Source organism: Halichoeres trimaculatus, unplaced genomic scaffold (assembly GCF_033239565.1).
Source record: "Halichoeres trimaculatus isolate MK-OKI-2021-1 unplaced genomic scaffold, fHalTri1.1 fHalTri1_scaffold_10, whole genome shotgun sequence".
Taxonomy (NCBI): Eukaryota; Metazoa; Chordata; class Actinopteri; order Labriformes; family Labridae; genus Halichoeres; species Halichoeres trimaculatus.
In genome coordinates, this window is record NW_027437187.1 from 29,361,890 (window position 1) to 29,417,094 (window position 55,205).

General features: G+C 39.8%; 2 protein-coding genes across 5 annotated transcripts; both read right to left on the minus strand.

The window, feature by feature from the left end:
- Positions 1–1,324: 1,324 nt before the first annotated feature.
- On the minus strand, positions 1,325–17,537 carry sin3aa (SIN3 transcription regulator family member Aa). Of its 4 annotated transcripts, none has more exons than XM_074677457.1 (21): positions 17,481–17,537; positions 12,702–12,918; positions 12,325–12,507; positions 11,988–12,094; positions 10,771–11,065; positions 10,420–10,668; positions 10,103–10,255; positions 9,840–9,995; positions 9,660–9,749; positions 9,332–9,450; positions 9,026–9,236; positions 8,725–8,841; positions 8,361–8,599; positions 7,975–8,158; positions 7,317–7,893; positions 6,913–7,082; positions 6,651–6,824; positions 4,430–4,522; positions 3,889–3,983; positions 3,445–3,637; positions 1,325–2,338 (listed from the first exon to the last, which is right to left on the minus strand). In XM_074677457.1, exons 2-21 carry the CDS (start codon positions 12,885–12,887, stop codon positions 2,108–2,110), a joined length of 3,822 nt encoding a protein of 1,273 aa, XP_074533558.1. In that variant the 5' UTR covers positions 12,888–12,918; positions 17,481–17,537; the 3' UTR covers positions 1,325–2,107. The 4 variants fall into 4 exon arrangements, with proteins under 4 accessions (XP_074533558.1, XP_074533555.1, XP_074533554.1 ...); XM_074677454.1 differs by having other exon boundaries at positions 10,085–10,255; XM_074677453.1 differs by lacking the exon at positions 17,481–17,537 and adding an exon at positions 15,039–15,260 and having other exon boundaries at positions 10,085–10,255.
- Positions 17,538–21,154: 3,617 nt separating this feature from the next.
- ptpn9a (protein tyrosine phosphatase non-receptor type 9a) lies at positions 21,155–49,754 on the minus strand. Its single transcript, XM_074677628.1, has 13 exons — positions 49,175–49,754; positions 36,990–37,133; positions 31,119–31,208; positions 29,901–30,025; positions 27,885–27,990; positions 27,074–27,184; positions 26,223–26,539; positions 25,860–25,947; positions 25,444–25,513; positions 24,595–24,673; positions 24,347–24,497; positions 23,358–23,565; positions 21,155–23,288 (listed from the first exon to the last, which is right to left on the minus strand). Exons 1-13 carry the CDS (start codon positions 49,205–49,207, stop codon positions 23,098–23,100), a joined length of 1,713 nt encoding a protein of 570 aa, XP_074533729.1. The 5' UTR covers positions 49,208–49,754; the 3' UTR covers positions 21,155–23,097.
- Positions 49,755–55,205: the final 5,451 nt, after the last annotated feature.

Below are 55,205 nucleotides of genomic sequence, written 5' to 3' on the forward strand. Positions count from 1 at the left end.
AACCTTGTCACTGCCTCCTGCACAAAAAAATACATCTGCAACAAAAATCATTGTGAGTGTTGTCTCCTTCAGACTGATGTTCAAAACGGAAAAAAGTTTTAAAAACTCCTTTGGTGAGAAAAAACTTTCAACTTTTTGAGTCTGGAAGTCAGCACTATGTAAAGATTTTTAAGCATTTAAATATTGTAAATCTAATTTTAAGTCTGCATATATTTAGTTGTCTTACACCATGTTATTTATTTAACAGGCTGATTAGCTGTTAAAGAGTGACTGTGGTTTTCTGTCGTCTTGAGATACATACTGTACATGAAAAAGACACCAAGACTAGTCTGCATGTTAACCCTGAGTTTGAAAGGACAACAGATTATTTTCCTTGCTCTTCTCTGTCACCGTAATAGATCCCGAATAAAAAAGTGACTCAACAACTCCACAGCTCCGTAGGCTACAAATGTTGTTTTTATTATTACTTTAAATAATGTCTAAATAAAGGGACTAAAGACATGCTCGAGTGACTTCTTCCATTATCAAAAATATGGTGTTGGGGGGGTGAAGTTTGCAGCAGAAATCTATCCAGGGAAGAGGGAGGCGTGCATCACAGGGGTGAGACAGTTGTGGAGTCTGTTCATCTGAGGACTGAACTTTGAAATGAGTCCCACCATCAACTCGGACGGTGTTGGGTTTCAAAAAGGGAGGGCAGGAAGAGGGGAGGGCAGTGATTTTAACCAACCAAATGTCACATTCAGAGGAGAAAAATGTTATTTTCTTATATAAAAACTGAAAGACCTGGATACATTTCTACTTTTCCACATGTTTACTACAGAAATTAAAAAGAAAAGACAAAGAAACACACAAAGGGGGAAAACAGCTATTTCTCAGAATCAACTCCCTTTGGTAAAAACTGTAATAAATGGTCTTGCATTTGTCTTTTTCATATACATACTAACTTTAGCCATTTATCACTAAAGTCCACAGTAAGCTTGGAAAGTATTACTAGCACAACAACACAGATCTGTCATAAAAAGTCTGAGACTATATACAGTGTATTTACAAAGTGAGCGGCATGTGGACAGTCCTCCTACGATGAGTGTGTGTGTTTGTGTGTGTACAAGCTGGTGTATTGGCGGAGGGCAGTTTAAAAAGGTTGACACTCAGGGCGGCGAGGATCATTTGTGTTAATAGAACTATATATAATATATATACACAACACATACACTGGAATACATGTCAGGATCTGACATTCACAAGCTATACAATTTTACAGTCTGAGACCAAACAGTGTTGTGAGGCTAATTTTTTTGTCTTTTCTTTGTTTTTTTTTTCTGTGTTTTACATAAACGCAACAGTGCTTTCGGATGTTAACCCGACAATACTGTTTGGAGCCCAGGCACAGTTTCTAATGATAATGCTGCCATGTGTTTGGAGAAGGGAAACAAGTCCCTCTCCGTCTTCTAGTGAAGGATACATTATTGTGATTTGGCCGTAACGCAGGAATGTCTGAACCAGATCTCTCAGACTCTGTTGTGCTCCCTCCAAAAACCTTCAAATCTGGGAAACTAAACTCATTCCACATTTTCTTCTTCCTTAATAAGTGCACTTGTCCACCATGGATACTGTAGAATAACACTTTCAACGAGAAGTCCCTGTACTCTTATTCTGATGGCTTCGGACGAATGGATCAAGTCGAAAAACCAGAAACCAAAGCTCAGTTGTGATAAAGTAGAAAAAGCACCACTCTATCCCTCACAGGCTCACTGTTTTCATCACGTCACCCTGCTGAAAAAACACAAAGGCTTGAGGGACGTTTGAGAAGTGGCTCCAAGTGCTGGTGAGAGCTCAGGTCTGCAACTGGATCATGACCATTCCTAAGTTTTGGCACTGAAGGCCCTGTGAAAAAATGGGCCCAGCTAAAAACGCTGGTAAAATCAGTAATCCTGCCGCCCCAGGTGCAACACACACGGTAGCTAGCTTAATTGTGCTCCCATGTCAGCTTTAAAAACACATGAATAAGCCCTCGTCCCTACCTCTACTCCTGACCTGTGTGAGTTGAGACCAAACACTGTGAGAAATCAGTCTCTCTCCTTCTCTTATTCTCTCTGTTCCTCTTCGGCTACGGCGCCTTGCTGGGCGGGCCGTACTTGACGCGGTATTTGTTGATGTTCATGAAGTGAAGGACCTCCGGTTGCCGGCTGGTGGTGCACGGTAAGAGGCCTTCGCGACCTTCTCCCATCAGCCACTTGTTGGTCTCGGCGTTCATGTCGCGGGTGACGTGCTCCTTGGCCCACGCCTCCACCCAGGCGTGGAAGCGTTTGTGCAGGCGGGTGCTCACCCTCTCGTGTGACTGAGGAAAGGAAGATGCAAGAGTGTTATTTTGTCATTTTTAAGCTTCACTTGATCTTATTCATCATTCTTATCCAACATGTATGCACGGGCAAAACTTGAAAAATGTATGCCTATTTTTTTTTTCATCTTTTGTATTTATTCATTTAAAGGGACTGTGCCCATTAATAGGGATGGGTACTGAATTAGGTACTTTTATAGGTACTGACCGAATTCAGTCAAAAGTACTGAGAACTGAGTCACTCAAAATCTAAAGGTTCCATGTTTAGGTTCCTAAATGCATCCTTGTGGCTATGAGGGAGTGGAAGAGTAGGTGATTTTCCATGCTGTACATGAACACAGCTTTATAAGGTTATGTATTGAAGAATAAATATGTTCAATTGAAATTTTTTTTAAATTTTATTACTAAAAAAAATTTTTTTACAACATAAACCCAAAAAAGTACTGAAAATTGGTTCCGTTGAGTGCCGATACTGTTTGCCAGGTACCAGGCATTGGTACCATATAGTTTCAGATGTGAAAGGTACCTATTCCTACCTATTAATGAACTTTTCAGCAATTATCCATGTCAATATGGATAATTAAGTTAGCTATAAAAAAAACAACAACAAAAAAAAACTAAAAACAAACAAAAAAGAAAACATTAAAGACATAAAGGGAACAAGCATTTAATTCTTAACCCACTGGTGTAACTTGGTAGATTATTTGTGTAAGATCTCCCCTTTCTGGCGACCAGTAAGTCCCACAGAGCAACCTTTTTACTGTGTCAGCCAGTTTGACATGTCCTTTAGCATAAATATTAGCCCAATTAAAGATGTTAATGTGGCCTCATCTGCGCAGAATTTACTTTTAAACTGCTTAGCTTACAGTTTGGGATAAGGGATTCTGGAAAACAAGAAGACCTGAAGCAACACCGTCAAACACTGTAAATCTGCTAAGCTAAGCCAAATTACTGCCTGCTTTAGCACTTTAACTCCTTCTGACAGATTTGTGAGCAGTATCTGTTTTTTCATCTTACACATTTCATCTAAAGACTGTTACTCCCGTCCTTTGACAAGAGCTCACACTAAATGAAAAAAACTCAGAGCGTGAAGGAGCTGCAGATACCTGGTGAGCTCGCAGCAGGGCAGTGCGTCGGTACATGTAATCCTCCGACTTGAATACGTAGACCATCTTATACGAGTTTAGTTTGAACATGCACTCCATTTTCTCCTTCTCCAGGGATTTCTTGCCTCCCTCGCACGCCTCTTTGTCCAGCTGCTCTCGACCCTTCTGGTACTTTCTGATTCGTCTCAGGTTCCTGGTTTGGAGAGTAAACACAAACGAAGTGTGAGGGACTGGTGAGAGCAGGACTGAGTCAGGACTAACTGGTTAAATCTCTGAATCAATGGAGTCATGTCTGAGCTCAGAATTTGATGTTTATGATAAGAGATGTTTTAGTGCTGCTCGTAAATGATGCAATATACATTTACACTGACTTCATTTATTTATTTTTTTCTATCTAGTTAAACACAGGTAAGGATTTGTTAATTTGAATAAATGATGAATTACCTGGGAAGGAAAACTGGCTTCTGAGCGAGGTGTTCCCTCAACTCAGGCGTGGTGGAATCTGCGTTCAAGTAGCGTCCCACATAGTCAGACCAACGCTGTACACACACACAGACACACAAACATAGACACACACAAAAGGAAAAAAAAGGCATTTGTGATACCAGCATGGTGAGGCAGGTAGAGGCAAGTGTTAACTGAAATTACTTTTGTGATTTTGTTAAAGATGCTCAAAGAGCTTACAGGATCTGACAGACAACCAACACTTAGTATGAGGAGGCTACCTATGGTTTCTTTGCAGCTTGGAGCAAACCACAAGGTAAATTCTAACTTAAATCATTTTTTTTTTTGTTTTTTTTAATTTCAAAATACTAACCTTTCTTTTTAACATTGTTTTTTGTTATTTTCCCAAGCGCCTTCTAAAACAAGCCTGCCTTGCTCTTTATGAGCTTTTATAAAATGCTAAACTTGGTTTAAGGCCTCATCAGCTTAAAAAGTATATAAGTTTCCCTGTGTTTGTACAAACTCTGCTGAAATGTCTTACCTCGGCCTCCATGGGCTCATCTGAGTTCTCCTCCTCCGTGTCGAGCAGCTCCACGGTGAGCTGCACCTGCCCTCTGTTCCTCAGAAACATCACCTGAGGAAGCGACAACACGCAGAGAATTAATTCAGTGTGTGAAGATGAAAATAATCAGGAGGTCCAGAGGGATGTGAGGGTGAAAAATCAGGGAGCAGCCACTGAGTGTGTTTAATTAAAGGGAACAAGGAAAAGGAACACAGTAGAGGAATTACTTTGTCTTTTTCTTGAAATTTTAAACCACCACAGTTGCAGTGGGGGGACTTTTTTCTGTATCTTATTTCCACTGATTGAAACAAGTGATTCCTTTTGATACAAGGAACAATGCATTTTTTTATTTGTTTAAAATCAAGACATTTTGAACTTTAAATTGAAACTTTAAAGGACAAACTGGATGTGGATTACATCACATGGATTGGATTAAGTTGTTGACTTTCAAACTTTGTACCAGAAACTCAAACGGCCCAAAGACAAAATGATCTGACACTCATGAGTAGATAACTGCTCCCTGCACTGCATATATTAAACACAGAAAACATGATTTTTTTCACTTCATACAAAAGTTTGAAGATTTATTGGTTGTGAACAAAAACTAAGGAGTGATATCCTCATGGCCTCAGCTTGTTAGGGGGTGGAATATGTGGATTAATTACAACTTTGTGCTATTTTTCTCTCCCAACAACTTTATACTGCAAAAACTGAAATCTCAGCCTGGCCTATGTCTCATTTCTTGTAAAAAAAGCCTCCATCAGACTCAATTTTGTTAAATTCACTGATAAGTCCAGAAAATGTTCCACACTTGAAATGCTTGTGAAGAGAGATCAAAAAATTGATCAGTTGGGTAAGGAACCATTTGCTTGTCAACTCTTCTGTAATATGAATAATGTGTTAATCGGCGGCATACACTGGGGCGCAGTGGCTCGTGGCCCAATTGTTAAAAAACACAAGCTAAAGTGCCCATAGCTGGCAAAACAGACTAACTGTCCCGTTGGCTAGTGAAAACATTACAAACTACCCTCTAGGGGGCAAAAACACAGGCTGAAGTGCCATTGAAAATATGCCAAACTCAGTGCCCTTTTTATGGTGGGAATGTACTGTAGGTGCCAATTTTTCTTTTTTTGCCCCTTCCCCTTTAGAAATTCTGAACACACCTGCTGGCCCCATTTGGTATCTAAAAATCAAGGTAATAATAGATAACTAAAACGAAACTAAAAACGAAAACTAAAATTCAAAATACATTGCAGTTAACTCTAACTAATAAAACTAAAAAAGAAAACAGAAACGATAAGTAAACTAAAACTGTATCTTGTGTTCACAAAACTAACTGAAACTAACTAAAATTATAAAGAAAATGCCCTTAGTTTTAGTTTCTAATAATGCTAATAGCCTTTAGGATTTAAATTAATCCGACACGTTTCCTAACCAATTTTACGACAGTTTTAGGCAGTTGTCAGTGCTGTACGGCACCATCACAGCGACGTACTGGGACGTGCTTGTTTACTGCACTGACTGGCTGTGCGCTGTGCTGCAACGAAACGTGATGGAGCAATGAATTAGAGCATCTGTAATAGTTTAATTGCATGTGAGTCTGACTTTAATTGTATTTAAGTCTGTCTTTCTTGTTAGAGTCCAAGTTTCTAAATATTTAAGCTCATATTATATTGTTTTATATAATTTTAGTTTATATTAATTTTATGTAATTTAGGTTAACATTATTTTTTATATAATTTATGTATATATTTTTTATATTAAGTTTACATTATTTTTTGTGTTGAAGGCAGCAGCCAACAGTTCAGTATAAGCATTAACTGAGCAGTGAGCACTATGTTGGACTTGAAAATAAACAGTATTAAAAAATATTTACTCTGACCTTTTTGAATCCTGCACCTGGTTAACAAGGTATGAAAAAACTAAAACTAAACTGAAACTAAACTGAAACTAAACTAAAACTAAACTAAAACTAAGCCTTGTTGCAAAAATCAAAACGAAACAAAAACTAGAACGCATGCTCTAAAACATATTAAAACTAAACTGTAATGACAAATCCAAAACTATTATAACCTTGCTCAAAATAAGACATTCTTTTAGACTTGTCATGCAAATGGGGCTTATTTTTATTTCAAGTAAGAAATTTTCACTAGAATTGAATTGGTTTCAGTTTTGCTGTGCAGGAGCTTCCTGTATTTACCTTGAAGCAGTTCTCATCAGACATGAGCTGCTCAGCTTTCCGCTGGTATATGGATTCTGCGGTGCCCCGTGAGGGCTGTGTGGACATGGCTCCTCCGCTCGCTCCGTTCATGCTCTCAGAGAGGTAGAGGTCGGTGACCTGGACGCAGATCTCATCGCTCACGATGTGCTGGAGCTGTGTGCAAAAAGAAAACAGCGGTTTAACAGCGATGAACAGAAGCTTAATGTAGCTAGTTGAGGGAATGAGCTGAGGTAGAACCCACCTGCCGGACGATGCTTTGGATGAGCTTGTCCATGGTGAAGGCGATGTAAGCGTGGATGGTGAACATTTCCCTCAGAGAGTCCTCGTACTGAGAGGCCTCCATGTTCCCATCCAGCAAATTCCTGACCATCTCCAAGAAGGCAGAGTAGTAATCCTCCACCTCGATGTCCACTAGAGAGGAGAAATATGCTTCTTATGATGAAAGTTTAAGGGACTGAAAACAGTGTGCCCTTCTTTTGCAACCTCCATTGTTTGTTCTAAGCCTACAAACATTTTAACACATGTCAGATTTTCTCTGGGAAAAGAGGAATGTGAGTTATGTGGAATGTGGCACCAAAGTCGCAGGAAACAGGATTTACTTTCTGCTTTCAATACAAGAATTAAACTTTGTCTTGTTTTACTTACTTGGCTCCTTTAGTCTCAGCTGGATTGCCGGGTTGTCGTTCTTCTCCTTCTTCAGCCCCAGCACTTCCCTCTCCCAGTCCCGTTCTCTGACCTCCTCCTCTATCTGCCGCTCCGCCTGCCCGTACAGCCGCAGCAGCCGCGAGCACAGCGTCTGGTGCAGCCGCAGGAAGATGTACCAGTTATTGTTAACGTAGAAAAGGTTATACGCGTCATCGCAGCCTTGCAGCTTCTGTGCCGCTGTGTTTCCAAACAGCAGCTTGGACTTGGATGGGCTACCGCTGCCGGGGACGCCGTTGTGCTTTTTGGAAGCGCCTTCCTCCATATCCATGTCCTCTTCCTCCTCCTCTTCTTCCACGTCTGAGAGCTCACCCCGCTGGTAGAAGAGCATGTCGGGGATGAAGTGGTAGATGATTTGCTTGATTTTGTATTTATCCTCCTTCTGGATGCTGGTCTGCCGCTTGACGTGGTGGATGATGAGTGCGGCGGCGTCCTCGAGGATTTGGCTGTCCTCGTACGCCAGAGTCAGGTGGGGGCCTGTGGGTGGAGTGGCGTTCTCCTCAGACGCCTGCTCCTGACGCTGGGAGGTAGAACACATCTTAGAGTGAATCCTGTGTGATTTTTCAGACTTTGATCTGCGTCTTCAATTAACGACACTTACCTCGTCATAAATGCTTTCAATTTCATTCAGCAGCGACTTGGATCGAAGCACTTTGGTGTCATTCTGCTTGAAGTTGATGCCTTGATGATCGAGAGACTTGAGGTAATACTTCTCATTCTGCTCCCTCCAGATCTTGTTGAAACCTCGTTGGGCTTCCCTCCACTCTTCCTCCTTCGTCTTTAACCTGGTGAAGTGAGGAGGCTCGGTTAAACACAACAACTCACATCTTTGACCAGAGCTGTTGGTGCGTTTCAGTTACTTTGCATCATCACAGCATGACAGATTCATCTGCTGCAGATGGAAATACAAGACTGAAACGCTGCTCAGGGAGAACTTTTTCCTCTCATGCTTTTTGCTGCAGTGAAGCTTTTTGTTTCTGATCTCACCTTTTCAACACGATGGGAACAGACACAGCAGGGTTTTTCTTCAAGCCGTCGATGATGTCAGGCGCCTTGTCTCCGTATATCCTCTGGATGGCTTTGCGGTGCACGACCTCCGAGGAGCCACCAAGAGTGTTGTCCAATCTGAACTTTGCCTGCTCCTCTGCAGACATGCGGGACAACTTCCGCTGCACCGTCTCCAGGACCCTGATGGTGGCCAGGTTTGTCTCTAGTACAACGTCCAACTGCAGAGAGACAACACCAAGGTCTTAACATACATCTCTTGCTTTTTGTAAACCAAAGTGTTCATGTCAGGACAGAAAACAGCACAGGAGACAATCAACAAGTGATCGTAAATGTTTCTCCTCACCTCGAAGCGTTCATCCTCACATCTGTAAATATGCTCCTCATACTGAGTCTTCTTGGAGCTGACAAAAGTGGAGTCTTCAGACCAGGAGGGGAAGGAGACCCAGGTGTCATTTAAAACCTGAGAACAGGAAAAAAGATGCAACTCATGGATTTGTCATAGGTAACTTGCAGGTGAAGGCAAACGATGCCAACAGGCTTCAATGTGGCTTCAAAAGATGTATCCATGTGACAGTAACAGTTAAAAACTCAGACACAGGGTCTAAGATCTCTCCGATGTCCTCTTTTCCTTTTCTTTGTCTCACCTCTTTACAAAGAGGAGTCCTGCCGGTGCACTTGGGCTGTTGGTAGCTTTTGGGCAGAGCTCTGTAACTGGAGCCCAGTCTCTTACAGGAAGCATAATCGATCTCCATGGCGATGCCCTCGGTGGCCCGCTCCTTGGGGTACGTTTCGATGTGGGACATTTCCCGATAACCCAGGAAGTTTTTAAACCAGTTGAAGAGTTCAGGGAATTTTCTGTGCAACACAATCAACAAGAGGACATATTAATGACTCTACAGAGTGGTGTGGAAGGAAGAAATAGAGACTTAAGTTCAGCTGAGGAGACTCACCCTAAGAAGGGCAGCACCAGCTGCACTAGCTCAGCCCTCGAGATCACTTCCTGGTTGAAGATGACCAAACAGCGCAGGAAGTTGTCATAGGCCTCTGCACTTCGCAAGGCTTTACGGACCTGTGGGGAGAATTCAGAGAATAACATAGAGCTAAATGAAGCTCGTATAAAATGTGCGACATGGTTCTTCTTTCAACTGTCTTAAAACAAAACTTAACCTTCACTCAATCAATATTTTGTTTGCTATAAAACCTGCGCATCCAAATGGAAGACACTAGATGAGAACTCATTTAATAAAACAGATTTTTCATGCTTTTTTTCTTCCTCACCTTCTCAAAGAACAGAGATTCAGTTCCAACTCCATGCTTGCTAGCCTCTGCCACCGAGGAGTCTTTTAAATTCAGTAACTTGGGCTTCTTCTGTAGGACAACACCGGATAAACGAAATAAGAGACAGGAAATAGAAGGAACTCAAAAGAAATAGAAGTCTATGAGCATGTGTGTTAGTACCTTAACAGGAGGCGTGGACCCCGGCGTTGGATGACGGCGGATCTGGCAGCCGTTCTGATTGGGCCTCTGCTTGTTGTTGAGCTGCAGCTTTTTGGCGGTGCCGCCATGGTCGTTCCGTACGGACTCTGCCTTCTCAGCTGTGGTTTTACTTAACAGCTACGAAAAAACAACCAACAGTGACTTAGACAAGAGTGCGTGGATACTTTCTGTGCTTTAAAGAATTACAGAAGGACTGAGGCACTCACTATCATGGCTCCACTCACCACTGAGCTATTAGCATCAGGGAGAAACTGTCCAAACTCTGACAGAAGGTCCTCCTGGTTCTTGAAGAGCCTCGCCACCTGAGCGTAAACCTCCTGCTCTGTCAGAGCTGGTGTGTAGTTTCCTCCAGCTTCTTTTGCATTACGCTGTTCTTTCTGTGACAGACAAACACAGCATTATGGGATTAGCAAATTCATTTAAATTGAATTATTTCTCATACTTGCATTGGGGAAATATAAAAAAAAATCAAGATGCAAAAACTAGAAAACTGTGCAACTGTTGCTTTAAGCTTGAAGTCAGGTTTTCAGTTGTGACTGACCTGGTATGTGTGGAGGATCTCAAGGAAGGCTTTGTAGATGTCGGGCTGGCCCTGGAAGCGGTTCTTGATCTTGTTGACGTAGTTGATGGCGTGGTTGAACTCCACAGGCTGATTGTTTTGAATAGGGGGCCCAGTGGGGGTCCCGCTGAGTGGAGGGTGGAGCTGCATGGGCGGGGATCGAGGAGAGGTGTACGCAGGTATGGACGGATTGCTCTGACTGCTCGGGGTCAACGCCTGCGGTTGAAGAGGCTGGAGAGCAAAATGTGAATGAATTTAATGAAATGATGCAGAATAAAAACAATCTTTGTCATCATGTGATTGATTTTTGTTCATTTCAGAGTTGGTTCCCACCTTGCTCATCTTGGCAGGAGTCGGCTGTGTCAGAAGGGGCGGAGCAGTGGTGGTTGCAGCAGACGGGAGCTGAGCCGGGTGTTGGGTGGCTGCTCCTGTTATGGGGATGTTCTGGACAGAAATGCCGTGCGGGGTGATGTGGTGGATCTGACCAGGCGTGGTCACGTTGACCAGGTCGTTTGTCTGGACCTCGATCTTGTAGCCAGGAGGCAGGAAGGTGTTGAAGCCCATGATGAGGTCGGGGTGACCTTTGAAAAGTTGTGACACTCTGCTGATGACCCCAGGGGTGTCGATACTAAAAAACAAAGTTGAAAGGGGAAAAATGAATAATAATCCAGCAAATTCCAGGTTTTGGGAGCTGTCATCCTAAAAGTTAGTTTCAATTTTGAGTTTAACTGTTTCCAAATTGGAGAAACAAATAAAAAGAAAACTCTTTCACAACTGCAGCAATGACTGCTACAAAAACACAAAAATACTATTTTTTATTAATGTTAATATAGTTTGTTGATAAAGAGAGTAAGAGCTAGATTTCTGTCTGTTTATTTTAAGAGGTGATTCTTCATTTTCTCCAAAAATACTGGAAGCTTCAGTCTCCACTCTGTGACCCAGTCACAAAACTTGTTTTGCTTTCTGTCCCTGGAGTGTGGGAAAAGGAGTTTTATGTGTGTTGCTCCTGCAGCCTGGAATTTGCTGCAGGAGAATTTGAGTGTGAGAGAGCTGGTCTCTCTAAATGTTTTGAAAAGCAGACTAAATGTACTCTCATATTTTAAAAATGGTAATCATTAAGAAAAATCCAGGCTTCAAGGGGAGACAGTTTTCTGATATTTAAGCAAGAAGACGAAGAAAATACAAATACAAGTTCAGATTTTATCCAGGATTAAATAACAAGTAATTTTTAAAAGATATTTTGAACCACATGTGAATGGATCTGTAATGACTTATTGATCGTAAAGCTGGGTTAATGAGTATCTTATATAGACTATTTTTCTACATTTGTTAAAGAGCAGATTATTAGTGTCACTTTTAATGTTTTGACTTTGTTTTAAATAATGCAGAAGCACTGATGTCCCAGCTCTGAGAAAAGATGGTGTATTCATTGAGCTTATACAACTTATACAAATGTTACTCCTGAAACAGAAATTTGTCTTCCTTTGGCTTCTCATCCTAACAATTTAACAACAACAATTTTTTTCTGTAATATGAAACATTGTGCTCACCTTTGAGACTTGAACTCTTTCATGATATCCAGAAAGTCATTGTAGACCTGAGGCTGGTTGCCAAACTGCAGCTTCACTTGGTCCAAGTAGGACAAAGCATCTTCCACCTTCGGAAAACAAAGAAGGAACATCATCGATCTGCTAGTCAGCTTTTCAATAGACACTCTTATGAAAAAGAGATCTGAGAAAAGTGAAGAAGGGGTTAAAGTCAGAAATAATCCGGAGCTAAACCAACGTTTTAATCTATTACTTACAAGATCTGTAAAGCGGCTAATTTTGGTAGCATGGTTCTTATACAACAAGTTTTTATACAACCCTGTAGGACATCCAAACTAACCTTGAGCCTCTGGAACTGCTGCTGGCCCTGTGCAGAAGCCTGAGGTGCAGCTGTATGGCTGTGCCCTGACATCACTGAGGGCCCATGGGACTGGACTGCCGGGCTGTGGTGGTGGGACCCACTGTGGACTGCTGGGCTCGGAGCATGCCCATGCCCACCACTGTTTTGGGCCACAGTGGGAACCTGGGAAAGCAGAGACACATTGCAATAAAGATAAAGCCTTGGACAATGAAAGAAAGCAACTGACACTGTGAAAGAATGACAACTTAAAGTTGAGTCATCAAGTGACTTCAAAGCCCTGCATCTAAACCCACTACCACACTGTAAAAAAAACCATCAAGCATCAACAAAAATGCATATGACAGGAAGGAAAATACCTGGTAACCCTGTGGGACGGAGTACTGGACGCCTGCAGTTGGCTGCATGTTGTCAGACACTGCCTCATACACAGCCGGGGCTGGAGCAGGGGCCAGGACCCGATGCTGGAAAGCCTCCGCGTTGCCAGCGAGGCGCCGCTGCTGGGACGCAAAAACCGTTTCCTGATCCTCCAGACGCCGCTTCATTATGAACTCATACTCGTAAGAGCTCAGAGACCTGGGAAGAGAGAGCATATGGATCCCATTTCAAACTGGCAGACTTGTGTCAAGTCTTCAGAATCCATTACATCAAATTATTGAAGTCTTTCAATAATTTGCCTGGGAACATGTGGAAATAATCATACTTATACTGTAAATTTATAGAAACACACACTGACACCTGGCTGCTTCCATTCTGCAGATCTTTGTAAGGAAACATTCCCTACACATCATTTAAGACAGCTGATTCTTTCAGTTGCATGGGAAAACGGGTTTAACTGTTTGGAACTGTTCTTACTCGCTATTGATGCCGCATCCAGATTTTTTTGTATGTTATTGTTTGTAGATGCTTTGTTTTTTTGCCCCAAGGGAGCTAGGTAAGTCTGCGCATGTCACTTCAGACTGACTATGCGTGTCTTGATATAGCTCTCCTACCATACAGTATGTGCATTAGGCGTGCTTATCAGACCAGACCTGCTGCTTCACCCCGCTGTGAAGCTGACAATGGAGCTACAACATCACCAAAGATACGTTGGCAGAATGAAAGCTACAGTTCATACCATTTCTTTTACAATACTAACAGACCTCTTTGTTCAGTAAATACATGCTTTATTCATTGGCTACATTTTCAGAAAAGCAGACTGACAGACCACAAGGTCATAGTCTTTTGAATGGTATATTGTATAAGCATAGTTTGGAAAAGTTTCAACCGTTCTTTTTAAGTCTGTATGAAATGATAGCAACAAAAAAATCTTTGTGAACGACTTGTTATTTGGACTGTGGATTAGGCAACGGCATTGAACAGGTGTACAATGCTGCACTGACATTTTATTTTCCCACAATGCCTGCCTCACACTTTCAACAAAGTGAGTTGCTCGAGCAGTGACTTATAATAAGAAACACGTCTTGAATTGCGTCTAAATGTTAACATGCGCTGAATGTAAAACTTGCAGAACAGAACACAGCCTGCCCTACGTCACCAACGCAGCAAACAGGTGCTGTGTGAACGTGGGGGGACAAGTCAGCTCAGCTCACCATTCACAACTTCCTCAAGACGGTGCGGGGTTTTCATTATGTTTTGACCCACAAATAACGTGTAAGGGTAAACGATGATCGGTTATCTGAGTTGGTTGTGGAAGAGTATTAATTAGACCGTCAAACTTTTTCAGAGCGCTAAAAAAATTCGAAATTCTCAATCGTAACGGTCACGGCTGTTTCAGTGAAAAGAGTCCCCCCGTTAAATATCGCCTTTAGGTCGAATGCGTCCGTGTGTTGGCCGTTACAACAACCACAGTTAACCTTAATGTCCCATTAATTAAAACTTTTCTTCAAATATCTTCATGAGAGATATGTTTTGATGTTAAAATGGAACCGAAGTAGGAGGTATTCGCCCTCACTCTTCCGTGTTTCCACAGCTGTTGTAACTACGACAACCACAGACGCATTCGACTGAAAGTCGTCAGTTAACAGGGTCTCCGTTGCACGAAAACGGGCAACGGACGCGACATTCAGGCATCCAAAGATAAACTAGACCCCGCTGTTTGTAGTTAAGTTAAAAGATGTAGAAGTATGTACAGCGTCATGTGCTAACAGAAGTTAGCCTACAGCAGCGATTCACCACCCCGTTTATGGCCTGGCAACACAAGCACCGACCTCGAGTTACAGCACGACGCTTTACCCCACGCCCGCCATTTAGAGCGTGGCGCAGGAGAGCAGCAGTTTAGCCTCCATTTCAAACAGGTAAGCAAGAAATACAAACGACCTCATGATTGTTTGACAGCCCAATCAACTTTGAAGAATATCAATGCATTTTTTTCCAGTACACATAAACAACTTGTTTGGTCATCAGGGGCTCTGGGCTGCCAGTTAGCTGCTAGCTAATGTAAACAACCTGAGTAGCCCGACACCAAGCACCGTTTACAGCTAGCAGTAAAGCACATGCAGCTAACTGTTGACGATCGCTGTTGCTGAAACATGCCATCCAAAGCAAGCGTTGCCCATCGATTTGTTTTATCAATCATCTGACGCTTCATCACAAGTGACTGACAAGCAAAAGAAGGTCGATCCCCTGTTTGATTCACCAAAATCAGCTGCTAAAAGATGGGTAGCTAGCTGTGTTAGCTTGCTGAATGAACTCACCCCTCTCCTAAATAGCAAGCTGATGATCCCGAATGAAGCTTTGATTATCCGGTAAGATTGTGTAAACCTTCCTGACTGAGAAAGACACCGAAGGGTGTGCTAAAAGCAACTTATCAGTGGCGTGTGATATAAAATAAACAATTCAAGCTATGGGGCTGCAAAGTGAAAATCTCCCCGAGAGGAAAACAATCTCCGTTCGGTTGGCTGTAGCAATGGGCGGGGCTTTCGCAAACAGCCCCGCCCACCAAGCAGGCCATTTGTCCGTTTGTGTGGAGAACCCACTGATGGGCGGGGCGACGAGCCCGGGTTGTGAATCTGAGCTGTCAATCAAGGATTTATTGCACAGTAACCATGCACACCCATTTTGACTTGAAGCGCGACAATGCCAGCAGTGAGAGGAGTCCCGCTCGGGTTATATGTGGACAGTGTTGCATTTAAGGTAACAGTATGATTTTGCAAGAAGTCTGAAAATATAAAGTAATCCCAAAACATGCCTTTCTTAGACATGGCTAGATTCACCAGCCCTATGATGCCCAATGTAATTTTTCTACATTTCTGCATCTATAAAGCTTTATGACAGGGCTCTGTAGTCTTTTAAGGGATGAGTTATGACACATCAGGATGTCATTTCCTTTAAAATATCAGCAGTTAATACTTAATTTGAAATTAAAGACATATGAATTTATGTTTGTCGGACAGGAAGGCTTTCTTTCCTTCAAGGGATGACAAAAGTTCCCCTTAATCTTCTCAAGTGTGCAGTGTTTACCCTTGGTCATAAAAGTAAGTTCCTAAAAGTTATGTGATAAACTGGGGAACTTTGAATGCATTTTGCATTTTACTGGCCCTTGTGTTTTGTTTTTGAACATCCTATGTATCTCTCCCCAATCATCCATTACGTACACTGCAAGAAAGTGACTCAGATTTTGCATACCACCAAACATGTACTAATATTTTTAAAAGCAATGACCCAACTATCAGGGAACTTATTCAATGATTTTTTTTTACTCTTTTTAACTTTAAAGGTTAATATACCCCACATTGAGCCGCAATAGTGTGCAGCCTTGTGTTTATGTGATGCCTTGACTTTGGCAGAGTCCGGAACATACCATGCAGAGCTATCTTGAAATCGACCAGTTGAAAAATCTAAGCTAGAAAATTCAGGTGCTCTATTAACAATACTTGTACTTCAATTTTACCGTAGATCTTTCGATGTACTTATCCCCTTACTTCCTGGAGTTACAGACACGTGACTTCGAAGAGGAGGGAGTCTGCCTTCACACTTGTGTCCCTCCTCTTTACAGACATTTCAGCCAATGATTTCATGCAACCGTCATTGCAAATCCCAAAAAGGTGGAACTTCCAAAATAAACCCTCGCCCACGACAGGCGGAGCTGCAACACCAGCCCGGGATTCCTCCCTCCAGCCGAGGCGGAGGATTCAGCAAGCAGTAACCGTAGGCTGCAGCACACACACATACTACACACACGCACACACGAATAGTACTCCACTCTCTCGACTGGTTTCCCCTCCATAAATACGCGCATCTTTGCGCAACACACGAAGCAAGTCGTTTGCTGACAAAATGCTTGGTTCTTCACGAGTGTATCAATCGTGATTTTTGGTCAAGTTTGTGCAAAAGCATGTGAGACAACGCAGTGCGGGTTGTGGCGATCACAACACCGAGTTACACGGTCAAGAGGATCATTCAAGCCTGTGCACTCCGCGTCAGTCGACGTGCACTCTCCAAACAAAAGGCTCGTGGCACTCAAACGCATCAGCTGGGAGATTCACTCCGTGCATGATCGCCGTCTAACACTGGGGAATATGGCACGGACGAGCCACACTGCATCTTTTCTGGGCGGCAAGAGCTGATCCAGTTGCCCTTACTAAACAATGCCAAAGTCAAACGAAACGGGAACTACGGCGGCGTCGCGGTGTTGGGAACACGGCGGAGCCACGCCATTCCCCTTACTAAAAACACAGCCCTGGTTATTTCTGCACATTGGATGACCGAGTTGTTAACACATACGAGCCTATTCTTTGTTTACTTCAACAATCGGGAGTAAAATGTCTAGCCTGCCTCACCACAACAACTCCCTCCCCCCTACAGATCTATTAGCGTTACATGCTCACACAACGCTGCAGACAAAATGTTTGCACTTCCACACCGTGGGATGCCTCAGATTACCAGCGCACAGACTCGGGGACTGATTGTTTACCAGCCGACAAAATGACGCCCCCCAGTTTATCCATTTACCATGTTATGTCTTTGGCTATTCTTCTGTAGCCGTATACCACCACTACGAATGCTCCCACCTTTTCATTTAAAGACACAAAAGGCGCCAGTAACCGCACAACACCCCCACATCCACAACACACGTCATCCGCTTGCTATAACACGACTATTGTAAGTATTATTTAGTTTAAGCAGCTGTTACATACCCAGGAAAAAGACTCCTTACTCCGGATTCGTGTTTGTAACAAAATAGTTGGAGACGCCCCCTCCGCTGGCATTGGCGCATACTACACTTCACGTCACTTTATTTTGAATATCACCCGCTAAAACGGAGGCAGCGTCAGGGAAACGGTAGTGAGTCTCCATTTCATAAAGCCAGAGAAGGTACCAGAGACCTTCATGCTGCATCTTTTTTCTATGGATGAAAACAGGTGATGTTGAGTTTTTTGTTTAATAACTTGTTTTCTGTACTTAAGTATCTCTTCTTTGTTTGGGTTTACTCCTGTTTTTTTAAGGAGGCTACGTAGCTCTCAAAAGTGAGTCATATAAGGTTAAGTTAATTGGTAATAACTTTTTCAAACAGCTCTATAATCAGCACTCTATTTGCCTTTAACAATTCACCCAAAATTAAGTATTCAAAGTTCTATTAGATTGTTGTCAATACTTGCATTCTTGTAATTGTATTTTTATTTTAAGTTTTAATTACTATTTTTCATTATATTGTTGCATATTGTACTTCCTTGTACTAAGCTGCTGTAGCAGAACAATTTCTCCCAGTGGGAATCAATAAAAGAACATTCTATTCTATTCTATTCTATTCTATTCTATTCTATTCTATAAAACAGAATAGAATAAAAAGCTTACATATGCACATTATTATTATCATTATTATTATTATTATTATTGTTGTTGTTGTTATTGACATTGTTATAACAATACAATGCAAACAAAAGAGAAATTCCACAACCCAGTGGCTTACCCCAGTCCCACCACCGCCACCATCCCAGAATGCACACAGACACACACACACACACACACACACACACACACACACACACACACACACACACACACACACACACACACACACACACACGCACACACACACACACGCACACACACAGCCAGAGAAGAGGTCCACATATTACAAAGTTACAAAAGTTATTACACAGTCATTATACATCATCCATGTTTTATTGTTACACCCAATAATAGTGCAGCACAATGATTATGATCACTTCTTTATCTTAATGCTTAAGAAAGCTAAAGAAAAAAATAACTTTTGAATTCGTAACAACTCAATTAGGTTCTTTTACTTAGATTAATTAATTTATTTAGTTTTAGCACAACTATTTAACTTTTTGATACTGTTATTGTTATAGCACTTAGCAGTGCTGTAAACTAGTACAAATTAAAGGTTGATGTATTAAATAAGAAGCTAAACAATCTTAAATGTTGTGTAACTATAATTTCTTGCAATGTTGGGATAGCCCATAATAAGGTCCAAAATATATTTTTTTTCTTTCTGCTTCGACAAAAACTTTAGGGCTGTGTTAGTTTCCCAAACACAGTATTTTAAATTTTACCTCAACTTCTAACTAGCTGCACAATGTACTTTAGATGGAAGTTGTTGAACGACCGCATTTAAAAAAGTACGATTTTAATTATTTTCTCCACCTATCCTCAAAATACTCAAAAAAAATGTTCAGCATGAGATGAATGTGAGACAACCCCTGTTGTAATCATTGACTGAAAGCTGGGATATTTACAAAAATGGAATGTCTGTTTATTTTATTCTATCAAGACATGCTTTTATGACTCTCAAAAACAGCTAAAAGTGGAAAACTTAACTTTGCAGTTCAGTTAAAATTTATTGTTTTGAAGGTCTAGACTAATTAAATGAAAGGCTCAGCACTAGTAATTACATGTACCTTTGTTCTCTGATACAGTGAAGTGTTTGATTAAAGGTCTCAGATCTCAAATGTCAAGTCTCTGTTTGTTGATTAGTCTGTAGTCGCTCCATCTGGTCATTTAGGACTTTTTACAACATGTGTTTGAAATTTTTTGGATAATGTGCTTAAAAATTGCCACTTTGAAGAATCACTGACAACATGTGACCCCTGATGAGACTGACAACAGGTGGCAGTCTTGAGTTGGAGGAAGTTGTTAGAAAACAGCATAAATAGAATTTTTGCATAGCATTGGGTTGCATTCTTTAGTATTGCATGGTTGTCTTTTAGCCAGAAAATATTATTCAGCCTTAGGGCAGGATGAGATTTTTATTACTTGGAAGAAAGACAACTACACTGCTCTGAGTAAGATATATTGCTGCAATACAGTGCAGTAATTTGCCCCGAGAACATTATATCCAAAGCCACAGAAAGATCTCATTGTTGAGAGGGAATTACCCACACTTTGTTCAGCTCCCAGCACGCTTCCACAGTTTCAGACTTACTGGGAGGACACATCTCCCAATGCCTTTGGTGTGGTGGTAAACCCCACGGTTTGACTAAATTCAGTCTTATTGCTGAGTGTATACAACAGTGTAGGAGTCGTACTGCAACCACCATATCTGTATTTTAAGGCCAAAGTTATATTTTGGACCTTGAGTTGTCAGCTGAAATGACCAGTAATCATTACCTAGCCTTGTAATTTGATATAGTTTAGTTTTGCCTATAAAGGATGTGTGTAGAGCTTGAAATTCTGTTTACCATTTACTCCTGCATAGACTGTCTGGTACACTGTATTGAGACCAGAGGCAAAAGCAATTTCAGAGTATAAAAGACTACTTTCTCCAAAAACCAAACTCTGTTCCTTGGTGTTTGTAGTATTTTACTTTGATGTGACCTAAATTATAAATGTCTACTCGTATTTAACCTTCTCTGCTTTCTAAAAAGAGCAAACTGATGAGTTACATTTCTCCACTCTTTAGTTAGCTGACTCAAGATTGTTATTATACCCTGACTGCGAGCCATTTAGAGAAAAATCATCAATCTGAAACTGTGGAAATTGAATTCAATCCTTTTATCTCACTAGCCAGCTTTGCTCATTTCAGTCTCCACCAACAGCTGAGAAAAAATGTAGCCTCATAGTTGCTAGCTCACAGCTAAGATATGTCCAGAAGCCGGTTGATAGGTTTGTCTGAGTGCCATTTAATAGGAAGCAGGAAGTGTTCACTAACTAGCTTCTCCTCACAGTAAAAATTGGAATTAAGACCTGAAGACCCAAATAAAAAGCTGAAAGGATCTAAAAGATAACATTGGACAAAAGAGATTTAAATTACTATGTTAAAATCAGGGGTCATCTGGTTATTATTGGGGCAGATTTTAGCATTTGGGATCCCAATGCATCTGTATTTATACTGGCATTTTATTTTAATACCAATAAAATCAGTTCATTTAAAACTGGGCTACTTTGGTCCCAATGCAGTTTTGTCTTTCTCTTTAGGTCTGTTTTCCACTCTTGTCTCATTTAATGTACTGGCCCCAAAATTACTGCTACTTGTTCTAAAATCTCACCTCTAACCATTGCATCAATTGTATTGCACCTGTATCTGTGTCACAGAAGTGGTGTAGTTTTATGAATGGCAGGTCCGAATTCAAAAGTTTGTTGTTGACGTTTTAATGTATCCTGTTAATTCACATCAGTTCCATTTATTGGCCATCAGTCTCATAACCTAGTAATCATCTGTATTAGCCCTAAAAAGCTGATACCACTGGAACTAAACTCCCTCCAACAAATTAAGTTTACGCTTTGCTACTGTTAAAATAAGAATATCATTGTCAACAAACTCTCCATCCAAAAACAAGATTTAAGATATAACTTTGGAATAAATGAAGACCCTTTAACAAATATTTACATGGACAGTTTGTATTTAATACAGTATAGCTTGATTCAATAGTGATACGAATGATAAAGTAACAGGTTATAATAGAACAAATATAAAATTAACGTAGATAACTGTATATCCTGGGTAACCGTATGAAAACATTTGCTGAATACAATAGAAAAATAAAACAGGGCACATTTTGCGTCCATCATTGAAAGGAAAAAAAAAAATCTAAAATCAGAGTGCACGAGGATGGCAGACTTAAAAATGCTTCACTACAAGCAAATTCAATATGAATTCTGTAGTAAAGAACACATTTCTTTTCACCTGGCAACGACGTTATGCAACATATGACACAGACACTCAGTTTTTGTACATGAACTCTGTAATAATGGCAAGATACTTGGACCAGATGAAAGTACAGCTTACAACCACAGTCTGTAGAACTAAGTTATAACAAAACTAAAAATATACTTTAACGTGCCCAAAGAGGGGCTCCATGGGATGTAGGCACAGTTTTAGTCATGCTTGTGCAAGAAAGCTTCTAACAATTATTTCTGCTGTCTTTCCCATAGAGCTCTACACAGATGTTTATATGTAGTCTCAAATGTCTCTAAATGTGTTACATTACAGCTCTACCAAACTTAATCCAGCATGACATGAAGAGTTAATGAGAAAGTTAAATTTTATTTGTAATCCAATCTAAATCCATGACGGTTAATCTTAGAGCATACTTGGAATAATTATTTAAAAGTGCTAAGATGTGATTTTTGTATTAAAAAAAAGTATTGCACTGCTCGTGAGGTCTTAACTGATGTCTCCCACAGACGTACACTGTGATGGTATAGTCACTGCAGACTGCTCTAAATGTGTGCATGTGCTTAGCATTACATTCTCACAATCACTGAAGCATGATGGCACTGCTAGTGAGCGAAGACACTGCAAGTTTGTACTGCAAAGACAGGAGATCTCAATATGTACTGCAGGCGAGACAGAGGGTCCAAGTTTCAGGTGAGGAGAATAAAAATCAGAGGGTTTCACATGTACAGCATTTTCATGAACGATAACAGATGGATCGTTAGGGATGTGCTCCACCTTACTTCTTTATGGCAATGGGGTTTTAAAACTAGCTTAATTAATTTTGGCTCGTGGGGACAGTTTCACCTCCGTGTGTTTCGTGCGACCCTTCCGTGAGTGTGCAGAACTAGCTCGTACCATCTATGTGACTACAGTGGCTGTGACATTTACTCCACACAGGAGGATGTTAAAACGGGTCCCCAAATATTACTAATTGTTGCACAGTAGGGAAGATGAAGCTCCCAGTTTGTGATCAAAACAGGATGCTAATTAAAGGGCAATTTCACCCCAAAACAAAATCTGTCTTTTAAGCCACTTAAAGATCCAATGAAAAGCACATCTGAAGTTGTTTTACCTATTACGAGCCTCTTTGGCTATGAAAAGAAGATTTACCCATAGAAGCTGACTCAAAATGACATTGAGCATTTAAACAACAAAAAATGCAGGTGTAACTCAAAGTCATGGTTTGGCTTTTATTCAAACTTTAAAGAAATTAAGTTTCAATCACTTTTGTTTTGGGGTGAACTGCTCCATTTCTTTTAAGTGGCAAAGTAGGTAAAGAACAGCTTACGTCTCAATCATTTCTTCCAATGTGTTGGACCATGTTACTGCGTGACAGAAGAGCAGTTTGTTTTAGCTGCTTCACCTTTTTTTTCTGAGACTTGAAGGAAAAACAAAACATCACTGTTGGAGGGAGAATCTTGTCACGATGAAACACAACAATGTCAAAACCTGTTGTCGATGTCTCGCCTTGGTCTGGCTTGCAAATGAAGAACAGTCTCAAAAGGCAGCCTCAGAGAGGAAGTGAACGGTCCCTGGTGCACAAATTGGTCACACAACACTGCTTGGGGATTAAGAGACTGACTCAGAAATCTACGGGGTTCATGGGTTGGGTATGGAGGTCAAGGGTCTGGAGCTCACTGATTGGATGGGAGCAGGCCTTGCCTTTGGGCGTGCTCCAAAATGGCGTTATAGCAGAAGTAGTACTGGTCTGGGGTTTGAATGCTGAAGGCCCTCTGTGTTCTCATGCGTCGCACTGTCAGGCAAACGTTTAGTGAGCCTACGTCCTGTAGCTGGGACAGACAGATGTCCAGGGCACAGAAGGTACCTGTGAAGAACACAGTTTGTTAGCAATGAAGAGATTCTGTTTAAAAACAAGTCATTTTCCTTATCTCACCTGTTCTCCCAATCCCTGCACTGCAGTGAACCACCATTGGGGGTCCCAGTGAGTGTCCTGTCCACTGAAGTCCCAGAGCCTTCACCATTTTCCTCTGTTGTCTCTTCACAGCTCCCAGGAAGTCAATGAGAGTCACTGCTGAGGTGGGAACTCCGTAGTCAGGCCAGCTGAGGTACTGGAAGTGACTCACGTGTCTCTGTTCACAAGTCTGAATGAATGAGAGATATCTGCGGTTACATTCTTTCCATACAAGACCTGCAATCTGTTCAACTCAAAACTGAAGGCGCTTTACCACCAAAAATACCAGTACTACTGTTGACTCTTGTCTGGGTTCAAGTGCAACATCAAAATTAGCCTGAGCATGCAGGAGGTTAATCTTGTGCTGTTTCATCACACTGCTGATAGGTCTGGGTCTGTTGAATCAACACTTGAAATGAGACAAGTGCAGGTCGCAAAGTGGTACCAAAATACTTCAAATGCTCAACTTAAGGCAAAAAGGACAGATTTTGTCAGAGATTGACTAGCATTTCTGTGTAACTCTGGTCAAAGTTAGCTAAACTTATATTCTGGTGGAAAAAGGTTTCTAGTTCCGGGTGAAAGTTATTATGTCAAGAAACACCTTTCGACACCAAGACCACCAGCTTTGAGTAGATGGAACTCAAGTTAAAACTGCTTGCTTGACTGGCTTTGCACTGTTCAAGGTTAAAATAAAAAAGGCTATTACTTATCTTTCTGTGTCTATCTTTTTGAAACATGAAGGTAAACAGAGGAAAAAATATTATAAAAACCCTGACACTGGGGGAGCATGGTGAGCTGCCTCCATTTGACCTGAATAAACAGGCAAAGATAGATCCCACTACAGAGACACGTGGCTACTTTTTTGTTCCCCAACTTGTTTGTTGACAAACTGAAAATTGTTGCCATATGACAAACCACCCTGAACACACTCTCGTCAAATCCCAGATTCTTGCGTTGGTCCGTAACTGTACCTCTGTGTTGTGCAATTCGAGGGTGGTGTGGTTGTAGTGGGTGTGGTGGTCGACCCTCTGGTTAACCACTGCAATGTGTCCATAGACCTCCTGTCCCCCTTCCTCCAGGGGCCAGTACTGTCCACACTTCCTCCGGCTGCCCTCGTCTGTCCTACATCACAGAACATATTAAATCAGAATAATGGGACTCTTCTTGTGCTGAACATTTCTATGAAAGGTCTGCCATTTTTGAGATAAGCTCCAATTACCTGGTTGTCATTACAACAACAAGCACATTTTGTTCCCAGACCATTCTCCAGAAGTCACTGTAGGTCTTTTCCAGTGGTCCTGCAGAATGAAACAGTAGATTTAAAGCACATCACAATGATGTGACTTCCTCCTTAGTTCGTTGCATTTTTTAACTGAGAAACTAGCTGTTGAGTTGGTCTGGTGATGTGACGTTTGTAGAAAGAACAACCAAAAGCCTTCTGACATCGAAACCATCATCCAGTCTTTCTCCTGATACCTATACCAATACCTGGGCTTTGGGTAGCGTCCGATACTGATCCTGATCTGATACCAGTGTTAAATAATAACCTGCATTCTCTACTGTGGAATAAGACTGGTAATGCTTTGAGTAAAAGACAAAAATGAGTACATTTGGTATTACTGAAGTTAATATTTATTTAAACTATAAGTGTTTAAATGTTTAACAGCAGTTTGGTTAAAAAATGCTTCAGAATCTACAGAAATGACTATTTGATTGGAAAATTTTATACCTTATAGACTAAATCATATTTTATCCTTAACGTCAAGTTTGGACCGATCACATACCCCCTGATACCCAATCCAGCTTTGAGGGGCTGAATGCACCGATACCAGGATCGGATCAGTGCATCCCTAGTTTCAATGCTTTGATCAGTACTTGTACCCCTTCACCTACACCCCTTTTTAGCCTAATGCCCAAACCTCAACCTTGTACATTAAACCTGACCTTTGGTTTAAAAAACAAATTTTATTGGTAGAAATTTCCATTGATTATTAATGTATCTTTCTCTTAATTCAACCCAGTATTTGATTATCTCATCAAATGGTGAAACATCTGTCAACTTTCTTACCTTGTGTACCTATGTATGCATTCCTCTGTTTGTAGCCATCCATGAAACTTGCATTGATGTAGTCAGACCTCTGTGGGAACAACATAACTTTGTTGCAATACTTCCAATACCACATGTAAAGGATAAGCACATCATGTTAATTCAAAGACAGCTCTAGGATAGTTGCAATAATCTAATGAGATTGCAATGTGCTGCTGGAGAAGTGCAAAATGATCTCAGTAAGTGTCTCTCAGACTGGACAGATACCAGGGTTTTTGTAAAGCGGAATGCTGGCAGCGTGTCGGCCTTTCAAAATGATGAAGCTTGGCACATTTCTTGGCAGACCAGAGACCACAAAGGGAGCTGCTCACTGGTCAAACTGTCCTTTTCTTTTGTTCTGAATGACACTTGTAATGAAAAGATGAAAAGGCACTCACTTCATTTCTTCTGGGTTTCAAACGGACTCTTGTTTGATCAAGGCACGGCACGTCTCCGTAGCGGTTCCTCTCCTGATTGTAGACAGATCTGTAGACAAATCGTACAAAACAAACAACCAGTGACCCTTACTGCAACTCCTGCTTCAATGAGGACATCAAATATTAAAACTGAAGTACCATTTGTTATCATAACTTCAAGACCAATCACTGTGTAACATTAAACTTTGCACAAAAGTAAGGAATTTAGTGTTTGGCAGGTTATTTCTTTGTTGCAATGATGCTCTTTGGCAATAAACCGTGTGCCATTGGAAAGCCTGTTTATTTTCATAGTAAATGGCGCCATATTTGTTGGCGTCAACTCACTGTGCACAGTGAAAGGTCCCAGGTGGCGGCTCTTTGCGAATCTCCTCATACTCTTGATGGATCCCTGAGCGCTGCAGTCGGCCGAGGTGTGTCAGCAGCTCCTGCGGGCGCATGGACTCGGGTCCAGGGATGTGAATAGAAGCATCTTCAATGGGGATGCCCACCAGCTCGTCTACTGGATCCACTCGGCCATTCTGACCCGCCAGGAGCTGTTGGTTCCAGCTGTAAGAGTCGAGAGGTAGCAGGCCGCCGAGGTGCTGGGGGAGGCAGTCTCTGGGGAGGTGTTGACGCAGCTCAGCCATTTTCACCATCTGAACCTGAAGGTGGAAAGCAAAGTCAGTCTCCTGCTTAGATTTAATGTGTTTCACATTGTGAAAGATTTTTTCCACTCTGGAGTCCCTGCATGGGAGTATTAAAAATGTAATAAAAGAGGTGTTTTAACATTTTTACATCAGACGAGACTTGTTTTCTGTCTGCCTTCTAGTGTTGCTTTCTATTTTATGGCCCCAGAAGGAATAGCTGTCACTGCAAAATAACATATCGGAATCTTGCATACATAAACAAAATGAAAATAACAATCCAGTACTCCAAAAACAATATTTACAGCTGGCTACAAGTGATTCTGTCTGCAGAAATCCATATTAATGAAATTCCTCAGTGACAGTCATGTGGAGGGCTCATTGACTTCAGTGATTCCAGCATTCATCCAGACAGCAGGCAGGATTAGTGGCCACAGAAAAGCCCCAAATCAAATGAGGACTTAAAACAATCAATGGCACTGCGATGTTTTCTCACTCAGTCTAAATTTTTCATCATAAACACGGTGCAATGATTAGAAAACAAGCATTCACCCTCTCTCTGAGCTTCTCCTTCAGCAGCAGGCTGAGCAGATTGTAGGGCACTCGAAACCAAACTGGGGCCCCGACAATTAACACCTTCTTCAGCCGGGCAGGGAACGCCCCCTGGTGGAAAGAGAGAGAACACAAACTGTGACAAACCCACTTTTCCAATTCAACAGAATTTATATCATTTTATCTTTGAAGGTCACTTGAAAGATAGTTGTGTGCTTTTTCTATCGAGTTTAGTTGAATAAATGCTTAAGACAATGGTCACAGTATTTCCAGTAACACCGTTAAAAGACCATCACATCCCGTGACGTCTCCTTCCTCATGCGACATCCTGTAACTCTTCTTCCTCTGAACATGACTCAGCCGCAGAAATACACCTCACTGATCCCGATGTAGCCACTCAAGTGCCCACGTTATGGACTCCACATGACATACTGCTATCTTTACAGCACAAATCATCTCGATAGAGGCATACTTCCTTGTACCTGCCAAAATAAGCACCACTCTACCAGGAGTAAGTCCCCAAGGTGTAGGGATGAAATAACTCGTCTCAGCTCGTTCAGTGAGCCATTTATTCTGCCCTTTAGACGGGCCTTGAAGATATCAGCTCTCTGCAGCTTCACCGGATGAGGGACATAACTCAGCAGTAATGTAGGTACCTGGCTCTGGAGGGGAGTGGATCAATTTCAGAGGAAGAAAAACTCATCTGATTCCTGTCAGTACAGAGACCCTAGCATCCAGTTATAAGCCCTTACTTGGTATTGTTTTGTACATGGTTTAAAAATATTGTAAATGCAGACGCTGTTATTCTAACCTTGAGCAGGTTGAGGATCTTCTTGCTCAGGTCCAGCTCAAAGTTTGTGTAGTTGGAGCCGGCCATGTCATAGATGAAGACCAAGCCGTTCCTCTGGGTCTCAAAGCTGCAGAAAAAAGAAAAAAAGTTAGAGGTTAATATTCAGGATACATAATCAAACAGATCAACTAACAGTTTAAATAGACCTCAAAGCAGTTAGAAATCATATCAACATGTACTGGTATTAATTAGTTAGGAAGGGTGGCAGCTAATGCTATCTTTATATTGTTACCTCCGCCAAGGAGATTATGTTTTTTGGGAGAGTTTGTCTGTTTGTCTTTGAACAACATAATTCAAAAAGTAACAAACAGATCTTGATTAAATTTTCAGGAAATGTTCAAAATGGGATAAGAAAGAATATACGTGTATATAACTCCACGATAAATGTAATTGCTTTGCAAAACAGTACAACACAAGGTTATGGTAATTTCTGGCAGATGTAAAAGTATGATCCAGATCCTGGCAATACCCTGGATACTAAGATGCGGAATATGAAATACGTACTGGATCAACATAATTTTCAACACTGTCAGGTAACAAATTATCATACAAACCTGCAACTAACACCAAATTATAGCAGACTGTCTGCTGGAAGGGAGTATAACATTAAAGTAGGACTAATCACAATATGCTTGGCGGAGGTCTGCACTCTCTACGTGCTTTTTCACTTCTTTAAGTAAAGCTTAACTTCCTGGAAATTATTAAGGGGGTATATATTTAAAGTTTAGTAAAATGCTGTACCAGGATGTGTTACTGTATGGAAACATGAGTGCCCAGTAAACTTCAGATAACATTTCGCTGGTAATTTGAAAAAAAAAAAAAAATAGGCAGTTCTAATATAAATTCTGTATCTAGACAACTAGTATCTGGATTTGGATTATATGCCGAGTGTCTTTTTATTAGCATTTCCCCCCGAGGGTTTTAACCTTAAAGCTCCTGTAAGCAACTTTCTGTTTGTGTTGATTTTGGCATCCCTTATGGAAAAAGAGTTACCTGTAAAACCTATGCCTTACACTATAGAAGAATACAAGAAATTGTGAGGAACTTTTGGTTAGTTTTGATTTTGGCACCCTATGTGGACAAAACAGTCTTGGCTTTTTTTTTTTGTTTTTCAGTGTGTGCTATGATAGGGATTTTTGCCATCTTAGTCTTTTTTAACAATCAAAGTGAAAATCAAGCTCTTTCAGGAGTGTTTTCTTAGAACCTTCTAATGACACCTACCCCCATAACAGCTGTTTCAAACATCAAAATAAGTGCAAAGATTTAAGTGCACAGATTAAGTGCACAGATTTTTCAGTGGTTTTTCTTTTTGTTTATCTTCCGCTTAAAAGTCACAAAGAGGCATCAGTCAGTTCATAACCTGTCAGAAACACTTCAAAGGAGCTTTAATTAGAAAAAACAATTGTTTTTAGCTGAAGTTCTGAATTTAAAGCACTGTTCAAGTAACAAATGAAAGACTTTTAGAATATGTTGCACACAAACACAATAGTCCCATCAAATGATAAAAGCTCCTGTGAGAAACTTTAGGTTTATGTTGATTTTGGCACTCCCCTATGGCCAAAGCGATACCTTTTGAAACCATACTTTTCTTACAAAATATGTCATCCAGCTTTACCAAAAAGTAACTTGTCATAATTATTTACAGTAATGAATGTAAAAAATAAAAAATTCTACACTTGCTTTTAATTGCCTCATCTGACTCCTACCCCTCACAGCACTTACAACCTTCAAAAACTCTCCTATAAAAAAAAAGTTCATCTTTTTGTTAATGGTGTGGTTTGCTGTGTTAAGTAATTAAAAGACATCATTGATAATATTTGTCTGTTTCATGATCAGTTAAAATAATACTCACAGGAGCTTTAAAAAACAATTATGCAGCAGAAACACAACTATCAAAAATAAATTGTGAAGTTTCTTGTGGCTTACTGTTTATTTATTGGGATATGTGCTATACTTGTTTGAAACCATAATCTTTACCTTTCCACAGCCCGGTCCAGGAGGTAGAAGAGGGCTTGAAGCACCACATGGTTGCCTGTCTTGTTTGGGTGATGAAGCTTGGCTGTGTACAAGGCGATGGAGGCCCCCGAGGGGTCCCGAACACTCTGAAATACACAAAGCTAACAGGTTATATCAGCACTTAAACCAGAGTGACAAGTTAACCAACATTTAGAAACTCCTCATCACACAAAAACTCAACTTCAGAATCCATATTTACAATAAAACAGAGGGTGATAACACAGATACTTTTCTAAATGTCAAAAGCTCCTCATTAGATGCATGAATCTTTATGTTTGTGAAGCAGACTGGACACTTTGATGCAAACCAAGCCACACAAAAGCTGAATGGAAGCTGTGCAGAAATGAAGGATGAACACTGACCACAGGGGGGCACCTAAGTTCATTTCCTGGTTTCTGGCGTGCTGCCCAAAGGGGCTGTCAACAATCCAGCAGGAGGAACAACTGTTGTCAATGATGCTGCTGCAGGTCTCAGAGCTTTTTATCCTTCTAGATGATATTTTTCACGTCAAACTGAATCAGTTTAAGAGCCGCTGGGGTCAACAGAACAAAAGGCTGTGCAGCTGAATGAAGCTGAGGTATCACAGAAAACCTCCTCTGTAAGCAAATAAGCCTGTGTTCTCAGCCGAGGGGGGCTAAAAATACCTCAGACAGGATATGAAGCCCGCTGGTGAGGCTGGAGGACTCAGACGTCACACAAGAGGATGTGCAGCATCAATGCCACTGTGGCACGTCAAAGAGGAAGGAAACTCAGGAGAGTGGCAGTGTGTGTGTGTGTGTGTGTGTGTGGTGTGTGTGTGGCTGAAAGGGGAGAGTATCTTTTGTGGTGACTCCTTGGCTAACAAAAGGCTAAATTTACCTGGCACTGGAAACCTCCTTTGGCTTGTGTCGGTCAATTAAATGCACGCTTATTAAGCCCTAAACTCTTTATTGGTGTGTGCAAACAATGCTTGGGATAATGCAAGAGGACAATTTACAACAGGATACCTAACTTCAATCTTTAGACGACTGGAATACAAGAGTTCTACGGGAATGGGGGATGTGTTACACCAGACGTTTTATTTAATTGATTCAATAAAATCGTCTGAATCATCTGTAATTTTTCTGTTTTCTGGCACGATACGTGACTTTTCCATTTCAGCTATGACGAATGTTGAGGAAATCTACTGAAGCCTCTCACCAACACAGTGAACTTTCCACTGAGCAGCTCCGAGCGCAGAGGTTCCTCCTGCGGCTGAAGTCTGACGATTCCTTCTTTCAGACGTGTTTCCTGCAGAAAACAGCACAAACAGAAAACAGATCACAGCAGGTGAAGCCGGGCTGCTCGGTAACTCTGCCGCAGACCGTCACTTTGAGGTGAACTCCTCTCCGTGAACAATAGACAATTATCCGCCTGACTTTTCCTGTCAGGAGGATCCCTCTCTTCAAGGTTTCCATTCCCCCCTTGAGGAGGTTGTGTGGGAGTTTCTTGAACTCGGTGGAAGGCCAAAGCATGGGATGTGTCAGTTGCTGTTGGATTTGAGCTTTCTTTGTTTCTGAGATGATGTGAAACAATCCCTGTTGAATCTTTAACAGGGATCAGCTGTGAATCCACATCCTGTACCTGAAGCAGGACCAAGTAACTTCCCATTATTCCATTTTGTAGAGTGTGAATTTTATTTCAGACTTTTCCTCTTGAAGGAGAAGACACAATGGCAACAGCATCTATTTATAAAAACCCATCCTGTTATTCGTAAAGGCACACTAATATGAAAGAAAGATATCTGATATAAGGAGTATAAAAAGATAAAGGATAGATTATACCAGAGGGCAGTTCTTTTCCGTGTAATATAATATTCCAGCTCTGCAGATGGGCCTGATGCTTCCTGTAAGACGTGAACCTGACAGCTGAGATTCAGCCTCCACTTTTATTCAATGAACAGCAACTCATCAGTGACAGGAAATGTAGGGCACTGACAAGTTACCATGATCCAGCAGAATCAGAAAAATGTACCAGCCAGGATCTCCAAATCTAAGGAACCAACTTTATTATCAGGCCCTTTGTTAGTAAATAATACTTTTTTTTTATACTAGGCGAGATAATAGGCAGCATCTCAGCTGTCGAGCCTGGCTTCAGTAAGTGATCCAGGTTTCTCATTTTAGTGCAGGTAACTGGCTGCTGTCCTAAAAACCCTTACATGTGTAGTTTTAGCCCCAATATAGATTAAGCTAAGCCTATAATTATTGAGATGTGCATTTATTTAAAGGGACAGTGCATATAAATTTAATTTCAGCACAGCATCCATGGGATTTTTATTTAAGTCCCTGACACGTTGTATCAAAGATCATAATGATAGAATACAGAGATATAACCTCTTTCTCATGTAGTTATCCTTTTCTGTTAATGAATACCTTTTAAAACTAGTGAACTTAAGGTTTTGTTGTAAAATTTCAAAAATTACTTTCTTAGATTTACAATTTGATGATTGTAGATTTACATCTTCATTCTAATAATTAGACTACTTAAAAAATACAGCTTTAATGTCAGACAGTTATGACTTTATGAAATTTTTCTCTCAAATTTGTAACTTTCTGGCTTTAAATTTAAAGATGTACATCTAAAGGCAACAAAATGTGACTTTTCTTACAAATCTTAAAACGTAATACTCATAGATTTATGACTTCAGTCTTATTTCAATAAACTTGCGATATCTGTAAATCAACTACTTTATTTTTCAAATTTGCAACCCTTTCCTTCTGAGCATTTGACTTTATTCTCTTAAATTTGCAACTTTATTCTTATGGATTTATAATATTTCACTTTTAACCTACCCCTCGTTAAATTATGACTTTGTTCTCAAAGTCTCTTTGTTCATTCCTTGATAAAGTCTTCTTTGTGTACCGCAAGATTGCCAATAAAAAGGTAAACTCATTTTTGCCTTTTTAATTAACATCGTCTCAGGCCTGTGAAGAAAACAAGGACAAATAAATCTGTTAAAATGTCCTGTTAAATGACATGTTTGAATTTCAACCACCATTTCTATATCTGATGGTTAACTTTTTTAAACTCTGACTTGGTGCTCAACACTGATCCCAATTAAGAAAAAGGATGCTGTAATTAAAAAAAAAAATCCATCAAATATAATATTAAAAATATGCCTCCTTCAGTGTTTTTATTGCGTCATGGTGTTTATTATGAACACACTGGGATTCCTTGCATGTGATAAAAATGTTAACCTCTGGTTTTTCATGTATTTAGTTTATCTTCGATTCATTTGATAACTACTGAACTACTTCGCAATACTTCTTTAACAGTAAAAGGTGCCATAGAGATACAGAGGAGTTGAACTGACCTCTCTGGATGAAAACTACCCAAAAAACAAACAAACAAAAAGTTTCTAGAAACTTTTCCTCTGAGTTAATTTGGATGAATTACTTTCACACAGCTTGTGTCTGCTTGCTGACGCAGCATCAGACCGAGTCAAATGAAGCGTGTCGCGGCAGGGGAGACTAATCCTCCTCAAAGTCACATTCAAGCTGTTCATTAATAAACCACACTTATGCGAGGAAACTTTTCGCTGCAGAATTAAGAACCCACCTCAGTGAATGAAGGGAATTATCTGAAATCCTGCCATGTCTCGGAGCGATTGAGGTCATTAGAGTCTATGTGAGGTCATTGGGGAACTTTCCGTATGCTGCAGAGAAACTGCATCACATCTTACTGAGCGTGTTTTGACGCTGCCAGAAGGTTATTTACAGCGGGGTAGATCATTTTAAGACAAAATGAGACGTTACACTCGCCTCCCTGTTAGTTATGTGTCTCATAAGAGGAGGTCTTGATTATGTGATTATCTAAATGTTATTTCAGATCATAAACTAAATGAGATCTGCAGTCTGATCCAAGACCATCGCTCTGAAGAGTTGAGTGCAATCATCCTTTTCCATTTGATGGTAATGATAGCATTGATGTCACCAGCTGCTACCTCAGGGATACATTAGGAACACATACATTTGATTAAGTTAGGCCCACAGTGAGACATAAAAATCTGTCTAAATTACAGCAAAGTCTCTACAGCTAATCCTTGTAGAGACACTGTAAACTACTTTCTTTTTAATAATAATACTTTTTTTTCTTTTGACTTTATGTAATGGGAATATAAAGAGTGAGAGGAAATATGAAAGTGAAAGGAAGGAGGATTGGAGATGACACTCACACACCAAAGGGTCAAAGGTCAGAGTCAGACTTCAAGCCAATGCAGCGAGGACTATGTGAGTGTACATTTTAGCCCCGGAGGTGAACTAGTGCCACCACGTGCCCTCTCTTTAATCCAGCTTAACACAGACCTACTACCCTCATTTGGAGACACTTCCTGTGTCATAGTAGTAACAGAAGTGCAGCACTAAAATTACAAGAAAGTAAAAGTCGGCCATCCATGCCAGGTCAAACTGCATCAAGTTCTGAACAAAATGTGAGAAAAGTCAAATTATTTAAATGAAATGTCTGTTATCTCAAGTTACAATCTAGCTTTAAAATAAGTCAAATTTGAAAAAATGATAGAAAAACAAAAACAAAAAAGCAAATTAATCTTTGTTCATACAAATTAAGCTAAGTGATAAACAGTGAAGAAAAACTAGGGATAAACAAACAATTAAAGCTCCTGTGAGGAACTTTTGGTCTGTGTTGATTTTGGCGCCCCCCTATTTGAAAATATAATGTCATCCTACTCCTTTTAAACAGATAAATGTGAAATCAAGCTCTCAAAGGAAGTGTTCTGTTGATAAAACCCCACCACAGCAAACTTAGACGTAAAAATAAATGTTAAAGTAGCATCAATTTTGTTAGCAAAGGTCTTGTTTGCTTTTGTCTGTCACAAAAAGGCATTAGTACAAATTTCAAGTCTGTTTAATAATCAGCAAAAAAATTCTCACAGGAGCTTTAATTTGAAAACATAATAGATTTGCAACAAATTAAAGGAAATTTCATAAGGAAATATCGTGTGCAGAAAAAAAATAGATTAAAATGCCTTTAGCTTGGCAGTCAGTGATGTTTGTTGCCCTGATTTTGAAAATCAGTGTTCAAGTAACAAATCAAAGAGTTTTTTGTATTTTTTTCACACACAAAAACTACAGTTAAAAGCAAAGATTAAAGCTCCTGTAAGGACCTTTTTGTTTGGTAATTTTGGTGCCCCCTGTTAACACAGTAGTCTAAGCTAATTTATTTTTTCAGCGTCCCAAAGTAGTGATATTTAAAAACAAATAATGTTATTCTTTTTTTAAATATATATTTATATTTAAAGTGAGATATAAAAAAAATGTATCTCTAAGTCTCAGACAACAAAATAACTGTAAAGTAGAAGAAAATCCAAGTTTTCTTTCCTTTTCTTTTTCTTTTTTTTATTATGCTTTTGTTAGTAACAAAGAAGCATAAGTAAAAAAAATCAGGCTTATCCTGAACCAGCTAAAAAACTACTTAGAGGAGCTTTAATGGAAAAAAAAATAATAGTTTTTAGATGTGGTTATAAATTGGCAGCAGTTTTTTAAAATATTTATCCAGCAAGTTTGTTCACAATAAAGTGTATTTGCATCCCCTGTATCCATGCCAAGAGCAGACTGTTGAATTCACCAGTCAGAAAAGTCCAACATAGAGAAAAATTAATGAGTCCAAAGAGTTTATTCAAGCAGCCAGAGTTTTATAACTTTTTGTACGATGGTTAAATTCACAAAATAGTTCTTCCGTCTCATTAAAACAGTCAAAATTCTTTCTTGGTAACCTAAACACAACACTTAGTTTTGAGGTCATTTGAGTTCCAAGCTGCTGTGAGAAGGTAAATACGCTCATTTTAAAATAGCTCACGTCTCATGAGAATAAATTTGAGTGTTTTCTTTGAGGGCTGTCCTCGGGGAGCGGGTTAAAACAGAAGAGTAAACAAACAGGAAAGAAAAAGTAGAAGATCAACTCAGTTAAAGACACATTGTTTGTGTATCTAACATTATAAAAGAGGTTCCATGAGTTTCTTAAATGCACGACAAATATTAGCTATTAGCTTCATGTTTAATAATGATAATAAAGAAATCTTCTTTCTGCATGTGAACCAAATATAACTCTCTGTGCAAAATTTTGGTTCCTCATTCAGTCTGACCTCTTAACCTCAGCTGTACCAGCTCTGAACACTTATTACTCTGTAAGCTTACGGCTCTCTGCTATAAGCCTGCATGCTTTCCCGGGTGTATAACTCAGTGTGTGTTTGCTAGATTGTGTGTGTGTGTGAGTGTGTGTCTGGCTCCAGGTTTTTGGTGCATCTGTTTAGGCGATCTGTTGCTCTGAGAACATTTGTTCAATGAAAAAGGCCTTGTGTTGCTGTGCTGTGGGCGTGGGGACGGAGCGCTGAGTGACCCCTGCTCCTCCACCTCTGGGTCAGAACACATCCCTCTGATGTTAGAGGACTGACCTTTACTTTGAAAAGGCATTTTGATGCATTTAAATCAGGGGTGGATTAAATAAAATTACCCTGACAGGAGCAGATTGAGAAAGATATAACACAAGATCCGGATTTCATTGCCTTTTAGTTATTTTTCATCCAACTAAATCATCGACAGATAGAAAACAGCAGTTACATATCAGAGTAAACTTATCGCAGCTGCTTCACAGTCTTACATTTACCAGAATTCACGGGAACTCGGTTTAATCAGAATGATTTTTCTACGTGGGTGTAATTATTTTGATAACACTGGTTTCCAAATTTAGACTCCAGAGAACTAGAAAGTGTCTTTTTCCAACAAACAGTCTGAGTTGTGGCTCGAGATGAATCAGCTCTTCTAAAAACAGACTCATTATATTAGAATTTCATGCTCTGCCTTTGGCCTTGCCGTGTTAGGTAAACAGCCTCTGGGTTTCGTTACTTTTGAGGAACCTGTTGACAGACTTGAGGTTTACAGCAAAGTCTCTAAAAGCACACAAGAGACCAGGCATGATTTTAGACAAACTGCTCTGCTGCTTAAAAGATGTGGATACCCAATACGGCAACCAGAAGGAGCACATGAAACACTAAAAATCCTTTGAATCGCTTCTTACCCTGTAGCTGTGGAAAAGCTCAATAGCTCGCAGGACGTCAAACTTGCGAGCCATGAGGAACTTGATGGCCAATTCCCTGGACAGTGGTGACACTCCATGCTGACTGGTCCACTTGTTGATTTCCTCCAGAAACTGCCTGGTAGCCTGAAACAGACACAGATGTGGCCACAAACTCTGAGCTCCCGTAATCGAAAGGGTCAAACAGGAAGGAAGTGAAACTGGGCTTTAAACTTGATACATCCTCAGAGGAAGCGCTATCTGCGGCCTCACATAACATCTGACAATGTAATGGTGGAGTTAGCCACTCATGATGGTGTAGTTTGTTAAAGTGAAGCTTTATTTCAATAGTGCGCACAACCAAAATAATAACACAAGCTATTCCTGAGTCAACTCATTTCTTAACCTCAGATATCTCAGGGAAAGTTCGGGCACTTTGTTGACAGCAAGGGAAGAATCCAGGCCAAAGTTTATCATGCATGTGGATGAATCAGGAATATCATTTAAGAAAATACAACCTCTAGTTTAAAGCTTAGAGTGCTCAAGTTTATCTTTCGAGACACAGAACAAGACAGGACCATGATGGAATCCTGCTGAACTGGTGCTCACGACACAGAGCCGTGATAATAACAGGGAAACACACTCACACATTTCAATTATACTCAACGGTTCAGGCAGTCACAAGATGTGCTCAGGCATTAAGGTAAACTAATAAAATACTTGTTCATTGGGCATAAAAATCCTGTTTGGCGCCTTTGGTGATCTGGTTTTCTATTGGGGCATTAAAGCATGCAAAAAGGGAAAACTTACTTTGTAAATCTAGCTTTTATGACAATAAAGAAGCTTATTTCTTCCTGTTTTAATTTTCAAAACCTGGCTGCAACCATTTTTGGGAGCCTTTAAAGAGCAGAGAGGGAGTGCTCAAGGATCAGAATATAGCTCTTTCTGAGTTAAAAAATATCTTGGTTTATATACAGACTGTCAGTGTTAACACATTAGACCCTGTGCAATTAAAATCGGTAGGGAATGTTATTTCTCGATTTTCATTTTTCATTTCTAGCACACCACAGCTGCACTGCAAAAAAATAAAATTCCATCAAGTGTTTGTGTATTATTTTAAGTAAAAATTGTCTCATTATACTCGATATCGGCCACATCCAACGTATCAGTCTGGAAAAATGTCTTGTTTCAATTCATTTACAGACAAAAATGAGGTCTGAATTGCTTGTGACAAAAAAAAAATCTGAAAAAATTTGATTTAAACCAGAGTAATGTTTTAATACAAATAATTTTTCTCTTGTTTGATAGCCAGATTTTTTTTTTACTTGTTACTTGTTAGAAATTCAGACTTCATTTTTGTCTTTAAACACCTTGAAAAAATACATTTTTCAGGACTGGTCAGATGAATGTGGCTCATATTAAGTCTTAAAAGTCAGTTTCTACTGAAAACAAGACAAAAAACACTTGATACGATTAAGGTTTGCCACCATAATGAAAATAATGTCACACTTGTAAATGTTCAGCTTAGATGTCAGTGTAACATACTCTTCATGTTCAATAGAATATCATCATCAGTTTTGGGGTACCAGTATAGGGGTGTAGGTTGCATCCACCATAAGGTTAGCCCACAGTCAGATTCTGTTCCAACCCGAAGCACTTGTCCTGCATGTAACTCCCAATTTTTACCCAGTGTCCTGCTCCATCCACTGTCATGTCCTCTCTAAATAGATGGCTAAAGAATAACTTATGAAAACCACCAAAAAAAAAAACAACAAAAAGTACCCAAGTTTCAGCTACTAGCTCCAAGCTAAGCATACAGGTGCAGGCAGCCCCATCACAAAAAGCCGCCAGGGAAACATCCAGAGACACCTGTGAATGAAACACTTGGAATCTGACCTCTAACTCAAGTGTTTGAATCACACTGGTGGAGCGTTACTTTGAATAATAGATCTTAAAGCCAAAATTATGAAGCACAATTTATTACATTCATTTGATTCATCCATGAGAAACTCAAGTTTACATCCTCTGCATTGATACAGAGTTTAAAACCAAAACACAGCCGTCTACTGGACACTGTACCTGGCCCCCTTGTGAATTCAAGACCATTTGAGCTCTGTTTTGGTCTCCTCCAAGTCACAAATACTAAATTTTTACCCATCAAATGTCCTTTTCTTTTACCGACTGGTCACTCACTGTGTCTAAAACCAATTTTGTTTTCATACGACAGAGTTTAGGTAGTCCTTAAAGCTTTTTCACACTAATCAACAGAAGAAAGTGAACTAAAACAGCTTAGTGGGGCCTGTCAAACAAAAATAATGAACTCAAAGACCTCAAAAAGCTCTGATGATCTGAAAGGGACTGCAGACACCTTTCACCTCAATCCAGCCATGTGCTCCATTGTTGATGTATAAACATTTTACAGTCAGTTTAAAGGAACAACACATGGATGCCTGATAACAAAATATGCTCTTTTTTTGTCAGACTTCCTTCATGAAAACCACTCTCATCGTACGCTGGACTATGTGAGTTGGAAAATGTGTTTACCATCAAGGCCTTCCACCCATCTTGCAAATAACTTGTGCATTTAGCCAGCAGTCTTTTAAGGGCTTCCTGTCCTCCCCTCTGCTCTTATTATACAGTCCCTCAGGATCCCACCCCCACCGCCCTCAGCACCCGCAGAGTTAGCGAGTCAGCACCCAGTGAATCGTCAAAAGGCGACAGAGGAGGCAGTGAAAGCTCACACTTTAAACACAGGGATCCGCTTCTCTGTGGAGGCTCACAGCAGCAGCGGTGGGGCATGCATGGGAGACAGGAAGTCAAGTTCTGGGAGTCCACAGCTCTTCAGGAATACAAAACGATCACTGACGAGCACTGAGCCTGAAGACAGGATGCCACTGTCTCTCCTCAGGAAAGCCTGGGCTTTCACAGACAGGAGGGCCCGCAGCTTCGGCTCTGTTCAGCCGCCTTAACATGCAAGGGATGAGGGATGATTGCACCTGACAGGCCTGACGTCGGTTCATATCCGATTCTCAGGGGAGGGGGTGCAGAGGGGGGTTACTCTGAATTCTGAGCTGCTCAGCTGAGAAATGAGGGGGTCACTGATCATTTGGAGCAGATTCCACAATGTTTGCACCAGATATTGACCATTTAAACAAAAGAGGGACCAGTGAGTGATGCCACAAGTGCAACAGCTGTAATATGAACCCCAAAGCTGAGTCCTAATGTGACTTATTTTTTATTAGGAACTGAACTACTATGGAACCATGAAACCAACTTTTTTTTAGTATGAATCAGTTCGTGGTTTCAAGGTACCCTGCGATTTAAAAAACCGAAGGTTCCAAATTCACAATTCTTTTCTATCATACTGTCCCACCAATTCTGAATTGACCCCCTCTAAGAAAAAACTGAAGTTTAACTTTCATCTTTCAATGGTTTCTAACGTGGACTTTGCCCACAGTGATGATCAAACCCAAGTTAACTTTCAGTGCAAGGCAAAGACAAGGAATAGAGTTAACAGCTGCAAAACTTTTAAGTTAAATATCCTCAAAAACAATGTGTTGTGTGGTAAAAATACACCCCAAAATAATTTTTTAAACCAGGCTGTAAACATGTTTGCATTTGCTTTAACTTTGTAGATGAATGGGTGTGTGTGTGTGACTTCCACTGCTTCTGCAGCCAATGCCAAGTGGTTGTTCAAGGAACTGCAGTTTTTAATACTTCTACATACTTTTCTTTTAGTCTTTCTTCTAAAAAAAATTCATACACTGTGCCATCATTTTATTTCACATATTGTTAATCTTATTTTCTTTTCAATCACTGTAAAGCACATTGAACTCTATTTTATTTGTACAAAGGGTGTAATATAACTAGAAGCTGATTGATAAATTGATTATTTTTTTAATCCATATTTTAACTTTTCAACTTGTAGCACTTAAACTGATTGTGGTTGTCTTTAATTTACTACATAAACAAACTCTGACTTGATTTTATACATATGTCTTTTCTATGCTTGGGTAATTTGTATAAACATTAGCCTGCTAGCTGTGATTAGCACACAAACAAGGTCAGCCTGTTGAGCCTTTTCCTAGAACTGCTCCAAAGGAGTGTAATGACTCCTTTGGTTATTTTAAATTTACATATACGTAGGGATTGGTACCGGCCAAATTCTGTCAAAAGTACCGGGTACCAATTCACGTACCACCAAAAGGTACCATGTTTAGGTATAATGCATCACAAATGCACAAATGCATGCACAAATGCATCTTTGTAACTGTGAGGGAGTGGAAGAGTAGGAGACTTTCCATGGTGGACATGAACACAGCATTGAAAGGTTATATATTGAAGAATAAATATGTTCAGTTGAAAATCTTTTATATTTAATTATAAAACAAATTGCTTTTTTTTATCACATAAACACAAAAAAAGTACCGAAAATTGGTACCGTTGAGTACCGGTACTGATTGCCAGGTATCGGGCATCGGTGCCCATCCCTAAATACACGTGAACTAATGTTGCAAATAATTTAAATGTTGCTCAATAAAGTAAAGTAACTCCTTATACTGGGGTTTCCATGAGTTTTAGGTTATAAAATCATGAAGAGGTCAGAAAAGCTCCAGCAACACTTGTAGTTTAGGAAACAACTTTATTTGACCAACGCGTTTCAGCTTGTGGCCTTCATCAGGGTCATCCAAGCCAAAAGCCGAAACGCGTTGGTCAAATAAAGTTGTTTCCTAAACTACAAGTGTTGCTGCAGCTTTTCTGACCTCTTCAAGACTCTTTCTCTCCAAGCATCTAGGAAGTTGCTGAAGTTGTGCCAGGATTTTTTGACCTTTGAGGTTATAAAATCATACAATCAGAATCTCACACTTGTGCCCAAGCATGGTACAATGTGATACAGCACAGTCAGACCTTTAAAGGGCACTCATTCAAATACTTGAAATTTATAAGACTTGGCTGACTTAAATACTTTTGTTAAATTTATCAATTTTTTCATTTTGTAGTTAGTGCAGGAGTAACCATACGTTCCTTGCCCTATAAAGGGTCAGAGAACACAAGAAGGTACAGTACGATACCCATTGTATATTTGATTAGATATGATTCAACATAATCCACAATTTAATCAGACATGACAAGCTACAAAGCAACTGCAAGCCAATAACTCATGGATAAAACATAATTTAATATCATAACTTAATATGATGGACGCTCCAACGAGGCACTGTGCAGAAGCCAGTGGGAGGCCACAAACAGATCAAGGAGTTCATCCATCTCGCCGGAGCCTCTTAACTTATAACCACATTATCATGTGACCTTAATGTGCCGGCACACTGGACTGTTCTATTCACTAGAGACAGCTGCCGAGAAGTGCTTCACAAAGGGTTTTCAAACATGTTTTCAGGAACTTTTAATTCTTTGTAATACATTTTTTTGTATCTTGGGACTAAGTGTCTTGCATCTTGGGAGTTGGAAGGGCATGAGAGTCATTGGTGCCACTGATCCAGATGGGAGATGATGACTCAAAATTTCACATAAGTGATTACAGAGACTGACTTCCTGACTTTCACAGGCTGGATTGCTGGGAAATAGACCTTTGTCACATTCCCAAAAAAGTAATTCTTAATAAATTAGTTAAACTCAAGTCACTCCAATGAGTAATTTAAAAAGGGTTAGTTTAATATCTGTGTTTCTTCATCAACGTAGGTTTCCCCAATGTTGGACAAAAAATGTCGACTGATCTAATTTTGTGTTTCTGTCTTTTAACTCAAACTGTACGAACTTCAACCAATCGTGGGTTGTGTGCTCTTTGTTGCACGGTAAAGCATTAATCCTCCACTGTTGGCCAAAGACAACTTCCTGTCAGACTGCACTCAGGTACGCTCGGGTTTCCAAGATTTTCTATTCTCTGACAGCTGCTCTTTCTCTCTTAGCCTTTTAAGGAGAGCCTGCCAACTGGAGGCAGTGACCCTCTGTTCCTGGAGAAGCCAGTCTTGTTTGGTTTTTCTGCACTAGGGGCCATATCCGCCAAAGTGGAATTTGAGGATGAACCAGTTTGTTTTTGTGATAGCAGAGCTGACTGCAGTGGAAGAATCACTGCGGAGGAGTGACTTATTTGATTCCTGGAGGATGCATAAATATTTGCTCTACTGTTTTTTCCCTTAAGTTCTTGCTTACTGATTTTAAAACATTCAATTCCAGCTCACTGTCGATTGAATCTAAATAGACCGAGAGGCTGGAAAAGTTCTCAGTTCACATCTATATCATGTGCTGTGTCCTCAGCTAATGGCTGCAGTGTGGGACGTTTTAAACAAGTGGTTTCAGGTCTTCCAGTAAACAGCTGGCATTACATAACCCTGTTTGTTGACAGAGGCTGAGTTCATTGGTGGTGTTGACAGTGACTGTCAATAACTAATTGATCAGGGTCTCTGTGGAAGAACCAGCTGTTCTCATGGATGACGCTGCGCTTGGTTCTTTGCCAAATCACCTCAGAACAAAGTTTGCAAGTCCAGAGAGGTCAAAGACCCTGACCTCGAGTCCTCACTGCCGCTAGGAGATGTGGCATTATATGGAAACTGACAGAGGGGGCTGTACTTAAAATAAATCCCCTTTTCACCCATTTACCTCTACTTAACTGAAAGTAAACACTCGGTAGTTGATTCTGTGGTGAGTTTATTGGTTGTAGTTATCGATTAAGCAGAAGTTAAGCTACATTTATTGCTTTGCCTTTATAAAGTTTGAGCACGACAAAGTTCAATCATAAATTTCCTGGTTGTTGTCCACCGTTTGCCTTTTGATCACACCAAATATTCAACACAGTGTAATGAAAGACAAGGAAAAGAAAAATTCTTCAATTTTAGAGGCACTTTTGCCAGCCTAAAAACGATCGACGTTACTCCCAGAATAACAGAAATCACAATTTATTCAAAAGAGCTTAACCCAGGCTGCTAAAAGAGTCATCTGCATGTGCAATACTCGTGTGTTTTCCGCTGATCTATATTTATCATCCATGTGAATTTTATAAACTAGAAAATTGCCACCTACAGCCGTGGTTTTGCGCTCCATCCCACCACTTTCTATTTCATGCAACAGCTGCCCACAGCATCTTCAGAATGGATCCCTGTGCTTCAGGATTTATCTGTGGTTGGGTCAGGGGGCTGGATTATTTTGACAGTTGGCATTTTGTACAAAAACAGGAAATTTTTTATATTGCTGTATTGAATGCTGGGTGCATTGGTTATTCTAGCTACATGGAAGTGTAGAAAATTTTGCACATCAATGGGAATGTTTGCTTTACAGCAATATTGGAATTACGGGACCACCGTTCAGATGTAATGAAGTATCTTCATAGATTAACATAACGAGTTGATAAAAAAAACTGTAAAAAAAAAACAAACTGCATCTCACATTTATCTTTTGTCCAAGGTAAAGTCTGAAAACTCTTAATTCGGTCTGACCTAGATCATACAATCTGAGACACAATAACCAGTCATTGTTCCCATTTTCATAGCTTGAAGACATATTTCAAGATTTCAAACCAATCTTGTTCTACATTGGTGGAGTTGGTAAGATTATGGTATGTCTCTGAGGCGATCTTTTAAAAACCTGAAAAATATCCCAACAAGTAGTTCTTGTTGCATATTACTGACATCTGTGTGTTTTGTTGAGTTAGAAGCCATAAGATTTTCAAACTGAGCAGCAACATGATGTGAGAAATAAGCCAATGCAGCCTCCTGTTCCTGTTGTGTCCACTTGAGTTTGGCTCCTAAAGTACCCATTACACACCCATTCAAAAAAGCTAATTTTATAGTACATAGAAAAAATTTAAAAGTACATACACGAGAAAAAAAACAAGTCTAATAAACTAATTTCTGTAACAGCAAACACTGTATGTGGGTGTTTTTTTTGATATCTCAGCAGATAAGAAGATATTAAGATTACTAGCTTTGCATCCTTATAGGCACAGCTACCCTGACAGACAGGCAGGCACAATGTAGATGCTAGCAAGAAGGCTAAACCTCACCTCAACTCCACCTCTTTGCTGAAGTAAGTTTTGACTCAGCATTTCCAACATTGTGTGCCAAAAAAAGATGATTTTTATAGTAAAAATGAACATATAGCATGACATGGTGTTCCACAATTGGCATGTTAGCACAAGCTAATCACAGGTATTTCACACATACCTGGTTAGCAGAAGGCCAACTTGTGCTGCTCTAGTCTTGCTCACTGAGTGAAAGTCGAGTCAAGCTTTACCCTCGTTCAGAAAAAAGCTTTATCTGTTTGCCGGTTTTTCACTTTGGTTGTTTTCTCCTTCCTCACTGCTATGTCCACTACGCTACGTTTGTGGCTAGCTGCTCTGAACAGCATCTTCTACTCGCTACAATCAACATGTAAAGTCATGAGTGCATGGAGCTCACTGTTATTGCCTGATGTAACCACTATCCACCCAGAAACATCCCCGAAACAACCAAAAACATCAACTTACAGGCAGAAGAGGGGGTTGAGGCAGAAACAGACACTGACACACATGTATAGACACATTAGGGCTGAGACTAAATGCTATTTTTGCGATTCGATTCTATAGCAATTTTTGGGGTGCTGATTCAATTTAAATTGCAGTTATTCAATATTTTTTAATATTTATTCCAATCCAGTTTACAAACAAAGACTGAAATGAAGAATTTGAATTTGGAAATAAAAACAAAACGATTTTTTGACAAAGAAATCCAATTTTGATTTTGTCAAAAAAAAAAAAATTCTGATATATTGTATTTCCGTTTTTTTCTCCTACATGTACAAACCCTACATTTTAGCTTATGAGTTTTGCCCATATAAGGGCATGTGTGACTCAACAAAGAAGCTCTGCCTCTTTGCCTCATCCAAACCTGTGCTAGGTAGAGTTCAGAATTTCTTATATTTTTGTTGACATCAGGCATTAAAAGTCTGTATCAGAAACAAACAGGGGATGTCACACAGGCTTAGTCCATATATTATACAGTTTGTGGTGATGACCATCAGAATCAAGTACTTAACATAGCAGTGTAATATTGTAAATCAATCAATACTGTCAGCTAGAAATAAACTCTCTACTGACCATGCTTATGGTAGAGACACTTTTTTAATAGCTGTATTTTATTTATATGCATCAGTCTATGGATGCTTGCTTGATTTATTCCTTTGTGTTGCTCACTCATCATGATGCTTTGTTTCAAGAATAGGTCATTAATGTCTCTTTAATGACATACTGTCTACTGTATGCACATGCACTCATGCTGTATATGCTAGCTGCATAATTAACGTCCCAGCAGGGAAAACTGTATCTGAGAGTTATGGGAAGAAGTGCAGGGCGTCTGCAGTGTCATGATTTCACCTTAGACTTTCCATATCAGCATGTTTCCATGATTGCAGGATTCATGGCTGCCCTTGACATTTTCTGTCCACAATCCAGTTGATTACAGGATCTATTTACAAACACACGGCTGCTGTCGCCAAGTGGCTTCACTTCAGCGAGTCCCATTTGACGCGAGTCGATACCAAAACAGGAAGTCAATAACGTCACTCTCCCTATTCCCCAATTTCTCTCACTCCACTGCTTCCTGGGAGTAGACTCAAACACACTCACACACATACACAAACACAACACACACATTTTCTCTCTCAAAGCACATGATACACATTCACACACACACTCTCAGCAACTCATAAACTCCCTCTTCCCCCTGAGTCTAGTAGAAATGCTTTTAACAGCTGCCTTTAGAATGAAGTTCCACTACAGGCTTGTGTGCTCCAGAGAGAACCACCCCCTACACACACACATGCATGCACACACACATGCGCACACACAATCCACCCAAACACCCCCCACTAGGCTGTGGATGTAATGAGGGCGTCCGGTGCCCTAGCGGGGGGCCCTGGCTCACACAGGAAATGGAGTAGCCAGATAAGGCTTTCTGCTGGCCAGATGATGAGAGGAGTCAGCAGGAAGAGAAAGCACGAGCCCGAGCAGCACCACAGAAGAAGAAATGACATGAAAGAAATCAGACATGTGTTAAAAACCTAGCTGCTGCAGACTGACTCTTATCCACAGATGGTAATGCAAATTACCAGCATTGAGTCCAGCTTTTAGAGAGGCTTTGATGCACTGTTGTTGAAAAACTGTGTGAGTTTAATGTGTTCTGATTAGATTGATATTAATGAGGTGGACAAAATATTGAGAGACACATCTCCACATACAGTTCAGTTCTTTGATTACAAATTTCAATCAATACAAACATGTTGATCTAAAACCTTCAATCAGGTGTCATTTTATCTGATTGTAGTATCCCACAGCATTACTTACAGCGATCAAAGATGACCCACAAAAGTCAGATTTGACCTTGAAGTAAGTTCAATTTTCAGGGCCTGAATCCAAATTGCATTAAATGGTGTGATAAAGTATGGATGAGTCATTACCTAAGATAATGGCATAGTTAATTTCCTGGATGTGTACTTTTTGTTTGTTGATTTAACATCATCAGCCATGCTAGTTGACACCAGAATCATAGATTGATTTCACAATGCTTCAATTTTCTATTAATCGAGGTTTGAAATGCTGAGGATGTATGCAGTGTCACACATCAGCCACTAGTTGAAGCTGTAGCTCTATAGTTGGTGGCTACTATCCAAATTGTTGCGAACAAGCACAGATGACTGATGGCATCTCGTAAAAGATTCAGAAGGCACATTTTGATTCAGAGAAACAGAGACATGTTGTATTAAAGGAGAGAGAGATGTGGGAGGGCTGCTGAGGGAAGCTGGTGGTGCTTGCTCTGCTAATGATAGCCACACTCAAAAAACCTGTTAACATTGTTTACCCATAGACTCTGATCCTGTCTTAAGCTGTGTTAAATACACTGTGACTTTTTCTTGAGTCCCTTGTGTCTTTTCTTACCTTCAAGCGAGTCAGAATTTAGAATTTCTGCTTAAAAAACAAATAATTCACTCATTTCTGGACGTCTCTTGTGAATTTACAAAACTTAATTGGACCATGTGACTTATTTTTTTTTAACCTTAAAATGTGGCTTGGCAGTAGTTACACAATCATCACTAAGTGACTGTAGTCTTTCTGAAAACCGTGAGCTAAATGCCAAAGAGTGCCAGGTATCAGCAAAACAGAATTAATCAGAAATCAATGAAAACAGCACAGGCTTGTTTTAGATTAAAAATTCCTGGGAGGAACTTCTTTAAAAAAAAAATAATAATAATAACAAAATTGAAGACAAGTACAAACTGGGTTGGATCAAACCAGCAGACCTTAGGCTTAATATAACCGTGAAATGACAGTGAAGCACCTAGCAGGACTGGATAAATCGTGGAATAGTCCTTTTTGCTTGAAATGCCCATCCCTATAATGAGGTACCATCTAGGTTTAAATGAAAACTGACTCACCAAAAACTCTTGCATCTACCATTCAAGTTAACTGTACATATATAGCCTTGTACTAAGTGATTAGATGACTTTGCTTCTTTTTTTCCAGGTAAGATTTCTCTTTATGGCCATTTTGGGCTTCCATACAGAAACCTAAAGAGATGTATCAAAAGATAATGTTGTAAAACTTGGTCAGACTATCATAGGGATTTATTATTCACATTAAAGTAAGTGTAATTTGAACACATTGAGGCCCAGTTATGACCCAAACATATGTGAATGCATTACTTTATGTTGGTTGGTATATGTATGAATTTGTGTCTACTATACGCAGCTTTAACAGCAACACTCCAACTTTCTACTGGATCTTTTTCTGAATGAGCCAAATGTGGAACCAGACAACGTTTCCAATTCTCACAACCCTTCCCGGGTGTAATCTCACGGTCTGCTCTCTTAAATGAGAAACTTTAAAGCTCCGGATGAAAATTTCGCTTCTGAGTGAGGCTGATAAGAAGGCGAGCTTGGCCTCTTTCGCAACACTTAAGCCCAGAGAAAGGCAGACAGTGATGCAACGAGAGCAATACAGAGAGCCAGAAATCGATACAATATTTCCGCTCCGCATTCAGGAGCATTTCGCAACAAATCCATTGCGCATAGCCGTCGCCACTCGCTTCAGCACGCACACGCATTGCCACAGGGCCAAAATACCTCCAGGTAAGGCCAAGGCTCAGAGCACACGGGGCGATGTGACACACAGAGAAAGAAGCATAAAGAGTCAGAAGGCCTACCTGTTCTTCCTCCACCGATAAAGTAGCTGCCATGGTCCCAGTCGGTTCCGTGATCACCTTTTACCGAGACGCGTCCTCCTCATGAAGAGCGAGATGACGGAGATGTGTTTATGTCTGTCCCTCGTGTAAAAGCGTGCGTTAAGGGTTGTCCCTCTGCCTCAAAGTTGAAGGCATCTGAATCGCTAGCTTTGTTTCTGTCTCTTTATTCAGTTTGGCAGCGAAACACGCAGAACAATTACGCTAAACCTGCCATCCAAAGTGCAGAGAGGAACCCGCTGATGTTGTGTCAGATTTCACCGAGGAAAGAAAAAGAAGACAGGAAAGGAGGGGAGAAAAGAGGACGAGGCTTGCTTTTTTTTCTCTTCGGCTCGATGATAACAGAGTTCAGACCATGATCTGCTGCTCATCCACCGTGAAACCTCTCACAGATCAGAGGGCTGCGGCGGCCCGCTGGGTCGTCCATACCATGAATTGCAAGTTTTTAGCCTCTGAACGTCGCCTTTATGTTGTGAGGGAGACACGCACACACACGGATACACACAGCCCTGAACGGCGAGAGAGACTGAAGGCTTTTCTTTCTGCATGTTGCTCTACCCCCTGGTGGTTAAGACCAGAAAAAGACAAAAGCTCACGACCTCCGCCTCCATTCATAAAAATAGGACAGCAAACAGGAAAATCACCATTTTAAGTCATTTTTCACGTGGAGCTGAGGGAGTTCAGAAATACAGGATTTTATGAGATTTTTATAACGTCAACAAAAATGGAGCATTAAGCTTATAGCTTCTACACAAATATTTGATTTAAGAGGCTTAAAGAGACAGTAACTGAAATGATGCATTCAAGACAATGGCTGAAATTGTTTCAAGCTGTAAGGAACCTTTTTCTGTTTTCAAAATTCTTTACTGCAATTTTCACAAACTATATATTCAAGACCAACAAACAAACCCTGGGGTTGATTTTTATTATTATTATTATAATTATTTTTCATTTCTGGCTTCCTTTCAAAAACCCCATAATGCAATTCAAATGATGCTACTTAAGCATTAAATTAAGCTGTAAGAAATACACAAGAAAAAAAAAACAGTAATCTATAGAAAAAGGGTCTTAAATGAAAATAAATTTAAGTCACATTTCACACTTAAATCACAGAGTTATGCAGAAAACCCCCCCAATAATTTTGACTTTCAGAATCTTGAATATTGGAAGCTGTCAGAGTGACACCATAAAGCTTTGAAAATGGGAAAAAAAACAACAAAACATACTGTTCTTAACAATCAATGTCACAAATTAAACATTTGAAATACACGCGTTAGTGTCTCTGGGGTTGATTTTTCATTATTTGTCATCATTAGCCTTCCAAACAAAAATAATGCACAATATAATAATACTGCAAAGTGAATTTTGATGCTTTAAAATAACTTTTTGCTGTAAAAACAATCAAAAAAACAACAGTCTTTTATGGAAGGTCTTACAATTTGTGTTTACTTTTTAAAATTTTGACTTCTAGTCCAGGGTCCTGTGAAAAACAGGGTGTTATTCTGAGAAAAGAAGAATTCTAACTTCTTAGAAATACGTATTTTGGAATTTTAAGAGAAAAGTCAGAATTCTAAAATAATGGTAATGATAATGGTTTATCAAGGTTTTGTTTATTTCTCACTACTAGAATCTTAAGAGGAAAAAAAGGTGGGTTTTTTGTTGTTTTAAAGGTAGAATTCCAGGAGTAAGTGAAAAAGTCTAATTCTTTTTATTCATCTTATCCTTTTTCCTTTTTTTTTTTTTGAACAAAGTGGTATGACTTCCAGAACTTTTTTTTTTTTTTTTAATTTTCAGTAACTCTAATCTTCTCCTGTAGTCTCATCTAACCGTTCACTGGGAAAACTATTAAGTCTAATACTTGGAAGTGTTGCTTCAAGAAAACCCGATTTCCCGATAGTCCAGCTCATTTTGGGGCCAGTTTCTGTGGTCAAAAAGTCCGGTCATCCACCACAGACATGAAGCAGACTTGAGACTTTGAGTATAAAAATGACCGTAGGAGCAAAACTACAAAACATTTTTGCATATTTTCTGCTGTGAATGAGGGAAAGTGATTTAAGCCTGATACTAAGTAAAGAAAAACTATTACAGAATGAGCTGACTCCTATTTTAAAACAATATCATCTTCTAGTCAGCAGTAGGTCTACATTTCAACAGCACTCTTCTAACCATGCCTGCACATGACTAATGGATGAAATAAAGTAAAGAGGAAATAACTAATAACAGGAGCAGCCCTGCAGTGATCGTGGGTTGCAAGAATTTCAATTTAATTAGAGAAACTCTCAAGTCATGCATCCCCCTGGCTACATTAAAACCCAGTACACTTTACAGGAATTGAATGACATCATAGGAAAGAGAAAATACCCGACAGTCTGATAAAGAGTCTGTAATTCGACCCCCAGACACACTACAGGTCTCTGTAGAAGAATTACAGGATGCTGATATATATTTCAGCAGGTAAATTTGTTCAAGTCAGACAGGAGATCGCACTTCCTGATAGATCGATGATGGCCTTTAATCTCTACCTCAATGTGTTTTTAATGAGGCCATTAAAGCCGTTTGATTCAGAACAGGTAGCATGTGGGGAGAAGGATACTTAGCTTCTCATAATGCCATGTTCACTTTAGCTGGCTAAAGTGAACATGGCATTATGAGAATCCACTTAACACTACCATGTCTGGTGATTTGAGATTTGGGTATTTATTCTCCTAGTTCTTTTTTTCAAGAGAGGTTGGAAATAAAATGTACATTTACATGCTGTTTCTATTTTTCAGTACATCAATAGAAGCAAAGATCCCACAGTAGACAAAGTGTAAATAATCAAGCGTGAGAAAGTCTGGACTGGACACTGAAGGGAAAAGGGAGTGGGCGACAATGAACTTCCTCAGAAACCAACAAACTTCAGGTCATTTGAGAAAATGTGATTGGGAAACCATCAACCCTGCCCAGGTGTTGTCAACCACAACAAAATAAAACTTGACAAATGTGAAAGTGCACTAAATATCACAATTTCTTGGGTTAAACAGGAACCACACTTGATTTGAGTGGAACTTTAACAAGCCAGAGCTACAGCTTTGTTAGCATAGTATGTACAACCTGTTTGAAGTTAATATTTACAGAAACATAATTCTACAGGTGAAGGTTGACATTTTAAAGGTGGCTTTGTTTGGTTAGGAGTTATGTAAAAGATAAATACTACTATACACCTTAACATTTTAAGCTAGCTGCAGGTAAGCTAGCATGACGACCAGATGAGAAATGTCCATCTGTACAGTTTTTTAGTTAAAGATTACAAAGTTATGCTTGTGAATACTTTAGTTTAAAGAAACATTTTGTTTTGGATATTAATCTAGCACATAAGAGAATACGTGAGGTGTAACACAATACTAGCTATGTTAGCTGCTGGGCTATGCAACTCTAAATAGCAGCTAGCTCCTTATGGCTACCATATTCACAGCACACATGCGAAAATAGAAAGTTCTGTCTTTAAACATGTCAGTTTTAAAATAAACATTTTGTGTTTGATGTGTAATAAAAATAAAAGATAATGCTCATAAGTAGCCTGTTAGCTGTTAGTGGCTGCTAGTTGTCTTCATATTTTCCAGTACACGAGTGAAAACACAAAGTCTTGTGAGTAAAAATTTCAATTTTACAAGAAAACTTTTATTTTTGGTTTGTAAAAAACACTGTTAGCAGCTAGGCTCAGCTATGCTAAATAGCTGCCAGTTGTACGTGTATTCACACAGGGAAAAATACAAAGTTCAGCTTGTAAACATTTTAATTTACGTGATAAAAAACCCTCCTTTTTGATAAAAAATAAACATATGAGAGGCTAAATTGTGTTTCATCTAGTACCAGCTCTGTTATTTTCTAGGGTAAGGTTAAAGTGGCTGCTAGGTTAGCTGTCCCCATATTCACTGTACACGTGTGAAAGCTGTATCATTCAAACCGTGATACAGTTAACTGCTGCCAGACTGAAAATTTTCAGAAATAAGATGTGACCCCATTTTACTCACATCCAGCCGTTGCCCTGTTTGTGTCAATAATCATGCTCTTTCAATGAATACCAGAAAACCATGCGGGTTTATTTTCATATGTTCAACACTTGGTGGAGAGTTTCAGGGAAACACAAATCTCCTTTGCTCTTTAAAGGTCTTGTGACAGCGTTTGTGAGGCCCCAAAGCAACAAACGTTGTGTTTGTCTGTGTGTGTGTGTGTGTGTGTGTGTGTGTGTGTGTGTGTGTGTGTGTGGGAGACTGAGTGCGCTCTAAGAAGTGTAATCGTGGACTTACAGGTATAGGTGCTGAGTTCCTGGAAGGTGCAGCGCTGCTGACTAATAGCTGAAGTCTTGCAGCAACCACACGCTTGACTTTGCTCTCTTTAGCTGGTCTACAGGTTTAGATGTGACTAAATGTGAAAGAAAAGATTGCACTCTATGAACAAACATTTTGTCCCACAATACCAAGTACAGGTATGCAGAGGTGGATTTTTTTACTTTTCATCTCTAGATTTATACTGTTTTTGATCATAATGGAATAAAACAATATGGAAACTACGATTTGTGGTTATTTAATTGTCAAACTATGATCAAAACCTGCTCAGAATTGTTTTTTTTCCCCACTATCTCAGTGATAAGATATTACTTTGAAAATACTTTCCAAGAGTTATCACACATTGAGATTTTGTTATTGAGGTTTACCAAGTTTCCTGCAGCTGCATTATTATGCACCTTTCCTCCTCTTCTATCAGTGCACACATTTCCCAGAATGACTTATAAGAATCTCCTCCACCTCACATGTTGTGAAAGTGTTATTTTCACCTGTTGATGTTCCGTGTAGGAGGTGTAAGCAGCAACGATATGATCGAAGAGCGAGAGAAGAAAATATTATTTCCAGTATAGAAAAAGTGTGTAGCAGCACAGACACGTCATGACACCAAAGAGAGGCTTGGTCTGGCTAAGCTTCTTAAGTTATTATTTGATTTAGGGAGAAAATAGACGGTTTTATGATTTAAAGCAGCATCTTTATTCATGTTTGTGTCTTCATTTATATCTGTAAAGATAGAATGAAAATTTATTCATATAGCGCTTTTCAAAACTTCCTTTCAATGTGCTTTTCAAAATAAAAATGAAAAATGAAAGAGAAAAAAGGAATCAAACAATATAAAAGGCTATAGCACATCAGAAAAAAATACAGCAAAAGATGTTTAAATGAATAAGATTAAAGAAGCTCAGGACTGTACTTTAGTGCAGGTTCAAGGCTTTTTAAAGTCATTGATAAAATCTTAAAATTAGCTTGAAAATGTACAAAACGCCAGTGAAGGGGAGCTGAAACAGTAGTACAGTAATAGGATCTCTATCTTTTAGTTCTAGTGAAGATATGCCAAGTTTTGATCTGGCTATTTCCATCAATACCAACACTACTGTTTTACAACTGTCTTTTTAGCATGTAAGCATTGAATAATTTTTGATTCATCATCAAATAAAAGTTAAGTGAGATGGAAGATAATGCCAGGCTGGTAGCATTTCTTCAAGCTACGATTTGATCCCTGACTCTGCTGTCCACATGTTAATGAGTCTTTATTGGGATTGTCAAAAATTGAGGGGCCTTACATGCCAGATTCTGGCATGATTGTGTGAATTTAGTATGAGTGTGATATGTAATTTGAAAGCACTTAGAGTGGTCAGAAGACTAGAGAAAGCACTTTATGTTCACAGTGCATATGCTGCTACCATTTGTTCACAATTTAAAGTACTGAGAAAAATATGTCAGAAAGACACTTGATCTAAAACCACCAATAAATAAGAAACAAGTTTGTTCTCCGAGCCACTAACTTCAGATGTGGGGCGATGATCTGAATGTTCTCTCTCAGAGGATGTGTTAGCACACATCACTCAAACTCAGTTCACAGCCCTGACAGACACTTTCACATCTTTTCCTGTTGACAGTTTCCGCCCATCTCTTCAGTGTTACGGAAATAGCACAGTTAGCTCAGCACA

Coding starts and splice junctions, on each gene's coding strand:
- ptpn9a (XM_074677628.1), bottom strand. CDS start 49,207: ATGGCAGCTACTTTATCGGTGGAGGAAGAACAG. Junction 37,134..49,174: donor TATCGGTGGAGGAAGAACAG/GTAGGCCTTCTG, acceptor TGTCTGTTTCAG/GCTACCAGGCAGTTTCTGGA. Junction 27,991..29,900: donor CTGGACCGGGCTGTGGAAAG/GTAAAGATTATG, acceptor TTTTTTCTGCAG/CTTTGAGACCCAGAGGAACG.
- sin3aa (XM_074677454.1), bottom strand. CDS start 12,887: ATGAAGCGGCGTCTGGAGGATCAGGAAACGGTTTTTGCGTCCCAGCAG. Junction 12,508..12,701: donor CCGTCCCACAGGGTTACCAG/GTATTTTCCTTC, acceptor CTGCTTTCCCAG/GTTCCCACTGTGGCCCAAAA. Junction 3,984..4,429: donor ATGAGCCCATGGAGGCCGAG/GTAAGACATTTC, acceptor GTGTGTGTACAG/CGTTGGTCTGACTATGTGGG.